Source organism: Manacus candei, unplaced genomic scaffold (genome assembly GCF_025592945.1).
Source record: "Manacus candei isolate 608988 ecotype Guabito, Panama unplaced genomic scaffold, ASM2559294v1 h1tg000014l, whole genome shotgun sequence".
Lineage (NCBI taxonomy): Eukaryota > Metazoa > Chordata > Aves > Passeriformes > Pipridae > Manacus > Manacus candei.
Genome location: NW_026138062.1, coordinates 27,437,278 through 27,509,366, shown reverse-complemented (window position 1 = coordinate 27,509,366; position 72,089 = coordinate 27,437,278).

Sequence of the window (72,089 nt, the reverse complement as noted above, 5' to 3'; positions counted from 1 at the left end):
TCAACTTACTCTTGAGAAATTACCACTATATTTTCCCCTAACTTAACTTTTCTCTGAGCATTCATATTCATGAAGGCAAAGGGTCAGTTGCATATATGACTTAACCACAGGACATTTTTATCCTAGATCCAGATCTAATTGAGGCAGCTGAAATGTTAGCATATTTTGCTTATCCCTGACCTGCAATTTCTGTCTGTTCTAAAAGTGAGAATTAGTTTGGTCACCCTGCTGTCAGCCCAGGGCATCTTCTGACAAGAGATTTCTAATACACTGAACAGCACTTTACATTAAGTGGTACTAATTACTGGGGCCGGATAATCAGTTTGACCAGCAGTTGGAAGCGTAACTGCAGACTATTTGAGAATTCCAACTGGAAATACTGACATAGTTATGACTATTTATTTTCTTAATTATTAATTCCATAAGAACGAAAATTCTTAAAGTCCAAATATTCTCTAATATGTATGTGTGTATTTATTTACAATAAACAGTGCATTTTAGTTTGCATTTGTTAAAGAAAGTCAGAATTTAAACCCATTTAATAAATAAGAGGTAGAAAAAGTTGGGGGCAAAAAGCCTCATGGATGTTTCAGCTCCCCAGAATTCTGTCCTTCCTGAAACATTGCATCGCTCTTTGGAAACAAAGGATATTCTTGCAGGAGTGGCAAGAATTTCACCTATTTTTTTAACCTCTATTCTAAATTACCATTTAGCAGTTATGTCTTGGTTTCTCCATTGATATGATAGGGATGGTAGTACTTGACTTCACAGGATGATATATCTATATCAAATTTTAAAGCATTCTGACTGTGAGGATAAAATTTTCGACTAATATTATTAGTGTCCGTACATTAATCTTGTTTGCCTTGGGGGAAGAAAAAAGAAAGTTGGAAAAAATTGAGAACTTATCTACATTTATTGTCTCTGAATCTGAAAGCAGCTTCTTTCAGAGTATTTTCAGTTTTCTATTGCTTTTACCCCATTCACATTCTACCTTTAATTTCAAGGTAACAATGTACTGTGAAGGAGGTTTCTCAAGGGTTCCACTGAAAGAAAAGAGACTATTGATCTTGGGAAGCCGTATAGAAGCTTGTTTGAGGTTTTTTTGTTTTGTTTAGGGTTTTGTTGTTGGGTGGTTGGTTGGTTGTTTTGGGTTGGTTGGTTGTTTTTTTCTTTATTTATGGATTTGCAGGCATGTAAGGGTATGTGTTATTATCTGTAAGGATTCGAATTCTTCTGGGGAATTTTTACAGAAGTTGTGGAAAAAAAACAGTCTGTGAAAGCAAGTCCCTTGGAGCTCTGGTAACAAGTGCATAGTTATTCAAAAGGACTTTTATGATACTCTGTCTTTCCTAACACAGTTGGACACTATGCAGATAACCAGTAAGTATAGTGTAGTTTTTCTCTATTTTCATGGATGTGTGTTTTCTGCATTTTATTTATCTACTTTTCTTTCTTCCCTCTTAGCCTTTCTTTGCTGGTTTTAACTTTTTTTTTTTTTTAGCTCTCTGTTAAATTATACCACTGATTCTTCTTTTGCTACTGATTCTTCTTTAAGTAACCTATTACAATGGAAATTAACAGACGAATTCAGAAGGATACGTGGTTCATCTGATAAAAGCAGATAATTTCAATGTCTCTGTCTGATATACCTTAAGCTGTCTTTACAGCTGATAGACTGAAATATGCACATCTAAAATATCATTAACTTTATACATTTTAAGGAGGCGATTTTCTGCCTCTACTCTTCACTGGTGTGGTCTTCCCTCAAGTTCTGTGTGCAGTTTTGGGTGTCACAATATAAGAAAGATATAAGGCTATTAGAGAGCATTCAAAGGAGGGCTACAAAGATGGAGAACAGTCTAGCGGGAAGCGATATGAGGAGCAGCTGAGGTCACTTGGTTTGTTCACCGTGGAGGAGATTGAGGGGATACCTCACTGTGGTCTACAGCTTCCTCACAGGCAGGGACACAGGGCAGGGACACAGGGTAGGGACAGGCACTGATCTTTTCTTTCTTGTGATCAGTGACAGGACCTGAGGGAATGACCTGAAATTGTGTCAGGAGAGGTTTAGGTTAGATATTAGGAAAAGGCTTCTCATCCATAGGGTGGTTGGGCACTGGAACTGGCTCCCCAGGGAACTGATCACAGCACCAAGCCTAACAGAGTTCAAGAAGTCCTTGAACAACACTCTCAGGTACACAGTGTAATTTTTGGGTTTGTCCTGTGCAGGGCCAGGAGCTGGACTCTGATGATTCTTGTGGGTCCCTTCTAAATCAGAATATTCTATGATTCTCTGATTCTATCCTGAGAAAATAATTTATAATGGATCAGGTGGCTTCCACCCTAAAAGAAACAATTTCCACCTTAGGAAAGAGGAACAGTAGGACCCTGATCATAGAGTTTAGCTATGTTCATGTAGCGAGTCAATAACTACAACAATCTCAGGGAGGCAAGAAACTGGAATGCTTTATTGGACTTACAACTTGATATTTAAGGGGTTTAGGGTCTACATATTCAACAGGGGGTTTACATATTCATTGGGGGTTTGCATATTCATTCTATTAAAATTAGGGGGTTTCACAAGGATGAAGTAATAGGGAAAACCCAGGCTGACATTACCTCATGGGGAAAAACCCATTTTATCTTAGGGGATTTTACAGGGGGGAAACAGGTATTCGGGTCTACAGAATACAAGGTTTCAGGGAACACAAAGGGAGAGGTAAGATACAATAGGTCTTCTGTGCAGGTTTGATGAGATCAGGGTGCGGATTCTCTGGCTTGGGCAGGGCGTGTGATAGCATCATGTAGGGAGTGTCTTCATATCCTGACACAGGGATGAGGTCAGTGAAGAGAGGTTTTCCCATCTTCTGTAGCCCATGGCCTTTTGCAAAGACCACTCAAATTTCTCTCTGCAAACATTATATTCCAGGATATAACATGTTCATATTGCAAAAGTAAAAAGTCTCTTGTGTGAAAATTAAGAATACACTCTACCATTGAGTGGTACCATACATAGTGCAATCATCAAGCATTTTTAAGTTCCTATCTATGCTGTATATATGAATGTGAACTTTTGTTGAATATTGGAATAGAAATTGTTTGTTTTTTTAAGAGAGCAGAATATTATGTCCTCTGAGTTCTTTATGCTCACCTCTAAAACAGATACAGATTGCTGTCTCATTTACTTTTATCTTCTTTTGTAAAGATTGACCATTTTTCTATAATTTAAGTGAAGACTGTTCAGAGTTTTTTTACATATGCGTTTTTTGAGACATTTGGAGGCCAATTCAGCTTCCTAAAAATGGTAATCTGATATTATTTGAGCTGGCCTATCTTAGCACACCACTTAGTTTTCACCTTCTCCTCTGGAAGTGTTGCTGGATTTTAGGAACTCTCTAAACATGGACAAAGAGTCAAGTTTAGAAAGGAGACGTTGTTTACTCTGTGCAGGGTACAAGATGGAAGTTTTCTACAAATCAAATATGCAAATGAATAAAAAGTGAGAACATTTCTACATTGAAATCTACATATACCCACCTATTAAATACATAGTTACTGCCTACCTAATGCATAATTACTTATCTTGCACAACATTATGTAATATTTGTTACTGTTCCTGTGTGGGCCCCTTCAGGGGTCTCTGGTGGTCATTTGGAGAGGTGTCCCCCTACTTAGTTTTGAGCAAAGTTCAGGTCAGGATGCACAGAAACCTGGCTGAATGCCAAAGAAGATGTGATCTGCAGCATGGCACCACATCTTCTCAAACAATTGCCAAGCAGGATATAAAAAGCAAAAGCTTTCCATAAGCATTAAGCAACACCTGCTTACTACACCTGGTAACATCTATTTGAATTCAAAAGAGGAGTTAAAGGTGAGAATGATACCATAAGCTTCTGCCTGCAAGGGAGATCAAAGGAAGGGACAGGAACAGAGAATTCTGCTTAAAGATATTAGAAGGAAAAGGTTGATTCTTTTCATCATGTAAATGGTTATTTTAAACAAAATGCAGCTTATCTAAAGATAGATATCTATAATAGCCTAGAAAATTCCATGTGCAGTACACACATAGATACCTCATATACACCTCAGGTTTATTTACTAATTATTTATTGTTTGTTAATTAAGTAATTGATTGATTTATTGATTTAATCCTTTGTTTGAAATGGAATTGCAGGACACACTGGTAGTAAAACCACTCTTTGGGATAGGTGACAGCACTAGATTGCCTTTCTTTAAAGTGTGAACAATCAAAATTCACATCTTTAAATTTATTTTCTCACTTTTCTCTTTCCCAAGCATATAAAATGTTTGTATTTTATTGATGAAGAATAAAGGTGAACCATTAAATGATTTTTTAAAAATAAAAGAGACTTTCATAATCAATGTTATTTAGAAGCCAGAATTTACTCAATTTAACTAAAAAAATTTCTTTCATTTTGATTCTTGCATTTCTCTAATTATTGACAGAATGAAAACCCAAGACCATTCTGTACTTATCTTAAAATGCATTCACAAATATATATTATTCATTTTTAATGGAAAAAAATAAATCTTGATTATTGAAAAGTGTGATGCTTCTGACTGAGAAAGAAGAAGGCTTTTGGGGCATACCTAAATAGATGAACTTCTAGTTCTTTGTAAGCATCTGAAATTTCTAGGATTTTTAGGATTCAGATATTTTAAGTATTTCCTATATATATACATATATATTCTTATGTTGTAGCCAACCAATTAAACTCAAAGGCAGTTCAAACATATAGTGAGAGAGACAAAGTCATGAATCAAGCTTATAAAAAAAATTTTAGAAAACATTGTATTCCTTTGTAAATCAAAACTGTTGATCACATTTTTGCATTAAAATAACAATCATATTGGAATGACTATACAAAGAGAAAGAAATATGGCCATAATAAAAATGATGACAGACCTGTCAGCATGCTTACATCTGGAAATTGGAGTTTGCTCCTAAGGAACAGAGCACATCGACAAATACACTGTACTTGACAGATGTGCTGTGGCCTAAGGATAATTAAAACTGTTCTTGCTTTCTCACCTGAAAACCTGTTTGTCTTATGTTTCAGGGTCCAGCCATGCAAGTGCTATCTGCAAGACCACAAATTCCCTCAAAGCATACTTTCAGAGAGTACTTGGTAGCTAAAATAATACTGTTCAGATCTTACCTCCTTCATATAAAAGGTCTGCAAAAGTGTTGCACTGAGGTGAGTATTGTGGATGATACTTCAGTTCTATAATCACGTAGACACAAATGTGTCCCTGCAAATCTTGCTACTTATTATAATTCCAGAAGCTTCTGTGACCATTAAAATTTAAAAACAAAAAACAAAAAGTATGTATTTATATTCATATATGAAATGACCATTTATTACATTGAAATGTATGTTGTCAAGGATTTTTTAATCTTTATTCAAGGGAGAATATACAAAATGTTCCTTATTTAATCTCAACTAGGAAATTAACCTGATGTTCTTATGTAACCACATATAAAATATTTTATGAAATACTAACATAAGAAAAATTGTATAACTGATCTAACTTTATTCTCAGGGAAGAAGAAAATACTTTCTTAATCATTGTTAAAAACAGGCTTACACTTAAACTCATATCACATGTTCTTCAAAACAAAGGTGCACCTTATCTTTTGAAAAAAATATAAAAATTAATGAGTAAACAAGGCACTAAAACTATTAATGAGGAAATTAACTTCTTAGAGACATAGTTATCTTTAATAGGTTTATCACAGACAAAAAAAAAGAAAAAGGATTTATTTAAAAAATGTGGATACTAGCATATTGTTTTAACTCTGTTAACATAAACTAAACAATATATTATTGAGCAGAAGTTGCATTGTCAGTATTTACATAGCAAGAGGGTTTCTTTGAATTAAATATTAAGCAGGGAAGCTGATAATCTATCCCATTTCTTTCTCTGTACTTTGCTACAATAGAAAAGTGAACATTATGTAACAGAGTTCTTCAGTCAAAATCTGTTTACCTCAGCATCCACCTTAAGATCTTGCTTCCCAAAGGCTAAAACTGTTCCCCTGTTCTTAAGTTTGCCTATGTTCTTGTCAATCTCACACTTGTTCTCCTGTTGCAAATCTGCTTGTTCTGCCCCAGCAGGGGCACGCTTTCAGCAAGTCTCTGAACTCAGACATCCATCCTAGCTGAGGAATATGACCCACCAGTGGTTGTTAGTGGGCATGAGACCATGCAAAACAGTAAAAAACAGGGAACTTGCTGAAGAAATCAAGTAATTTTGTTCTCAAACATGACTCTTGAGAAAAGAAGCATGGATAATCTGGTTTTATTGTCTCTCGGTGACCCAATGTATGAGTGCACGTATTAAGATTTTGGTAGGGGGGGCAGTGAGACTCCAAGTGTAGCCTCTGTGAGAAGAGGCCAGGGTTGCCGTATGCCAGGCCTGATTCCAGACAACACTGGTTTCACACTAATTTCTGTCTTGTACAATGTATATGAGGCTGGACATAAAAACAATCACAAAAAATGGGCTGTAATCTGATAAAGCAGGTCACTAGTACCATTTGAGATGCTCTTTAGTATCCAAGACCCCTGTGTAAATCTGCCTGAAATAATGTCAGACTTTCAGGATTTCCAGGTGCTACTGAAGAGGCTACTGGAAACTGTGTGGGAAACCTCAAGGCTTAAAAAGATATCAGCCCGCTGTGTCACAGGACACAATGATGCAGTTGATGATGCTATTTATACTTCTGATTCCTTTCACTGGATGCATATAGAATCATAGAATCATAGAATGGTCTGGGTTGGAAGGGATCTTAAAGATCATCTAGTTTCAACACCCTTGCCATGGACATGGATATTGCTCACTGGCCAGATTACTCCATCTAACCTGGCTTTGAACGCTTCCAGGAATGAAGTATTCACAGCTTCCCTGGGCAATCTGTTCCAGTGATTCATGACCCTCACAATGAAGAGTTTCTTCCTTATAACTTATCTAAACCTTTTAGTTCGAAGCCATTCCCCCTTGCCCTGTCACTACATGCTCTTGCAAAATGCCTCTCTCCATCTTTCTTTTAGGCTCCCTTCAGCTACTGAGAGGCTGTAATTAGGTCTTCCCGAAGTTTTCTCTTCTTCGGGCTGAACAATCGTAATTCTCTCAGCCTTTCCTTGTCCATCTCTCTAATATTTCCCTTATAGATAACAGAAGTCTAGTGTAGAGAAACATAATTATTTTTCAGAGCTATATTAATTAGTGCTAACATTTCAACCTTTCTTTGAATATTCAGAACTTCTTTCTATGCCACCTACCAGACTACAGATAGGTGAAACATCATGCATGTCCTCAACCCTAGGAAAAAAAGAGAAAATGAAAATTCATCATGCAGACATCATAAATTTTCTCAGCAACCTGAAATACCAGAGTGACTTTGCAATTTCTATAGTATGCACAGTTTTATAATACATTTAAAGACTATATAAAGAGTGTGCTTAGTATTTGATAGTACAGCTGTAGTGAAGTTGTTTTAATGCTATTGTGTGGAGGGGATAGCATACTCTTAAACCTTCCTTCCCTCATTGCCTTCAAATATGAATTCCAGGAATAAGAAAGGCAAAGTGCAGTTTGACATTGGTTAACAGGAAGCTAAAAGCAAAAGTAGATCTGGATTCATCTGTGTCCCTTTTCACTCTGCTAGGGAGAAAACAGTGGTAGAGGTAAAAGGCCAAGTATAAGAGTCTCCACAAATGAGATGATGAAATTTTGCCTTTGCAGTTTTCTAGCTTTTTCTGGCATCAGTTTTTCCTACATAAACCTAAGGAAGATAAAGACCTGGGTCCTGAGGAAGTGTAGGTGATGAAAAGCTTCATGTAGATGGTGAAAAGCTTCAGTTCTTTCTCAGAGGGATAATTTAGACCATGCATTCTGACTGAGTCTCTGCAAGGGTAAGCACCATAGACAATATCTTACCACCAGTCTCCTTGCAGGACTGTGCTGAGAGCTGTGATTATTCAGCATACCTCTGTCTCAATGAAAGGGGCAAAAGACAAACAAACAATGAAGTAATTCTTTAAATGCTGGCATAAAAGAGTGTGATTATTTCATATGATCAGATACAATTGTTGAATATTATGGTGGGGAAATATTTTAGGACTTTCAACAGATAGATTTTCCTATTCTATTAACTTTCATTGCTTCCCTCACATATATTGGAAATGCATACATATAACGTGTACACATATAGTTTTACAACTATATGAAAAAATTAAATCTTTCGAACTAAAATATAATGTCGGTTAACACACTGAATTGTTTTCAAATCTTTGCTATAACACACAAACCTCATTTTCATATCTCTTCAAAAATATAATGGAAAATGTCTTGGCAGAATATTAGATTTTGTAGCAACTTCTAGACTTGAATACACAATTAAAAAGATTTTAGAATTTTTGTTTAAATTTCATTAATTTTATTTCTCTAAGAATGAACTAGACTTTATATTATAAGCTAATTAGACACCTTATAATATTTCTTAAACTTGTTTCTGATGGTGAATTGAATTCATCGGTTCTACAACTAACGCAAATAATACAGATTGTTTTAATTTAATGAGCTTTCTCTTTCATAACACTAGATAATGAGTAAAGAAGTAACTATGACTTTGAGCTATACCATAATTTCCCTAACTGCTGATAATTAAAAGAGCCATTAATTGAGTGATGTTACAAGTACATTTTAAGGAACTTGGGGGGACAACCTAAGCGTTCCAAAATCTGCCACAGACCTTTTCTACTCACAATATCAAAAGCCTTGGTGAGGTCAACAAAAGTTACATAGAGACCTTTGTTCTGTTCCCTACACTTCTGTTGCAGTTGTCTGAGAACAAATACCATGTCTGTGGTACTCCTGTTGGCTCTGAAACCACACTGGCTTTCAGGTAGAATTCCTTCTGCTATAGTGGGTATTAGTCTGTTCAAGAGTATTCTTGCCAGGATTTTGCCAGCAATGGAGAGTAGAGTAATACCATGGTAAATTGAGCAGTCTGATTTAATTCCTTTCCTCTTATACAAGGTGATAATGACTGCATTACGAAGGTCTGATGGTAGTTTGCCTAGTTCCCAACAGCGCTCCACAAACTTGTGAAATTTAGCATGGAGTGCTTGGCCTTCATGCTTCCAGACTTCGGGTGGAATTCCATCAACCCCAGCTGCCTTGCCAATTTTCACCTGATGTATGGCCTTGAGGGTTTCTCCTAAAGTGGGGTCAGTATCCAGTTCATACTTCACTGGTTGTTGTGTGATGGACTGAATAGCTGAGTCTTGGACTACACGGCTAGTACTGAAAAGAGTCTGAAAGTGTTCAGACCATTGATTCAGAATGGAGGTTTTATCTGTCAGAAGCTTAAAATTATCATCTCACTCCATGAGGATCAGCATGGACAAGTCAGATATGGCAATGCACTTTCTGAGCCCTTTCTAGTAACTAATGGTGTGAAACAAGGCTGCGTTCTTGCACCAACCGTATTCACAGTCTTTTTCAGCGTGATGCTCCAAAGGGCCACAGCAGACCTCGATGATCAGGATGGTATCTACGTTTGATATCGTACTGATGGAAGCCTATTCAACCTAAGGCAACTGAAGGCCCACACTAAGACCTTAAGACATCTTGTCCGGGAGCTGCTTTATGCTGATTTATGCCCTTGCTGTCCACACAGAAGCAGCTCTGCAGCATTTAACATCCTGCTTTGCAGACACTGCTGAGCTCTTTGGGCTGGAAGTCAGCTTGAAGAAGACAGAAGTTCTCTATCAACCTGCACCTCAGGAAGTCTTCCATTATCCTCATATCACCATTGGCCAATCAGAGCTCAAGTCAGTCCAGCAGTTTAATTACCTGGGTAGCCTCATCTCCTCAGATGGTAAGATTGACGGAGAGATAGACAACAGGTTAGCAAAGGCATATAGTACCTTCAGAAAACTTCATAAAAGAGTTTGGCGAAATAAACACTTGAAGAATAGTACAAAGATCAGTGTTTACAGAGCCATTGAGCTGTCTATTCTTTTATATGGGTCTGAATCATGGGTCATTTACCTCCACCACCTGCGTCTCCTAGAACACTGTCTCCATACAATCCTAAACATCCACTGGTCAGATTATGTGACTAATACATCTGTTCTAGAACAAACAACAGTCACAAGTATTGAGGCCATATTACTGAGAACACAGCTGTGTTGGGCAGGGCACATCTCCAGGATGAAGGACCACCACCTCCCTAAGATCTTGCTTTATGGTGAACTTGCCACTGGCTACCGCACGAGAGGAGCCCCGAAGAAAAGATCCAAGGACTCCCTGAAACAACATCTCAGCCTTGGCCACATTGATCACCATAACTGGTCTACTCTGGCCTCCAATCGGGAGGTCTGGAGACACACCATCTATAACGCTGCTGATGCTTTTGAGAAAGTACGCAGGATCACTCTCGAGGAGAAAAGACAAGACAGAAAGAATCATGTCTTGCAGAATATACCACCTAAGGAGTCCTTCTGCTGTGCCTTTTGGAACCGGACGTGCCTATCTCGTATTGGCCTTTTTAGCCACCAAAGTGCTTGTAACAAATGTGGGTAGAGCCCTTCCCAAATCTTCGTTCACGAAGCCCAGCCATGACTGACTTACTGACAAGTACATTATAACACAAAAATACACTCCACTGCTTTTTACATTTGTGTATGTCATATGTGATGTTATTAAACAGGTACGACATCAATCTTTTCCCGTGGAAGTGTAACTAACTTGAGCATAAACTTTCACTTAATTTAATCATATGGAAAAGGTAGTGGGCCACATTGATTTTCCTGTGCATGGTGAAAACAGTGGGGCAATATGAGTTAGAGATTAGAGTCTTCAAATAAGAATTTTAAAGAGACTATCATTCCAACAAGTTCTACACAGGACTAGTCCCACAAAACTACATACTATTAGAGAACTTCAGAACCTGAATAATATGATTTTCATTATGTTTGCTAGGTTAAAGAGATAATTGAAAGAGCTTTAACAGGAAAAGAAGCTGATGTTATTGCTTAAAACAACTTTACTAAGAATATTATCATTGTTCATAATTGGCTATTTTTAACAGTCAAATTCACTGCATTTCTTTATAGACTTAACTTAGGCACCGATTCTCTAGATTATAACTAACAACGTTGAGTGGAATCTATAGAGATGAGTAAAACTAGTTCTTGTTTCTATTCCCTCTGAAGTTGGGAGTGTAGAACAGAAATGCTCATTGAAATTCAAATAACCAAGATCATAAATTATCGGAAACTAAACTCCATTATTCCTGCACCTGCTTTAAGTGCACCTTTGGATTACAGGCTGTGAACAGTAAACAAGTGTATACCATAGAGTGTCCTCTAACTGAAATTCACAGGTCTGCTCTAGCTAAATTATTTAAAAAACCCTAAACTTTTCCCTGTTATAGCAGCTCTAGCATTTTTGCTAGACTTTCTAATATTCTACAATGTAATATCATATCTACTGCAATTTGATAGCATTACTTCTTTAAATGTTGAGCACAAGAAAGCTATATGAGTTTTACAGTTCACAATAATTTTAGTGGAAAGCATAGGCAGATTTTATAAGTGCTTTTTAACTGCAGAAAAATACACCATTTACTGTGAAGCATTTTAAAATGTGTAGCAGACAGTGTTTAAAATCTATCTAGCTTACAGAGCTGTAAGCTGTGATCCACTTTAATGTCACAGAGAATTATATTTATTTCTATGACTAGTAGTGTAACTACTACCTGTATTATGTTATACCTGCCCAAATGATCAATTTTAGTTAATCAATCGAAGAATTTTACAAAAATATATTTATGTTTCTTTCTTTTCCTGTCACTAAAAAAGAGAATAGGACTGTACAGGAATATTAATGGTCATCTTCACAAGCATGGGTGTGCATGCTATCTTTTTTGTTAATTTTTTATTTTGTTCTTTCTAAAATTAAGACATATTACCACTAAAAGTACTGATAAAATTAGAATCTTATACTGCAAATAAATCAAAATTTATACAAGAAATACAATTTTTTTTTCATCATAATACAAGACAGTATTTTGAAAAAAGAGAAAGTTCCATCAGCCAAACCATTAAAAATTTCTCATCTGTGTGGCATTATTTAATTGGTTGTATTTCTCTTAATGTCTGACTGATATTAATTCCAGACTTCAATTCCTGAATTTTTTTATTTTTTTTTTATGGTAGAGGAAGTTGATTGTACTTTTTAACTGTGTATTTTCATTGTTTGTAATTTTTTCATTTTCTATTTCCAGATTTTTCATATCAATTTATAATTTCCTACCTGGTACTGTAGCCTAAAACCTAGTTTACTAGTGCTTTTGTACCAGTTTTCTATAATTTTTGTTCAGAATTTCAATAGACAGGGATTATAACGTGGTAAAAGGTTCCTCTGTCTGTGAACTGGACTGAGAAAGAGGCATAACATCTGACAAGAACCAGTCAAAGCTATCCAAAAGCCTTGAAATCATTCCAGAAGGTGTAATATTGCGTCAAAGAAGATGAGGAAGAGGAAGAGAAGATGAAGATAATGGTCTTCAAGACTTCTGACTCAAATTTGGGAAGTATGTCAGGGGTTGAGTGGGGGCAGTACTATGGGAGGGACGGTTTTGGAAGTGGATGTAACAGATCAGGTGATGTCCAAATATTGTAATTAGATGATAGTATAAAGCTGTAACACCTATGTAGTTCGGGATGCACACTTTGGAAAATATTCCTGTACATCTAGCATGCTGTAATAAATGAGTGCTTTTGCTTTCCAACATTCAAAAAGTTTTAGAGAGTTTTTTTCTGGTTCTCAGCATCAGTATCTCCCTCTGCCTTAATCCTGTTGCACATACTTTTGTGTGTGAAAGAGTTAGTTTACATTTTTATTAAGATTACATACAAGACATCTTGCATACCAACAGTCTGTAGATTTTGAGATATTTGAGATATTTGTGCAGTTTCTGCATTTAGGTAATTTTATTATTTCACAGAATCGCAGAATATGTGGAGCTGGAAGGGACCCACAATGATCATCGGAGTCCAACTCTTAGCCCTGCATAAGACTATCTCCAGGAGTCACACCATGTACCTGAGAGGTAGTCCAAACCCTCCTTGAACTCTGTGAGGCTTGGTGCTGTGACCACTTCCCTGGGGAGCCTGTTCCAGTACCCAACCACCCTCTTGGTGAAGAACCTTTTTCTAATATCCAACCTAAACCTCCCCTGACAAAACTTCAGGCCATTTCCTCAGGTCCCGTCACTGATCACTACAGAGAAGAGATCAGCGTCTGTCCCTCCTCTTCTCCTCATGATGAAGCTGCAGATTGCAATGAAGTCTCTCCTCAGTCTCCTCCACGCTGAACACAACAAGTGACCTCAGCTGCTCCTCGTACAGCTTCCCCTCAAGGCCCTTCACCATCTTCATTGCCCCTCTACTCTTCAAGTCACAACCTAGGCTACCTGAACATTCATCATTACTTTGTGATTAACTGTATTTAAAACAATATGGATTAAAAGAATACTTCAATCTTTTCTTCCAAACTCTCCTGTGTTCTGATTTCAAGTTAATGAGATATTTGGATTAGGCTTATTAATTGTTTAATCTAATTCTTAAAATTATTTTTTGCTAATTCCAACATTTTGCAACTTCACTCGTCTTTTGGAAAGACTATATATATTATACACAATTTATCACCTATGTACGTATTTCTACTTCTATTTTTGTTTCTCTTCTCTCATGATCCAAAAACCTTTAGGCTTCAGAAAATAAAGATACTTACTTCTCTAAATTTTATAAAGCTGAAATTTTCAGAGGAATCTTAGATCCCTACTTATCCCTAAATTCCTTCTGTGAAAAACTTATGCTGCTAACAGTGAACCATTTCTGAGTGAGCTGAGTTGAACTCTGAGATGGTAGAAGACATGCCCTGGAGGGAAGGCCTAATGTGTAAAAGGTGTTTACTAGTAGTTTGTCTGTCTCTTGTGACATGCTGATGCACGTATGTCTACTGATAGTAGATACTGAAAAATTCCTTATCTTCTTATACTCAGCTGGAAAAAAGGAAAACAATTTTATAGCCTAAATGCACTGTTTTCCTTAGTGCTACTTTATTTCAGCTCTTACTTTTATGTTAAAATTCTGCCTGGAAAAATCTTGCAGTTCCTGAGTTGAATTGAAAACATTTTATCAGCTATTTAAACTTACGATGAAAGAAATGTGTGAAACCAGCATCAGAGCAGAAGACAGAGAGGCTGTCTGAAAGAAGAAAGATAACAAAATACTAATAAAGATTACCCTTAAACAGATAACCTTCTGATGTGCATTAGAGGAAATTACAAGCTGTAGGTTTATATACATGCACTAAATATTTTCTAAGTTCACAGCACTCCTTTGAAGTGTAAGAAGGAAATAAAATAGCTGTCTCTTATCAGTGAAATCTGAGCTACCTTCAAATATTGTCTACGGGTTAAACTGTACAGAAAGGTTGGAGAATAATAAAGATTACACAAAGGTAATTGTGTTTTTAAAAAATGGTTATTTGTACGGAGAAAAACACATACGAGACACAGGGGTAATGAGCACTGAAATACTGCAAATGAGAGGGCAGGAAGGTGGTCTATCAAGGCAACATAAACTAAAGAGGAAAGAATAAAAGCTTCCAGTGTCAGAAGGTGGGTCATCCTATCCTCTTGGAGCACATACGAAAATAAGTTCCTATTAAATTAAAACATCTGAACCCACAGGATGTGAAAACTGGACTTTCTAAAGAACAGTGGCTTTCTGAGTGGCTTTATTTTCATGCTACTCTCAATAAAAATGAAATTTTGCATGTTACATGAAAAAAGAGCAAAGTTTGAATTTACAGAGATCCCATCAGGATGTCAATCTGTTTACTAAAGGGACAGATGTGATCATCACACAAAATGAAAGTATAGAAGGCTTAATTACAATATTTTACAAATATGAAAGAAAAAAAATCAATAAAAGGACAGACCTGGGTAACAAAGACAAAGTAAAATCCTGATGTAACTGATGTGTGAATATTTCTATTGTCTTTTGTACAGGTAGAGTAATATACAAGGCTGATATAAATACACAGCTGTACTGGGTATGGCTGAGATGGTGTTCATTTCCCCACAGTAGCCCTCCCAGTGCTGTGTTTTGCATTAGTAGTTAGAAGGGTGTTGATATCACACTGGTGTTTTGGCTACTTCTGAGCACAGCACCAACACTGTAACATTCCTTCCTCAGTCAAGGGCAAGATTCTGGGAGGAGACACAAGTAGGCCATCTGACCCAAACTAACCAAAGGGATATTCCATACCATATGACATCAGCCCAGATATAGAAGCTAAGGCAAGGAGCAGGAAGGCAGGCATTCATTGTCTCCAGTGGCTGTCTGCTGAGCAACCATTGTGCATGCTTAAAGCCCTGCTGCTCAGAGGTGGCCGACCATCGCTGCTCACGGGAAGTAAAGAATAAACTGTGCTATCTTTCTCTTCACTTTTGTACACTCAAGCTTTCACTTTGCTTCTGCTTTGATAAACTGCCTTATCCCAACCCATGAGCTGTTTTCCATCTTACTCTCTCCCCTGTCTGGCTGGGAAGGGGAATGATAGAGTGGTTGAGTGGGCACCTGGCATCCAGCCAAGGTCAACTCACCATGACAGCCAACACAAAATGTGAAAATCTCATTTCAACTTTTCGAGTAAGGAAGATCTGCTAATGCCCATTTATCAGATTGGGATTTACTGGAAAATGGAGAAATTATGAACAAATTGAAGATTATCAATCTCTGTATGGGTCTGAAAATCAGGTAATGGACAAAGTGCAGATTTTGAATTTAGAAAAGTATTGAAACAACCCCCACTACCTTTTCAGAGAAAAGCTTTAGCAAAATGAAAAGCTGGATCCAAATGACCTGTGAAGGCACTTTGGAAAGCATTTCAATACAGAAACCTTTGTAGAATCAAAGCTGAGAAATAGACTAGGTTATAAAACTTTTATAAAAGATTCATTTGAAATACTGCAGGAGCAATTGCTAGCTCTAGGGAAGCAACTTTAAAAGAAAGTTGAAAGTACTAATCTATTTCTTTTTATTCTATATAAAAAACAATGCATTACTGAAGTTATTCCATGTGGAATAGCAAGCAGCCTCTCTAATGGAAAAGTTAGACTAAGGTTTTATAATCAAATAAAAACTATAAACTCCCCACCCACTCTTCTGTATGGAAGTGGAAATAAAAAATTTTCGTCTACCTTTTAAAAATCTAGTACTTAAGAATGATATTGACCCCAGAATTTATTTAATGTCCACAAGAAGTGGGAAAAGTGGGAAAAATATCTTCTTTTTTTTTTTTTTTTTTTTTTTTATCTCCTGCTGGACACCTAAAATGTGTCTCAGCTGGGTAACTGTTCTACACCTGTCAAAATCTTCTTTGGAGAATATTCTATGAACCTCACCTCTCTTCCTGTTTCACAAGTTTTTGGATAATATTTCAGACATCCAACACATGCAAAAGCTTGTTTATGCAAGTCTGTCCCCACAACTAAATCCTCATTTTAAACTGAGCGGGTCTAGGAAGTGTGACTACCTTAGGAAAACTGGTCATGAATTCACTAGTAGTCCTGAAACAGAAAATAGATAAAATCTGTTAAATCTGCTAGCCTATGAAAGGTGTTTCTGGACAAATGGATATTTCAGATAGATGATCATAACTACACAGTGCTTTGGGAAGTCAGACAGCAGACTGTACCACAAGATGGACTACCAATCAAGAGTACTAGTTCATCACCTCTGCCAGCATGCAGACAAGTTTTTATAAACTTACTGGCAAAAAACGTCGTTCAAACTGATAAGCTTCCACCTAAACATCATAGCATATTGTGGCTATGATCTTTATCCTGAATGGACGATGTCATTTAGTGTTATAGACTGTATCTGATAAGGGATGTATATGCTGTTAAATTTCCCTAACTCAGAGAAGGCAGCCAGTCAGGGTAATTGCTCTGTACAGCTCCAAGTTCTAGATAGCTGGTATCATGCCTCAACATTTTTTTTCGTTCTCAGAAGTAGATGGAAGGAGTACAAACAATGCTAAAGACTTTCAGTGGTCATCACTGAGCTAACCAGTGTGTTGCACTCATGATTTAATATTTCTCCAAAAATTTCAACCATGTTTTCCTTCCTAAAAGAACAATGTGCATACAGCTATTAAACACTAATCAGTTTACTGATTAGTTTGAGCAATAATAATCAGTTTACCATTTCATTATTCTTTAAGACATGCCTACGTTTACACCCTCTTCAACTCTCCACTATTACCTACTCATCTTCATGATTACCTCCTCAGAGAAGAACCATGCAGCTATCTGGGGAAGGGAGGGAAGACACATCCAGTGAGGGAGTTTTTGACAAGGGCACCGAAAGCACTTCCCAACTAGTCACTGCATTGACATTTTTCCACCACCGATGAAAATTTCTACTCTACTTGACTGAATTGATCAGTAAATTATGTCAAATCACACTATTTGCAGAGATAAAATGTACTAACAGCTTTAATAGCCCTGTTGAAATTACATAGTGTTTGTTTTTATAGGGTAAAGCTATTAATCTAATATATAACCAATTCAATTTACAAGAACACTCACCACCATTTGGTAAAGCAAGGGTTGGCTTATGAAGAGTTGGATGACAGCTGTACAGGAAATATTTCTGACTTTTTTTCTATCTTATTAAATATGAGAAAAATACAGGGAGCAGAATTCAGACCTTAGAGAACAATTTTTCAGACAATTAAAGATATTGTTCATATGACAACTTAGGAGTGGAGTTGTTAGCCACTCTGAAGATCTCTTTCTGGGGACACAGTGAATGCAAAAAATGGCATACATAAACTCCTGTGTACCTGTTTCCAGGAGAATATATTTCTCATTCTTCTCATTCTTTCTTTCTTCACTGCAGGTGAATTATAGAGAATGCTAAACTACTGATATGAAGACTCAGAAGATTTGTCCTGAAGAATCACAAAGAAAATGGAGGCATGATGAGCTGCATGGAGACATCTTTTGTATGAATGTCTGTTGAAAATATGTAATAATAGAGATGCTCTTGCTGACAGAACTCAGGGCACGTAAACAGCCAAGAGTAAATAGGTTCAGTAATATTCATTTTATTTTTTCTACCTGTAAAATTGTTTTCAGATCTGGCTATGGTTTGAAATGAATTTCACATAAATAAATATCAAAGGGCAATCATAGAGAAAAACACCATGGAGAGGTGCCCAGGAGTATTTTGCATAGATCAGCACAAACAGATATTGATGAAGGACAAAGGGACATCTGGTAGCTTTATAGATATATACATTAATCTTAATACTCTGCATTGCTGTCAAAGAAGATCTAAGTTACAGAGAACTCTGTCTATCCAGACTCAATTGTCACTGTCTACTTGAATAAAATATGCAAAGATTCATATCACTGACCACATAAAAATCAGATACTGCATAAATTATTTTTAAATCAAACTCCATATCTGCGTTTCCTAACAAAACAGGCAGTCACAGCTGCCTTATGCAAAGCACATGGAGGAGTTAGCTGTGCTAGTGCTTTACCCTAGTCCCTCTATATGGACTAGAACAGTAAGTTTTTTTCACTAAAATTTCTTGAATATAATTTGTAAAAACATGTATTAAATGTATCTAAAATATAATTAAAAGTATTTAAAATATATTTAAACGTCTTAAAATATAATTAAACCCACATTTTAATTATATATTATATTTAGTTTAATAAGACTAGCAGGGCAGTTATAAGATACATACGTTTCCTTCACTCAAATTCAGAAAAAAAAAAAGTAAATTGTTGCTAGCTGTTGAGTTCTTTCATGTTTTAAAGCATGTTTTCTTCTGTACCCTAGGGGTCATGTAAGCAGCTGAAAAGTTATTTTTTGCAGTTGGTTAAAAGCACCACTATTTTGTTCATTGATTCTTATGTCTCCATTTTCTTGAGTACAAAAAAACCCCACTGCTTATATGAGGAATAGCAATTTTTTTTCCTTTCTGGTAAAACTCAAGCAAGCATCATTGTTCCCAGCTAGCTTCAAAATGTAGCAATACTTTGCAAGCAGTAATTTGCCCATTTCAACATTGCAGCATATTTTCTACTATAGGAAACATAACATGCTTACAGATTAAAAATTTCTAACCACTGATATCAATGAAAAGCAGCAAAAAAAATGAATTCTTCTGTCTTCTCCCTCTTGTAATGAACAGCAATGAAGAACTGCAGTTAAATGCAACAGTCAAGCTACGATCTCAGCTATTAATACTCATAAGCAGTGATTACACAGTATTAAGTATTGTCATTACAACATAATTTTGTGCTGTTAGGTCTCAGAATATGCTGCAGAAAATCTTTAGAAAGTCAAATGAATAAGACCATACAAGGGTCTGATTTCTTTTTTTCTTTTTAGCTATTTAGCACACCAAAATAATTTCTCTCACATAAAATTTTAAATATGAAGTTTAGAGGAAGATAATGAATAAGAGCATTAAACAATAGGAAAAAATTGCTAAAATAATCTCACAGTATTATTGTAATAGTTATGTAAGCAATATTAATTGACTCCCTTGGACAATAAGATGTAAATGACATTCACATTTTAATTTATCCAAATTACTAATGAAACCCTCCCTTTAGGGTTTTAAAATCCAGCTCATTGTTTTCAAGTTTCTCTTCATCTGAGTAAATCCCAGTTTTGATTTTCCTTGGTCCTTATTATCTCTTCCTCAAATCCTTAATCAAGTGCACTTTTTCAGAACTTTCCAAATTGACTGTCTAGGCCATGATCAAACACATTTGCTTGCCCTACCACACACATATTCAACACTTCCAAATAACTTATGTCTTTTCTGAAGTACCCCAGTATCTTTTCACAGATCCTATAGTTTACAAGCTTAAGGAGCAGAATAAAATTGAAAAGTAACACAAATGCTTCACAAAAAAATCTTTATTTCTAATGCTCTAAAGAAATATGCATATATATTAAAGAAAGAATATCCATATGTCATTCTCTTCATAATATTTCATCAGTATTCTTTCTGATTTTCAGATGTCTTTTTCTTGCTTTCATTTTTATTGCAGAGAAAGGATTGCTCTAAGAAGTTCTGGTGTTTTTTTATATTCATTCTACTTTTGACTTTTCTTAACCAGCCACAAAACCTTGATAAGCCACAGAACTCAAGTTCATCTCCTGAGAAGATTCTTTCGCCGATCAAACCTGTTTTCTCCAGATGGTAGTAAAATTTTTTCTATTGTTTTCTCATTTTTAATAGAAGGTCACCAGTATTTGATGACCCTCCCCTTCTACACTTTGAATAGTGATGCAGTTTCATGTACTCTTAGTTGATGACTTGCTTCTGTAAAGGTAAGGTCCATGATCCCATCCACTGCCCTTTTATTCTTTTCCCATCCTGCTGTCCTAGGACAGTCAGTTATTTGGTCACCCAGTGAACTGAGTCAGGGAGCAGATCCAGTTGATTTAAAACAAAATATACCCCTCCCTTGAAGCTAGGGTATGAATTATAACATTCAAAAGACTGGACAGATGCTATCAGCCTACAATAGTAAGGGTCTAGTGAAGGAGTACGATAAAACAGAACTATGTTTTGTTTGGTTGGTTTTTTGTTTTCTGACTACGTGGGCTTAAACATTTTTTCAATTAAGTGGTTTTTTGTTGTGTTTATAACCCCAGCCAGCAATTAAGTGCCATGCATGATGGGAAGGAGAATCAGAAGAGGATAAAACCTGGGGGTTCACATTAGAACAGTTTAATAATTAAAATGAATTGAAATATGATAGTGATAGTAATAGTAATAATAGTAATGGGAAAAAACTCAAGAAACATAAGTGATGTACAATAAAATTACATCCACTGACTGATGCCCAGCCTGGCCCAGCCCCATCTGACCAACTACCCCCACCCAGTCTGTATACTGGGCATGATGTTCTTTCATATGGAATATACCTTTGTCCAATTTATGTCAGCTGTCCCAGATATTCTCCCTTCCAGCTTCTTGTGCACCTGCTTGCTGGCAAAGCTTGGGAAACTGAAAAACCTGTGACTTAGGGTAAGCACTATTTAGCAACAACAAAGCTTCAGTGTGTTATCAGTATTCTCATATACAATCCAAAACACAGCACTATACCAGCTACTAAGAAGAAAAGTAACTCTATTGTAGCTGAAAACAGGCCACGAATCTTTGGATGAAAATAATTGAGAAGTAAATTTCACTCAATAAACATAGAAACATTAAAAAAACCCCAAAACTTAAGTAAGTTATTAATTAAAAATAAATAAATAAATGTTAGACAGCTGGAAAATCAGTCCATATTGTTTGAAAATACTTTCAAAAATTATTTCTAGATAATTTTTTTAAATACCTTTAATTAAAAGGTCATTACAGTAGGAAAATGGCTCTAAATAGTCAGAATATGGCAATTACTACCTGTAAAAATCCAACAAATAATAACGACAATTAATCTCTTGTACCACATAATTAGCATTCATCATTGATATATTTTTAAATAGAGAGACAAATAATAAAATAAGCCTATCCAGGTGTCAGTTCACTTACTTCTTTTTCCTATTTCTTCAGTTTCTTTTGCCCTTCTCCTTGACTCCACTTACTAGCTTTCATCAGCAAAGCTTACTCACTGTGCCAGTAATACTAAATAACACCTATCACCATCAGGCAATTCAAGGATGTAAACTAACTAAAGCTACCAGAAATTCACAAATAACACATTGCCTACCTAACCAAGAACTACTTCACAAAAAATATCCCTAAAATAAAAGGTAACTATGGGTTTTTGAAATTCCTTATGCAACAGATTCATTTGAGATGGAGAATTAAACCATGATTAGCATGTAACACTAGAGAAAGACTATTCTTACTTAAGGATAATAATGGGTCCCTTATTCTGATTCTATAGCTCTGGTTATTGACAGGAAAATAAAAAGAGGTTTTTACCAAATACAACTACAACCCTTAAGAATGTTTGCCAGTTCTTCTACAGTTGCTGTCATGGTTGCTAACTAATCTCAATTCTACCACTCAGGGTAGGCACAGCTGCAATCTGAATAGGATAGCGGGGGCTGGAGAAAAAAAGATGTGCTGCCACATGGCCTCAACTTTATCATATAAAGGAGAAACATGCATCACCATCTGGTTCTAATGATGGGGCCAAAAAAAGGCATCATGCTTCTTCAGCAAAGTTCTCTCTGTTTCTCTTGATTTGTTATTGACCTTGGATAAGTTACTTCAATGTCTTTGCAACTCTGTTTCCTTGCCAGCAGAAGAGAGATGATAACACCTACTGTATGTTCTTCTGATAGTGTGAGGTTTACTTAATACAAGTGAAGCAGAAATGTATTTATCAGCAGTTATATGCCTCTCATCACCATGGTGTGAGGGATCTGTTCAATATTGAAGGTAAATCTGAAGCTTACATTGCTTTGCACATGATAAAAATACTGGCAGAGCTAAGGTGCAGGCAAGTGATGATGTATAATGCCCTTGCCACCTTCGAAGGCTGCTGTGATCAATACAGACTGAAGGTTCCATGTATTGTAAACTTGGCTGTGTTGCAAGATTTATTCCACATTTATTTCTTGATAGGTGCCTGAGGTGAAAAACACTACAAAAGTCCTAGGCACTACATCAAGTAGTGGGGATCTGTATCCTAGAATTTTGAATCTGAAAAATAGTTTCTGCAAAGATGTTGAAAATAAATATTATAAATAAATAAATAATTTCCCAATATTTTCGATAAATAAATAAATATATTTATTCCATAAATTCCAGAGATCAGCTCCTCATCTAATGTAAATGAGTTCTATTTTACTTCACCCCAGAAAAGCATAAAATGTATCGAAAGTGTCAACTGCTGACATGAGCATCAATAAATTCTTGGGCTATTACCCTTAAGATTCCAAACGTGTGAAAATCTGGAAAGATTTGGGTAAAGTTTGAATCAATCTCTAATTTGAAGACCACAGTCAATTTGCATAGTCACTATTGTACAATCACTGCAAGAAGCTAAGGAAATATTCTTTGGGGTTTTTTGATGGTATAGTGTTTCTTAAATAGCATTAGGGACAAATAAAGTAATATATCGTGTTTGCAAAAATAAAAAGGACTGGCATTCTCAAGATCAAACAATACTTATCCACCTTTACTTTTCATAGATGCTTTTCATGGAGATTATAAATCATAACAGAATCCTACATTTGGCAGATAAAACCTTTTGGACACTGCTCATGTGTAGTACATCAGTGAGATAAAAATAGGATAGATCTGGTTGTCAGTCTTAAATAAACTCTTGTAAACTTTAGCCTTTCAGAAGCAATTCTGCTGTTCTATTTTGAGATATATTGGGGAAAAACCATTTCAGCAAGTAATAAGGCTCAGAACAACAGATTTTAATACTGTATCTTTTAACATTACTGTTGCAACCAATGTGCAGTTGTAGAATAAGATTTTTCGGCACAAAGAGCATGTCAGACTATCCTTGCTCCCGTGGGAATGGTGTTATGGGACTGTTTAGTCTCCTGTTTTCTTTTTTACCTCTTCCGGGTTTTAACTCTGTTTAAGAATTTCCCTTAATCCTAGCCTCTAAGAGTAAATGGTACCATGCTCCTAGAGGGAGCATTTGCTAAAAGCTCATCAGCTTTTCTCTCTTTCGTGAAACAAGACTAGTGGCAATTACTGGCTTTTATTGTTGTTTTTATATCCTTTTACCGATTTTGTTGCTGTTTCATAGGAACAAAACCATGCTTTGCATATAAATAAGTTTCTGTACAAAATCAGCTTCACCAAGTTATCAATGTTGTGTGTTATTATAATAGAGGATTTCTTACAAACTGTATTGAAATTAGCAGTGAAAACTAGGGGAGAGTGCTTGATAAGAAAATAAGTCATTTAGAAAAGGGAGAAACAAATCATGTGTTCCATAATATTAACTCATTTGCGTCACTTTGTACTCATACATTTAAAATAAGCTTCTTCTATTCAATTTCCCTTCAGGTCTGCACTCTGCCTCTGAGTCCACAGCAGAGATTGCATTATACCAGGCTTTGTATTTTGCACAGGCATTGGACTTTTAGAGGAGCTTAATGTTTAACTACATTCAGCTATTAATTTCCCCGAAAAAAACAATACTTGAGACTATAAATTTGTGTCAAAATGCATAGGTTACATTCTCTTGTTTACCTTTATATCACAGTAAATTAACATGCATATGTGTTGAAGCTCTAGATGGTGACCTCTTCAAGTTAATAAAACTTGACATTTTAATAGGATAAAGAAATATTTTATTTGTACAGTGTGGAGTATTTTACCAGTGATCTGATGTGATTTTGTTAGATATTTGTTCTTTATATAGTAGAGGTAGAACTCACGAGTGCTAGATGACTTATTCTGCTGATTCATTGAATTCTTGCTATAATTTAAAGGTCAGGGCTATCCATTAAACTTATCAACACGGTGCAAGCTACTTTAAATCAAAAATGTTCCTGTGTGAACTTCATTAATTCTATGGCATGAATACTAGAACAACAGTAAGAAAAGTCGATGCTCCAAACTGATGGATTACCGCCAGTGACTGTCATGACTACAGACTTTCAACAGACTGGAGTCACAGGTAGACCACAAAAAAAGTAAGTAGGTAAATTTTCATTGGAACTTATAATTTATTGCCACTAAATAGGAAAATTAATTCAAAAGTTGGTTCCAGGACTGTGGAGTATAATCCCATTATTTTATTGGAACACATAGTAGATCAGAGTAACACAATTTAGACCTGATTCAGCTTTCAGTTTGGTTTTGTGAGGTGATTTAACTAAGACATTTTGGTTGAACCAGTGTAGCTAATATGTACCTAATACCCAAACCTGATGTTATTGAATTCACAGACAATAATGGATTGGTCATGTATTACTGTGAACCTTTCAAAGATGCTGTGTTTTTATTTCTTAGGAAAGTTAGAGAACATCTAAATAGACATTATGGCAAATAATATTCTTAGATATACAGTCATATGTAGCATCTATGTTATATAGCCACGTAGAAGAGAAGACTGGATATCAGCTTCATTTATACTGTTATATTAATCTTCTATATAATACTATTATTTGTTATGATTATCCTAAGTGTCTAAATCAATGCTGAAAAGGCTACATATGGTTTCTTTTGTTTGTTTGTTTTGGTTTTTTTGTAATTGAGATTTTAGAAAATATAGGTGGAGCTCCAAGCAGCATGCAAGCAACAAAAATACATTGACAATTGCAAGTCCACTGGCAATGTTTATTTTTGGGTGACCTTTAAAAAAATATCTTCTGCCTTCAGGCACACACATGCTATTTGCACTAATCCTCTTAAGTTTTCCTTATGGCTCCAGTATGCTGCTGCTTACCCTACCACTTTCTGCCTTTGGGCCTATTTCTCTGTTTTAGATTTGTTTTTTGACTTTTGACAGTACCTGCTAACAGGGCAAACTTTTCCCACAAAGTTTACTAGGACTGTGCAGTTGATTTCAAAAACTCAGGATTGGTTTTATGGAGTACAGCCTGAGAATTAGAGGAAGGCATCCCAAAGCAGCGTTGCAAATGAGTTGTTTGGTAGAGTGCAGACTACAAAAGGGATAGGAAATTCTATCAAAAGCGATTAAGATACTCAAAGAACATTTAGGCAAGAATGGATTTTTTTGTATTTTTATATCTACTCTCTTAATTTTATCAAAAAGTGGTTTTCTAATAATAAGAAAATAACATTCAAAGTTGTATATTAAAGAATAAAAATTAAATAATTTTTCATTGACACTACTTTTATTCCCATGGAGTGTATTTTTTCAGAGTTTTTTTGCTTGTAACATGTAAATTTAACTACAGTTAGTTGGAAATATGCACCCAGATAATACTGTTAAGAAATATACACCCAGATAATACTGTTAAAAAATACAGTTAAAAAATACTACTAAGAAATGTGCAATGCACACCTGCACACCAGAAAGCCAGATGTATCCTGGGCTGCATTAAAAGCAACATGGCCAGCAGGCTGAGTGAGGTGATTCTCCCTCACTACTCTACTCTCTTGAAACCTCACCTGGAGTACTGCGTCCAGCTCTGGGGCCCCAGCATAAGAATGATATGGACCTGTTGGAGGAATTTGCTTAAACCATAAATTGTCTTTTCTAGATGAAAGCAAAGTTCCAAATTCAGTTTGCATTCCTTGGTTTTGGTACTTTTATCTGTGAATTACTCATTGAAGACAGTTTGAGCTAGATCTAGAAAAAGTTAGGAATGCCCAAGAGTGAGATGCAGTTTAGATATTGTCAAACCTGTGTTAGGAACAGAGAAACTTGATTAATTATCCAGACTGTGCAGAAGAAATGCTGAGTACCTCAATATGTAGATTAAACTATAGTCACATTCAGTGTGCAAAAACATACCCATTAGGAAATTGTTAAGACTAGATCCAATCTTAAATATCAACCTTCTATTATTTTAATGAGAAATCTATTTACTCATAATGCCTTAAAATTATGAAGATAGTTGTCTGTGGGTTTTTTTGTGTCTTTTCATTGATTGATCAATTTAATTTTGACAAAAAAAATCTTCAGTAAATTTGTATTCAGTACAATTAATTTTGTAACCTTATTTTTTTTCCACAGAGAAATATGACAACTTAGCTGCTGTGTGACAGCTTGAAAGTAATTAGACCTCAATCCAAGCACTAACCACCCTCTTATTTCTGTAAAACTAGTAGTAACTTACTCATCTTTCAGATTCCTGCCCCTCTGTTAAATCGGGTTTAAATCACTCAGTGAGTTCATACAGATGAAACAATCCCCTTTGCCATTACTGAAAACCTAAGTGATATTTAGGCACTTAGGGTATGACCAAGATTTGTCTCCCACATGGTACAGGTGAACAGCACCAGTATGTTTATTTGAAGCTTTTCCGCAGTGGTCAAAGGGCTAGTCACAATTCTCTGTGTGAAATAGGCTCAACTCATGAAGATTTAAAGAATGCCCTAGAAACTGGTATATGCCTTGTTTCATTCTCCTTTCTTTCTCAGCAAATAGTGGATAGATGGGTTGTGGTAATGGCCTGCAACTGAGTACTATTTAAACCTGAGATTTAAATATGATGGTTTACGTGTTGTCAGGAGTGAAAGAGTAAAAATCTCTGAGACCAGGAGAGCAAAAGGCCATTTGCCTAATAACGTGAAAGAAGGTATTGAAGGAAATGAAGTTTCACCAAGTCGTTAGCGATGCTACTATAGATGCTTCAAAAACTCTATCCCCATGTTAGAGTGAGTTGGAAAATAGAGGGTACAGGTACGAGAAAGGAAATATGAGACATGTAACTGGTTTTATTTTGGGGAGATGGAAGAACCAGGAATCAAGGTAGAAAGCATAGCACTTGAACATATGAGGTTATAGGTCAGGACACCTGAAAACAAAGAAATGTAGATTCTCAGAAGTTCAGCCACTGCTGGTTTTAAAGTTCCCTCTCCTAAATTCATTCTCTAGCACATAGTAAACTGAACTTGCATGAGCTGTTTTCCCAATTGCAAGGCCTCACTTTGAAACCTATGAAGCTTTGTGAAGCTTGAAAGAATAAATGTAGAACTCTCATAAATCTGTCCAAACTAGTTGATATGAAATATATTTTTTAAAAAAATACGATCAAATAAACTATGTTTTTCTGTCAAAGTAGACTGAAAAAACCCCAGAAAATCCAGAGTTCCTTTCTTTGAAGTAGATGTTCCAGCTGTAAATATATTTAGCTAAACTCAATCCTCAGCACTCTTTCTAACCTCATAAATCTTGAATTCTTTCCTGCATAGTGACAAAGATTCTATAGGAGAAATGAAGAGTAGTCCAAAAGACATGAATAACTTATAGCCTGACAGTTACGGCACTTAAAAGTAAGTGATAGTTTGTAAAGAGTCAGCTTCTGTCAATGTGTATTAGTCATGCTCTAAGAACACCTCTCTGATTGAGCCTTTGCCTTTGTCAAAGATTGCTGTGTTCAATGCCCTTTCCAGATGAAAAAAAATTAAAATCTTTAATTTCCTAGGAGTAGTTTTATCAGAAGACTACTACTCAGGCTGAATGTCACATTGTGGATATTTAGTTACTTAATATTGTTAGACAAGAAAAAAAAAAGTAAAAAAACCTCCAAAAAACCCAAGCCAAACCAATACCCCCATAAGAGACTGAGATGTTAATGGTTAACGGCTCAAACATTGGTAAGATCACCGAAGGACTTTTCCCTCTATGACAAACTGTGTAAAGAAGCAACTGCTCATCTTTGACCAAGGAACCCAAGCCTCCCCACCTGCCCTGCCCCACCCCACCCCAATATGCCTTGGTGAATTCCAGGAAATTTGGACTGTTAAATTAAGCCACATGATGGGAACTTGAGATAAGATAAACATTGTGCTATTGTCTAATTATTTCAGGTCGAAAGAGTATTAAACAAGGCTGGAGTCAGAAGAATGTTATCCACAAGGAAAGCCAACTCAGCAGTTATCTTGAAAATCAACCCTGCCTGGGTCTGGGAAGGGGAGGCCATAACCTGCAGCATCACTTCTGAGGCCTCCCATCAGAAGACTGCACATGATCCACAGTGCTGCAGAAAACAGTGTAAAACTCCCTCCACACAGGGGAGGTTCTTGGACATTCCCAGATATACCCGAATGTGTATTAACCCATTGAACTCTATGTTTCGTGGGCTTCCCCCACCCCCCTGACAGATCAAGATGATGACCATCACGTTGACCAACAGACATCTAAATTGCAGAAATCCAGAGCAATCCTGTCTCTGGATCCATGGGTGGTGATATCTTTCTAGTCTTATCCTTTCTTCCTCTTTCTTTCTTTTCCTTATATATTTTCTTAAGTAATATTTTTATGCTTTTATTTTGTTACATTACTATAGATATATAATAACAAAAATGGCTACATACCTGCTTTCCACTGCAACCAAATTGTTCTAAAGTAGACTCTACATAGATATATCTTTATAAACACTGATATTCAGTGTTATTTCACTCTAATCTGCCTCAAGGGATCTATTAACAAGAACCTGGGTTACCCTTGCCTTTAGGGTCGGGTCATAACAACACCAAACAAACATCAACAGAAAAAGGACACACAAGGAGGGGACATAAACGTGTCTAATTTCTTGATTATGGAAGTCAATGAAGAGGTATGGTCTTCAAATAGGTTAGGCTAAGGGGAAAAAAAGAGCCCAAATATCTTATTTATTTTCTAAATGCTCTAAATATGATGTTTTACACAAATAGTACTTGAGAGAATTCTTTTGTGAAGAAATCTGGACCCTAGGTCAAGAGCTGGGAAAAGGGCATAGACATGACTGAGGAAGGTACTTGTAGTATGAATGGGGTAGTCTCTAGCTGCAATTTTCTCTACTGAGTAGCTTCTGACATGTTTTTTTCTTAGATTCTGGGGGGGGTTTTAAGAAAACAAGGCTTGAATTTTCTTTGCACCATCACACCATCTTTCCTCACTTCCCCATCAATAACTTTGCAATTGATCAGTTTCATTTAAACGTTGCAGAGGCCTCAAAATGAAAAGAATTTCAAGAAAAAATTGACAGCTTAATAAAAATTAAATACTGTGTCGGGCTGGCTTATCAGCACACATAGTCAGGCTATCAGTCGCAGCAAGCAGATTTCTGAACTCACAAATACAAATAATCTCTGTCCCTAGGATTAGGAAAAAGAAAGTCAGTAAGTCAACAAGTCAGCATTTTTGTGAAAGAGCTGGAAAGAATGAGGGGAGAAGGTAGAAAGGGATAGTTCTGAGGTCAAGTTGTCATGGGCAGTGTTTTAAAAGGGAACATAAAACACCTATGCACAAGTTAAACTTTGTTGCTGCCGTTATCACAGAAGAGGTTGCTTTGCAATGCCATTTAAAGGGCAAACCTACACAGACAGAAATAGATAAACTTTTTAGAGTTTACCCCCAAGCTTATCAGATGCTGTCTATGAAGCTAGCACATCTTTCCAGACTACAACTGACTCAGAATATAAGCTAGATGGGGTGGGTTGTCTTGGTTAATAGACAAATTCCTATCTAGTTGCTCAGTCACTCCACATCCTCAACTGGGTAATAATTCACACTTTGTAAAAGCAAATAATTAGTGCTTTTATTCAAATATTCAGCTGTTTGCAAACTCTTTCATGAGCATTGTGTTTTGTACGTGTTCAGAGTGCAATATTGCCTTGCACAGTTAGTTTACTCTTCTTATATAATGGGGGAAAACAAAAACCTCAACATAAACCCCTAAAGATTATTGAATTTAGGTGTGTTTAGACTGTGTGATTCTAACATTTTATTAACCATGAAAAAGTTTTTGAAATCATGTCTGTGCTTTTTCCATTGTATTCATCACTCAGAACCAATTTACTAGTTAAACAAATTATAATGATGACTTCTCAAAAAACGTAATCTTTGGATTACCTTTGGACTTTTCTTTCTGATCTGAGTCTCTTCTTTAAAGAGGATTGTCCTTGCTGCTCTGAGTTTTAAATGTAAGTACCTGATTTACTTAGACAAAAATAATGAAGCTACATTTGGAAGAATCATTTTGAAAGAAGAGGTGAAATGGAGTCATGGAACTGAATTTAAAACCCACAGAAACATGAGATTTATGAAGATGTTGATTCCATTTCTTAACTTTCTTATCACGGCCTTGTCTTGATGCATGGTTGCATAACTCTGGTAACACTGATTCTTTGGTGCTTTGTCTCAGATATTTTTCTACAGAGGTAGACAGTAGAAACCATAATCAATACCATCTCTCTCAGTATTAACTTAATGCAAAATTCTAGTAAAAGTTCACAGTATGACAATGATTGCAATACGTCTTTCTTGGTTCACTGGGGAACTATGAAATAATCCAGGAGAAAAGACGGTGCAGAGGTGGATTAGAATTGGCAAATTTTCTTGTCAGAAGAAAAACTCTCATGTCTGAAAAGGAATTTTGATGGGAGAAAAATATATCAAAACTCTGAGATGTTATTGATCTACCTTCTTCAGAGCAGAAACATGAACCTTACAGACATGCAAAGCTCAGTGATGCTTGGTCTTCCAGACATCTTAACTGTGTTTCAGAACTCTGTTATGTATCTTTTTTTTCCCTCCAATAAGGTGTGAAAACAAGTCTTAAAATATGCTATGAGATTAATTTCCCCTTTTCTAGGCAACTATAAATATTAATCCCTCGCCTATGCTCTAATGACCGAGATAATACTATTTGTATCTAAATGCAGATCTTTTGTCGGCTGCTGAGTAGCATTCAAATTAGGAGCAGTATTAGAGCAATCCTATACTAAAATCCAGCAAATTACTACTCTTTTAGTACTTACTTTATGTGCATAAGCCATTTCAAACCTCAGTTTAGGAAGAGAAAGACAATGTGTGTAAAAAACACAGTAATTTTTCCATTTTAAGATTTTTTTTAGGAACCTAACTTCTTCCTTCTTAGTTACTCTGCCCTCTGACATATGTGCTATTATTCAACAACTGTTGTATTAAATCAGATTGGTTAAAGAACAAACAGCTAACTATTAAAAAAAACCCCTATGTGTTTTATCGTGATTTTAGTACTCAATCAGTTATATTAAAGGATTCATTGTATAAATGAAACATCTGTTTCAAAGTGGAATCAACTAAATCCATATTCATATGTGTCAATAAAAAGCACAGTCTGAAAACTGATGCATATGCTTGTGAAAAAAGCTTACCTTGATTCTTCTTATCAAATGATTGTGCAAGGTACAAGATTTTAAATTTTTTAGCACTGAAAATTGGATTACATGGAACAAACATAAATTTGTACAAGCTAAGGATTAGTTCATGAAAATCTCCATGATTTTAAAACTATAATACTGCATTTATAACACCTTTTGAAAAAGAAAATTGTGCTCCTCAGCAAGTGAGAAGGCTTTTGGCACCATTTGTTGTGCGTGTATGTGTCTAATAACATTCTAACTGTACTGAAAATATTTGTGGTTCTGTGATGGGTTGACCTTGGCTGGCCATCAGGTGCCCACCAAGACACTCTATCACTCCTCCTCAACAGAACAGAGGGACAAAATACAATGAAAAAGGTCATGACCTTTATTTGAGATAAAGACAGGAAGTTCACTCACCAATTACCATAATGGCAAAACAGATTTGATTCAACTTAGTTGAATTTATTCTAATTATTAAGAACAAACCTAAAACCTCCTACCCCCTCACAGGTCACTTCTTTCCAAGTTCAACTTTTCTCCTGACTCATCTACCTCCTCCCCCCAAGTAGCTCAGGAGGATGGGGAAAGTAGGTTGTGGTCAGCTCATAAGGCTTCATACCTGTTGGTCCTTCCTCCTCACACTTGTACCCTGCTACAGTTTGGGTCCCTCCAGTGGGATACAGTCCTTCACAAACTGTTCCAACATCTCTCCTTCCCACTGGCTGCAGTGCTTCAAGAACAGCTCTATAGTAGGTCCCTTCCATGGGGTGGAGCTTAGAGTTCTTTAGGCTGTTCCGGTGTGGATCCTCTGCAGGTCACAGTTTCTTCCAGAAAACCTGCTCTAATTTGTACTTCTCTCCGTGGGCCTCATGTCCTGTCAGGAACCTTTTCCCGTGTGGAGTCTCTGTGGGCTGCAGCTTCATTAGTTGATAATGTGGTCCACTGTAGGGTCCTCCACAGACTGCTGGTGGATATCTGCTCCTCTGTGGTCCTCCATGGGCTTCGAGAGGACACTCTGTGTCCCCATAGTCTTCTCCATGGACTGCAGGGGAATTTCTGTTACAGTATCTGAAGCACCTCCTCCCTCTCCTTTGTCTCTGATCTTGGTGCCTGCACAGTTGTTTCTCTCATATTTACTTAATCCTCTCTCAAAGTTGCTGCACAACAATTTATACCATCTCTTTAAAATATGATATCACAGAGGTGCCACTGACACAGATAATGGGCTCAGCTTTGATTGTGTGTAGGTCCATCTTGGAGGCAGCTGGAGCTGACTCTTCCTGACACAGGGACAGCTCCTAGACTCTTCTTGTAGAAGTCACCCCTGTAGCCTCCCTGTTACCACAACTTTGCCATGTAAACTCAACAAAGATTCTAAAGGTTTACACTGTAAAATTGAAATTCTTATGCAGTACCTAAAGCTACTCAGAACAGAGTCAATCTGTCACCAATTCACTGCAAAATCTGGCTCATACCTTCATAGAGATATGACCAACTATTTTATGTCTTATTCACATATCATTCAAACATGATGATCTTTTGCTCTTTTGAATACTTGCATGAATTTTCAGCAGTGTTTTATAAATCTAATAAATAACTTTTCTGCAAGGGGCATCATACAAAATACTGTAATGGGTATCTGTTTTCCAAGAAAAAAAAATATTGAAAACTATTGTCGACAAGAACATCAATTCACATATTAATTCTGACACATTCCACTTCTGATGATATACTTGGTTGACTTGGATTGTATTTGGTTTTCAAGGCCAATCTTTAGGAAAGACAACTATATTTGTGGGAAAAATGATAGTATCAAAATAATTTGTTACAAATTTTTACTCTATCTCAAATTCTCTTGAGGATCACAGTAAGATAAATATTCAGTTTAAGATCCAATAAACTATTCAGTTTGGCTCAGCTCTAGAAAAGAAATGAATTAAAGCACTTTTCATCCAGCTGAGAGCAACATACACTAAATGAATTTTAAAAGTCTTCTGTTTCCCAGGTACCAAACACTGTAGGAGTATGCCAGAAACATATAGGTTATTTCATACTGAAACTGTTCCTTTAGAACTCCCCTCTGGTGGTTCACCAATTACTTCTGGGAATTCAAGTATAAGATATGTGCTTCCCTTTGCTTACTACCAAATTTTTTATGCTAAAGCACTTAAATTAGAGATTAAAACATTTAAAAAGTATGGAATCAAAACAAGCAGACAAGCAAAAAACAAAACCCCAGGTGAAAAAACAAACAAACAGAAAGAGTCAAAAGCCTTGGATAACACTCTCGTCTTTCCTTCTAAACAAGAATATGTGAAAAAAACCATCAGTGACTCTTCATGTTTAAAATTATATTTGATTTAATTGGAACAAGATAATTAAAAAAAAGTCTGAACTGCTGGATGAGAAAGATAAAAAAAGGTTGGAAAATAAATCTTTTTTTTCCTTCCCACTGCATTTCTGTAGTTTGAAAGTATTACTTCCACCGCTTTGCATATAAATTTCCTCTTTCTCCTCTGGATTGTTTTTCTGCTGCAGATCCCCTGATTACTGTCTTTCTTCACCCATCTGTCCCTACCCTCTGCTCTAAAAAGTTCTCATCAAACCATGATCATTTTTTTCTGTTGAAACAGCAATGTCCTTGTCCTTCCTTGTTTCCTGAGGTTTCAGTCTGATAAAATGTGCTGTAGCAAAGATTATACAAAATGCCAGTCATCACCTCTCCTGCTCAGTGACACTCAACACTATATGCTTGGTCTCTATAACACCTAGGAACAGACTGCATGCTTTTACTATTTGCTATAGATTGGGATTTACGTATTTTGATGTATCTTATCCCTTGTTATCACTTGTATTATCTAGCAGTCTCAATAGGAATGACAATTGTAATAAGGGCTCTGTTTTGTGGCCTTGAAACAGAAACAAATTGAAGTTTTGCAGCACTATCAAAAATGTTCTATTTTTTACATTCTCTTTTGGGATCCTTTGTTTCAGTAATATTCCCAACTAACTTACACTGTTGTGAGTGATTTTTTCTGGTTATCACTGATCACTGAAGATGCTTTTTCTCCTGACCTCTATAACATTAGCTCTCAAATTGATTTATGAAGCTTTAGTGGATGTATAACTTGTTACCCTTTGGCCTCCTTGTGGAAATTGCTAGGAGTGTCGGGCTTTGTGTACAAATGCTGCAGTGACCTACTTATATGGATCTGTGCAACTTCGGTAAGGAATATCTTAGGTAGTTTTTTTGAAACTACCTCTAACTTACAAGGTTATAGTAAAATGCAAATAACATGTTTATTTACAGCATCTGATAAAGACCGTAGTTAGAGATGCTCTGAAAAGACAAGTGAAGGAAAATCAATTCTTAATTTACACTAACATGTAATAAAACAGATCTGTTTGGCTGCTCAGTACCTCATGTTTTGAGTTGCATTTGTCAAGGAGAATAACATCTTTACAAATCCTCCTGGCTTTAACAGACAGTTTTATATTTAGAGTCCTCTCAGTATCACATTCAGATTGAAAACTTTTCCTCCATCTTTCTCTTTATCCAACTTCTCCTTTGCAACTTGTAGGATGTTTGCTATCCTATTTCCATACAAGGTGGCAACTGTGAAAACTCCTTAAAAGAGAAAAAAAAAAATCACTGTTCAATAGGGAATATTCCAGACATGTTGTATTAATTTTTTTACTTGAAAAAAGAAAGTAAAAAAAAAAAAAAAGCTATATCATACGATTTACAAAAGTGAAAGTTCATTGGTTTTTTTCCAAAGAAAATGAGCAATGCATTTTTTCCAAGAGGCAGTTTCACGTATAAGCCTTGAATTTGCACCAGGGCTTTTTGCCTGGAAAATACTCCTCACAGTCAATATTTATATTGGCTGATTGGCTCTGTATGGTAAATCCTTTTTTAAAAAGTTCGCTGATTTATTGATTCAAGAAAGGTTCAGTAGTGAACTTAGGAACTTGACTCGGTGACATAGACCTCATTTTGGAGGTAAATTGTTTTGAGGGTTTATCCTTGTGATAACATAAAATTCAGCCCACACTGTCATGGTGTAGATGTAGTAAGTTGAGATAGTCTCTCTTCCACTTGGTAAATCAGAATTTTTGTAGGACAACGACTTGATATTTTTGTGTTTTAGACAGTGTAAAGATGCCCACAACCAGTTGTAATAACCCCTTCTAGTTATAAATATGGCTAAACTGTATTATTTTTTCCTTTTCTGCAGAATATTTTTTGGGGGTTGGGTTGTTTTGGTGTCTATGCTATTTTGTTCATTATTAAAAAACAAAAACAAACCAAAAAACCCACAAAAAAACCCACAAACAAAAACCAAACAAAAAAACCAAACAAAAAAACCAAACAAAAACCAAACAAAACCAAAACAACAACAACAAAAAACAAACAAACCAAAACAAAACAAAAAAAACCACAAACCAACCTTTTTCTTGAACCCAGAGAGAAGTAACCACTATTTTAACGACAAAGACAAAATCCCCTGTAAAAACCCAAACAAACAAACAACCCCAAAACAAACAGAGCAAACACACCCACATAAATACAAAACCAAACCACGAGCAGCTGCCGGGACAATGCATTGTAGGTTATTGCCAATTTCTCATACTTATAGAATAAGATCTTTGAGCTAAAACCTATATTTTGTTTATGTGTGTGTGTGCACCGTTCCTAGAACAAGGGATAGTGGTCTTGATGAGAGTTATAAGCACTATAACATGTTGAACTGAACTGCAGAGAAGAAGAAGTGAATCCATAAAACACAGTTTGCACCTCTTCTCTTTTCAGGAATTATGCAGTACTTCTTTGGTGTCTGTAATTATATAAATCTTAAGGATTAAAAGCTTGTATCTTTCTGATCAGAATGAGACACCAAGTCTCTTTCTACAATACTAATAATTAAAAAATAGGTGGGTGGATGATTAACACGTTTTAAAGTTGATATTTCTGAAAATCAACCTACAGATTTAGATTTTGTAGACTTTTAAAGAACCTGGTACATAAAACATCTCATTGAATAGATAAGCCAAATTTTTATCTTATCCACATAGCAAATGAGTACACGGACATCCGTTGTTATACATCTTAACAAAGAAAATCATAATTTCCCTAAGAAGCTGATGGAACTGCCATAAATGTATTCCAAGAAGTTATTAATAATTATTTCTCAGAAGGACATAACAGGTTTATGTTTATTTATGTTTTTACATTCATTGACAGAGCTTGTAAACCTTGAGCATCCTGAAAACTAGTTAATACAGCTCTTTTCCTGCAGAAAAACAAATCCAAAACCAATCAACCAAACACAAAAAAACCCCCAAACGCACTGGCAAAATAGAAATGCATCCATAATGAATCAGCATAGTATCTCCTGGAATTTCGTAATGTCCTGAAAAATGTAATTTATGTGGGATTTTAGGTAAATATGTAGAAAATACTTTGTCTAAATGTATGAATGTGCCTATCTAGTTTTATATGCAGTGCTGGGATAACACACACCCTTGCAGATGAACTGGATGTCTGAATGCTATCAAGTTTTCTTTTCTCTAAAGGCAAAACCTGTATAAGTCATCGTCATGAGGAAAACTGCTCCTTATGTTGAATTCTGGTGGAATAAAGTTTGGAATGAACTTTCATATAGTCAATACTTGTTTACTTTTATAGACAGTTGGTCCTTTGTGTAAAACCTAAGTGTAAAACTTAGGACATGAGTCCAGAGCTGATCTCAGAGGACAAAAAACTAATTTCTCCTAGAGTCCCTCTGTGCTTTTTTGCTTTTTTTAGCTGCAGAATTCTCACCAGTTTTGACTGTTGCTCGACAAAGTAATCTTTAAGTGAATGAATGATTTTCTTAACATTTCTTATTCTTCCAATCACTACTGGAATACAAGTAGATATTTATAACAAAATTACAGTCTTTTTCTTTTCAAGTACACTGGCTTCTTTAGTGCAAAAATCATTCAAAAGTGATTTTAAAAGCTATGGTCTATTTCGTGTCACATATTTTTGAAGTAGTTATTGATGTATTTTACCAGTATACAAAAAAAATTGCAAGAATAGTCTTTTCTTTCAAAAGAACTTTAAGAATAAATGTCAGAATGATAAAAAGATTCTACTTTGCAATAATTTGAACAGTACTGATATTAAACTAGTCTGTAGGCAGTAGCAGAGCACAGTAGACATGTCATGGTTAGGAAGGGCACTCCCCAATTTAGTTCTCCCACCTAGACTCCCCAGACTATACTGTTGCTTCCTTGGCCCCATCTTCCACCCTACCCCTTCCCCTATCCTCTCTCGCCCCCCACTGGTGTTTGAAGAGAATTAGAGGCAAAAAAGGCAAAGATCATGGGTTGAGATAAGAACAATTTACCTGAAACAGCAATGAGATAAGAAAACAAACAGTAACAGCAACAATATTAATAACAAAAGCATACAAAAGAGGGGGTAGTTTACATGCAAAATGCTCAGGTAAGTTAAGAATGGGGAAAAGTCAGGGAAGACTCCATTGTAACATTTGGCATCAGCTGATGGGCTGAACCTATTGGGTAAGATCCAAACTCTATGCACATTGAATTATTACCTCAAACTAGCTTTTGTTAGGGATTAGAGTTTGTTAGTACATTGTTTTGAATATGTTTTTGCAGTCAGATGCTATCACTGGCGACCCTCAAACCTTAACCTGCCACAATTTTATTAATAAAGAATGCTATTCTGTAAACTGTTAGTGCAAGTCCTTCAAGGGCGCTAACAGTCTCCCATAGCGCGTAAAGGTGTGGGGACCCTGGAGGGGGTCTCTCTGTTGGCATGTGACCCTGAACAAGTTAGTCAAACTGCCCTCTGATCCAGTGGACTGTTGAATGGAGTCCCCAAAACAGGATCCTGACAGACTGGTCAGGCAGAATGGTCTCAGCTTTTCTGGGGTGCCGGCAGACTAGTAAAACATTAAAGATTTGGAGAAATTTCCCATTTTCATGTGACACTATGAAATATCAATCTGGTAGACTCCCACATAGATCTTAAAAATTTCAGATATTTAAAACTGGAAAATAGTATGTGCACATGTACATTTATGTGTCTGTACATATGTTCATTATGTGTGCATACAGGGATATCATATGCGATCCAGAGGAGACCCAAAACCAATACGATGTCATGCAAATAGACTCAAATTATTACTTTTAACCTCAAAACTAAAGAACAAATACTGTCCCTCTTTTATTTTGCAGTTTTGACATAATCCATCATTATTTGCCTAAGGAGGCTCACTGAAGTCAGCGGAACTGTTTGTATACTAACTGCCTCTGTGAACAGAGATATAGAGAATTTCTTGAACCATTTCTAAATTCAGAACTGGTGATAGTCTATGCCAGAAATAGACTCATTTCCACTGCTACATTTCCCAGGATTGTGTTCTGAATCCTTTCATGGTTAAAGGATTCAAGATTATTTCACCACACTGCCGAAACTTCCTTCTAACAAGAGGAAAAAGTCAACTATTGAACCACACTCAGCACTGTCTTTATTTTATTCTTTTGTTTTGAAAGAAATTTCATGTTTTTCAGTTTAAAAAGGTTTAAATTATATCAAAGGCATGAGGCAAAACCAGTAAGCACAGGAGAGGAAGTCACTTATAAAAAAAAAAAAATTTGTTTCTTCAGAAGGCTGGAGGGAAACATCCTTCTACAAAAATAAAGAGAAAGGCAATGGAGGAAAATCAGTGCTCAGGAGGAGTGTCTTGCTAACAAAGATTTTTTTGTGACCAGACTGAATTACGACTTTGAAATGAGACTAGTAAGGAGAGAGAAAAATGTGTTCTTTTAGAAAAGGGATATTGTATGGATTGGTTTTTTGATGTATAATGATCCATATTCTCATCCAGATGCTGAACTAAATTTTCTATATACACTATCATGTTCACATATATCAAAAAGCAAGGTGTCTTCTCCTTTCTATTTAAAACAGGGAAAAAACTCATTAGATAACACATTAAACCTAATATGAACATATTTGTAGAAATCTCTACATGTACATGTATAGCTACAGTAAATGTTTATGTGGAAGTATGACAAATTAGACCAAAACCATATTACCCTTTTTTTAATGAGAAATATTCTGGGTTATTTCGATACTTTATATAAGTTATGGAAATTACACATACCAGCCACCATAACAGAGCTCAACTATCTTTCTGTTGAATCAATAAGCCAAAAGATGTATTCCACTATAGAAGTATTTTTTATTAATAGCACTACAGCTCAATATGGCTGTCTCTGAAGAGGGACCCTGAACAGAGAAATCCCTGGGCAGTTATACCCTTACAATCTGAGCTCCTCACCCCTCACACAAAATTTAGGTCAATAATAATATTAGGGTCAAGGATTTTCCTGTTCTTCATTGGGTCCTTTCATAGGTGAGTAATTTCTTTCCTTATCTCTAGGCTGCAGCTTCCTCTGATGATTGTACCTTCCTTATCTTCAGTCTCGAACAATCTCTGGGGCCTTCTTTTACTTGACTAGGTAAAAAGGTAACTAGGTAACTAGGTGAAAGTTCACAGCTTGCAACCTAAGGCATCAGCAAAGTGAACTACTAAAGCCAAGCAAGTTATGCAAAAAAAGTTCTATATAAGTAGTATACCAAATCACATGGCATATGTCAAAAGGCTTTCTCTTTCTTGCATACAAATATACAATTTGTTGATAGAAAGAAATATAGAAAGACTTCATATAATTTATCAGGTGATTAACACTGACTAACACACAACTAAAAATCTTTGGACTGAGATTAGCAGTTCAGTGATCTAAGGAAGAACTTTACTGTATTTGTAAGCCATTCTTTAGCTTGGGTAAATGAATTTTTGTACAAAATACAACATAGTTTCTGAATGTATCAGAAATTCTGAAATCCCTTGAAATTATGTATGATTTATATTGCTTCAGTACATTTTTCTTATGAAATTCTTCTGCTCAGTAAAAAACACATTAAATGAGGCATTGCTTGGTCTAAAATAACAATAAAAAAATCATAATTTACAAAACCAGCCATTTGTACTAATTAATCCACTAGGGAAAAGACCTCATCTCCTACACATAAATAATACATATTTTAATGAAACTACAGGACACTGGAGAGAAGGAATTGCTTGTTTCTATGTTTTGAGCACTTGGATTTTTTATTGAATCTTGATGTTTAGTTTTAGAAAAGGGTATCTTATTCCAGCAATATATTTTCTTTTAATCTGCAAAGAGATCCAAAAAGTATAAAATTTCAACCTGGAGACAATTCCCATTAAATCCAAACAGAATCTGAAACATAATGGGATGTAAATGAATGCATAAAAACATAATACATGATGAAATGAAAATAAGAGAGCTAGAATACATCATCAGATATTTTCCTCACACTTTGCTGTGTATTCTTGACATCAGTGGAGTACAGCAGAACATAATTTTGTTTTATGACTAGTTTAGACATGAGCATAAAGACACAGGACATATTTAAATCAATGTCATTTAACAGAAAAGATTAAAATAATGTGAATTTATTAGGTAAGAATAGACAAGATCAGAATCTGTCTAGTTTGCATTTTGTTTTTGATTACTTTATTAGACCTTGAGTGACTTTCCTTATTAGACCTTCCTTTCCCAAACCTTCCCAAACCTTCCTTTCCCAAACCTTCCCAAACCTTCCTTTCCCAAACCTTCCCTTCCCATGTCTTCCCTTTTCTGTATTTATAGTTTGATATAAAGAGAAAATTCTCTTCTTTTAGGGAAAAAAAAAAAAGCTATGGTCCAAGAGAAAGAAAATGAGTGACTTTCACACAAGTACTAGCTGCACACATTGAAGTCAATTTTGGCTGCAGAAGAGGCTCCCGAGTTGACCTGCTTTTATTCCACTGTGTGCTTTGAATATTAATTAAGAACTTGCATTGGGTCTTAGCCACATGTAGGAACTCATTAGATCAAAAATTTGGTGATGATATGCAATGAGATTCTTTCTTATACAAAAAATTGCAAAATATTCTATCAGGCTTAAATCTAATGTTTATGCATATTAAGTTTTGTCTCTGCAAATATTTTCCCCTTCCCTTCCCAAACCTTCCCTTCCCAAACCTTCCCAAACCTTCCCTTCCAAAATCTTCCCTTCCCAAACCTTCCCAAACCTTCCCTAACCTTCCCAAACCTTCCCTAACCTTCCCAAACCTTCCCTTCCCAAACCTTCCCAAACCTTCCCTTCCAAAATCTTCCCTTCCCAAACTTTCCCAAACCTTCCCTTCCCAAACCTTCCTTTCCCAAACCTTCCCTTACCAAACCTTTCCTTCCCAAACCTTCTCTTCTGTTGCATTCCAAAATTTGGATATGGGAAAAAGAAAACTGCTAGGTTTAAATAAAAGCCTTGGGCTAACAGAGACTGGGGAAAAACCTCCATCTAGAGTCCAGACAAGGATCCATTGATGTCACAGGTTTGGAATGTCCTGCCCAAGCTCGAAGAAACCATGCCCTGATCTCATCAAACCTGTGCAGAAGATTTATTGTGTTTTATTTCTCCCTTTGTGTTCCCTAGATCCTGTGCATTCTGCAAACCTGAATACCTCTTTCCCCCATGTAATCCCCCTAAGATAAGATGGGTTTTCCCCTATGATGTGTGTGTAAGACCCTAAATTTGTTAAGCTGTTTTTTCCCTTATGTCATCCCCTGAAACCCTCTATTTTAATATTTGTAATAGTTACAACCCCCTGTTGAATATGTAGATCCTAAACCCTTTAAATATGAACTTGTGAGTCCAATAAAGCATTCCAGTTTTCTGACTCTGCTGGGATCATATTACCTTTTTTGACCTCCACACCCTTCCCTTCCTAAACCTTCCCTTCCCAAACCTTCCTTTCCCAAACCTTCCCTTCCCATGTCTTCCCTTTTCTGTATTTGTAGTTTGATATAAAGAGAAAATTCTCTTCTTTTAGGGAAAAAAAACCACAAAGAAGTTATGGTCCAAGAAAAAGAATTTTCTATCAATATCTCTTTCCATACAAAACTCTAATTTTCCTCAAGAATGTTTTTCAGGAATGAGAGTAGTTTCAGAACTTGTGCTTGCAGTCAACCTTTTCAATAATTTCTTAAAGTACCCAAAGCACAGTATTGACTATTCTATATCATTTACTTCCAAGTTGCAGGACTCTAAATAAATAAATAAATAAATAAATAATATTTAAAATAACCCACAGTATTTTTTTAAAGTCACTCACTGCAGCACATAAAAAAATGCAATATTTAGTCTGCAATCAAAGAGTAAACACACATTTTTTTATTGAGATTATATTTACTGGATAAAGTCTGGAGGATATACAGAATTTGTAAAGGCTATTTATACCACTGTCAATTTATCTTTGCAATAGAGCTAACTGATTTATCACAGTTATGTCAGCAATAATCTACTCCCAGATTTTCTAACACGGTCAGGACAGATGTACAGGCTGAGTAGATCTTTATAATAAGTAAAAGTATATATATTTTGTAGCCCCACTGATTAATGTTCTCAGATTCACATTCACAGCACCATTCTACATCTGAAAAATTCAAAATATAGTAAAATAGGTAAGATATTCGGCAGACTCTCATTTATAAACTAGCAAGTTTCTAAAGACTCACAGATCTGGTCTTTTAATCCATCTTCATGTGCATTTCCATAAACTAAATTTTTCACATTATGGACAAGACAAGAAAAAGAAAATGAAGAAGAAGGAAATAAACAAACAAACAAAAATAAAAACAAAACAAAACAAAACAAAAACAAAACAAAACCCCCACATTCTTTAATTTTTTCACACAATACTGTCATTCTGTTATATCTAATGTTGCTTTCAGGATCTAATTTTGCAGCATTCAAGGACAGAATAGGCCATGAAATAAAGAACCTACTTTTACTCTCTTCAGTACACTCAAGGCATACAGCACATTTTTACACAGTGGCCAGTTCCAACACATACACTTGTTTCTGGCACACAGTGGCACAGTTCATGGTGGTACTACATGGTGCCCAGTAGACATTGAGAGACAAGTGCTTTGCACCGGCATGGATATTATTAATCATAAACACAGGTAACCTCTTGCGGACTAATGAGTGTAGAAACCTTTGTGAAAAAATGCATGATTTTAGAGCTCAGTTACTGTTCTTTCTAACTTACTCGGCAAAATTATATTTATCGTTAATTTGACACATTTCTTAGATAGATTTGCCAAGTGAACCTCTTGCTAGACTGTTACCAACTGTTGACATTTGGGTAGATTTAAACAAACCAAAGGCATTTTCTTCACATATTTAGGACAGAATCATATTCAACCCTTGCACAAAGGATCAAATATAATTGATGAGCTGGACTTCTCTTTCTGCACTAGTCCATTCTACATATTTTGCACTTGCTACTAAATGTGTTGTCACTACTTTTAAAGAGACTGATGATCCATTTGGAATTCAGAATGTGTAATATAAGCACAGAGTGATTTATATATAGGTATGAAGGTGACATATTATGCCCTGAGGCACAAGTGCCCAGCGAGATCGCTTAAAAAGGGGCAACCCATCTCTAAAGTTATCTAAGAGTGAACAGAGACCACTTTCCTTTTCTCAGATAAGATCTTTAATAATCTTCAACAATTTTTGAGAGGCAGACTAGACAAGGAAACCATGACAAATATAAAAATCATGTGAAGGTGACTTTGCAAACTGCATCAATCTTTCCTATACCACTAACTGCAAGAAACTTGATTTTTTGTCATTCCCTTTTCAGTGCTCTTTCTTTTTGTACCTTTTTTTTTGAAAGCAGAGAAAGAGATGGTGAACAGTGCAACTTTGCTAAATTAAGTAAAAGAAAAAGCACTTCTATATTTACATTTGTTTTGTCATATACTCCATTTAAAATCTAAAAGTGCAAACCACTCACATTTTATGCTTCACATCACTGTCAACTTGAGTATAGATTTGTCTGTATTGATCTCCATGGCAATCAGGAATCATATTGAATATAGTCTGACTAAGTTAACAATTGACTTTACTGTCAATAGCAACAACATTATTGTCTGCATACAACATGATGTGTTACCATTTACTGCCTCAACTTGCCTGTTTTTGGAATTTCTTGACCATTTTTGTCAAGGTTTCCATTACTGTATTAAATAAGATAGGTGAAAGGTAATCAATTGTTTACTGGTTTTTTACTAGGTGGAAAAAAATTGAAATGGGTCTGAAGAAGTAGAAATTATGAAAATTATTAACCTTGCACTAACACTGCATGTATCCTACATACAATTGCATTATATACTTCCCTCCTTCCCCTCCTCCCCAGCCCAACATCTCCATGAACATGTGATAATCTAATAGAATTAATAATTTATATTATAAAATAAAAAAACTGTATGTGAAATGTAGGAATTATGGTTAACACTCCTACTGTAGCTCCCATCAAACCATAACGTGTGCATCCTAGTTTCTAATAAGACAACCTGCTCCATTTCTTGCTTTTACTGTAAGCACATTCAGTTAAATCCTTAGGTATCTAAGGATAAACTGCAGAAATAGCATAAGGGGAATCCTGAGAAAAGAAAAGAAAAATGCATATTTTTACCTCCAGGGCTTAGTTCTTGAGGGGATATGCAGACATCTTTTGATGTTTATAGTTGAAGTGCTTTGTTTATCAAACATGGAAAATATACTCATGAAACCTTGTGGCAAGTGATTATTTACCTAAAGTTGCTTGTCATATTGTTGTGGTTTAAATCCAGTCAGCAACCAAGCCCACATAGCTGGTCATTCACTGCCCCACCATCAGGACAGGGAAGAGAATCAAAAGGATAAAAACTAGAAAAGTCATAGGTTGAGATACTGACAGTTTAATAGGGAAAGCAAAAGCTGTGCACACAAAGAAAACCAAGGTATTGATTCACTGCTTCCTATGGGCAGGCAGATGTTCAGCCTCTCCAGGAGAGCAGGGCCCATCCCATGTAACGGTGTTTGGGAGGACAAACACCATCACTCTAAATGTCCCTTCCTCCTTCTTTCCCCAACTCTGTATACTAAGCATGATGTCATATGGTATGAAATGCCCCTTTGGTCAGTTTGGGTCACCTGTCTCACCTGTTTCCCCAGCCTCCTGGACAGTGTGTCAGTATGAAAAGCAGAAAAGGTTTTGGCTCTGTATAAGCCCTGTTCAGCAATAACAAAAACATCTCTGTATTATCAACCCTGTGTTCAGCACAAATCCAAAACAGATATTAGCCACTGTGAAGAAAATTTACTCCAGCCAAAACCAGTATATATACATACAAAATTAAGGGTTAATAAAATGTTTTTGCAAAGATATTTAAATACCTTTAAATTTTACCTTTTGCTGTCCTTGAGGTGCCTGGAAGTGGTCTTATACTAGACTGTGTAAGAAAAAAATCTTTTAAAGACACTGAAACAAAAATATTCATTAAAATTCTATAAAGGATTGTTCAAAATTTTATATCATAAGTTAATCATTGTACACTGGTGTGTACAATGCCTTTTTTCGGACACACAAAATTCTACTTGAGAAGTACTGTTTTGAAAAAACACCGTTTGCATACATTCAAAAAGCAGTATAAAGCTACATTTGTTTATATTTTCATCTATGCCAATATAGATATAGTATTCAAATATTTTGAAAACATTCAAATATATGTGTGTGTATATGTATGTATAGATATGCAGCTGTATATGTATATATATGTGAATATATATGTGTGTTTGTGTGTGTGGTTTTTATCTTGTTTTGATAAATTCTAAAAATTAATTATGCCCATCATATATGAAAATGATCAAGCTTTTTCCTTATTATGTAGTAAAAAAAAAAAAGTGAAAATGAGACAAAACCAATTTTCTTGTTTTTCCTGCCTTTCTGTCATTCACTGTTACCAGTAAATAGTAGAGAAACAATTATAGACCTGAGAGAGAGAAAAAAAGAATATGAGAAAATCAAGCTGCAAAGGCTGAACATGAGGAAAACTTGTTTGCTGTTATGAAGATATACAGAAAAACAAAGACAGGAACTTGGACAAAATTGAAGAGCAGAAGGTTAAAGAAATAGTCAGGAATGGATGAATAAATAGCAATTTCAGAGAAAACCTCAGGGCAGCTGGATACAGACAGACATTTCAAATGAGATGGGTGTTTTGAAAAATTAGGAAAGAGGAGAGTTTGAACTATTTTGCTTCATGAATGGATTTTCATAATTCATATTTTGCTGTTGGTTTTGAAGGAGGGCATTACTTGGTAAATGATGTAATACCTTGTAAGTTCATGAGATCAGTGTTGGCTATCTCTGATCCTTGTAAGTAAATATGAATACCAGAAAACATTAGAAGTACATATTGTATTTCCCTGTTCTGCAGCTAGATGTTGGAAGACATTATTTTAATACTTTTCAGATTCTCAGTAGATATTTTAAGGGGTTTTTTGGCATACAGATACTTTTATGACAGTGAACAACAGCATTTCCTCCATGCCCCTACTCCCTCTTTCTAGAAATAGGAGAGACCAAATAGTACTGCAGCTGTGTGCTGTTGTGGGGTCAGACTTTTGTCATAGCTGCCTTTAAATAAAGTTTGTCATTTCATAAGCAGCAGTTTGACTTCTGGCAGATAGCATGTTATTGCTTCTGTCTTCACCATCTGTTCTATAAAATATATATCTACATCCAAAGGGAATGTAAATAATCACTCTCCTTGAATAAAGAAATATTTCTACTTATTGCATATCTGCCTCAAAGGAAATAGCAAAGTTCCTGATGAAATTTAGTGAGGTAAAATATTACAAGGAATGAAATCAATCTAAAAATTACTATTATTCTTGTGTTTTTCCTTTGAACATAACAAAATCCTTTTCAAAATCATCTTTTGAAGTACATACTTTAAAAAGTTATTGAGAGACTAAGGGTATCCCTATTCTTTATATTCTTCAGTCAGTTTGGCTTAACATTGATCATCTTTTCTTGTAACTACTTGCTTTCAAGAAAAGCTTGATACGAAACTGAACAACCTGAGGAAGACTATTAGCCCTTAATGACTAATCGGATTTATTCCCAAGGAATGTTTTGTGATTGCTTTTGTTTTATTAATTATTAAAACCAGTGATAAGATTTAGAGTATTTTTTGATTTTCTTTTTACTTTCTCTTGTTCTAGTCAGGGTAGCAATGATATGATCTATCCAAGAAGTGTTTAGTCTCAGCTATTTGGATTCTTTAGACTGAACTCAGTTGCCCAAAGCTGTAAAATACTTTTTTAGACCCTCCATAATATCACAGAATCATAGAACATGTAAGGGTGAAAAGTACCACTGGAGATCATCTAGTCCCACCTTGTCAAGCAGGGTTCCCTGGAGCATGTTACCCAAGATTTTGTCCAGATAACTTTTGAATATCTGCCGAGAAGAGACTCTACAACCTCTTTGGGTAACCTGTTTCAGTGCTCTGTCATCCTCACAATAAAGAAATTCTTCCTCGTGTTCTGTTGGAACTGTCTGTGTTCCAGTTTCTGCCCATTGCCTCTTGTCTATTGCTCAGGACCACTGAGAAGAGCCTGGCTCCATCTTCTTGACATTCTTCCTTCAGGTACTTGCATGCATTGACAAGATCCCCTCTCAATCTTCTCAAGGCTGAAGAGGGCCAACTCCCTCAGCCTTTCCTCATAAGAGATATGCTTGAATATCCTTATCATAGTCATAGTCCTCTTCTGGACCCACTCCAGGAGCTCCATGTCTCTTTTGCACTGAGGATCCCAGAGTTGTTCACAGCATTGCAGGTGAGGCCTTACCAGGGCTGAGTAGAACTACTTGCTGCAGTTCCTCCCAGGATATCATTGACCTTCTTGACTACAAGGACACGCTAGTGGCTTATGGATAGCTTGTTATCCACCAGAACTCCCAGGTCTTTCTCCACAAAACTACTTTCAAGTAGGTTGGCCCCCAGCCTGTACTGGTGCAGGAGGTTATTCTTCCCCAGGTTCCCTTATTGAATTTCAGATGTTTCCTCTCTGTGCATCTCTCCTGCCAGAGTCTTTCTGAAGATCTGCACAGTACTGTGGGGTATTGGCCACTCCTGCCAGCTTTGTGTCATCCACAAAGTTGAAGGTGTACTCTGTCCCTTTATCCAATAAGTTAAACAAGACTGGACCCAGTACTGACCCTTGGAGGGCACCACTAATTACAGCACTCCAGAATCTATGTAGCCGATTACAACCCTCTGAGACCCACATTCAGCCAGTTCTCAATTCACCTTACAGTCCACTCTTCCAGCTTGTACTTCCTAAGTACTTAGCTTAAATTCCAGATGCCCTCCAGAATGGTATAGACATAAAGCCCTTAAGTCATGTCATAGAATGGTTTGTGTTCAAAGCGACCTTAAAGACCATCTAGTTCCAAACCCCCTGCCACGGTCAGGGCCACCGTTCACTGGACTAGGTTGCTTAGAGCCCTATCCAACCCGACCTTGAACACTTCCAGGGATAGGGTATCCACAAATTCTCTGGGCAACCTGTTCAAGTGGCTCATCAACCTTTCAGTAAAGAATTTCTTCCTAATATCTAGTCTAAACGTACCTTCTTTCACAGGAGAAGCTTCTAGCAGGTTCTCAGAGAAGCCCACCCATGAAGACTTCCCCATCTCTGCAAACTTTGCCACACAAACCCAATACAAGGTTAAAGTTTTCTCTCCTGAAATTCAGAGTTGTGTCCTTGCTTTTTGTACTGCTTACTCCTTTTAGGATAATGAATTCCACCTTCTCATGGTCACTGCAGCCAAGGTTGCCCTCAGATTTAAATCCACAACTGATTCTTCCTCATTCAGGTTCAGGTAAGAACCTCCCCTTGTCATCTTCTTGATCAACTTTGTCAGGAAATTGTCATCAATGCAATCACAGATTGCTTGTGCACCGATACGTAGTCATTGTAGCAAATTTTGAGGTGGCAAAAATTCTCTATGAGGACCAGGACCAGTCATTGTTAGCTTTCTATTGTTTAAAGAAGGATTTATGTGCTTCTTTTTCCTAATAAGGAGCTGCATTGCACGTAAACTACAATGGCCATGTTGATTTGGACACTAATATTGACCCATAAGCTCTCAACTGACTCCTAATCTGTCCAAAGGCAGAGCTCCATGTGTTCCCAATTCTCGTGCAGAATGTACAACTCTCTCTACTCCATTACCAGATCTGATCTCCCCAAAGAACCTGTATCAATCCATTGTAATTCTCCAGTGATGTGAAACATGACCATATTTAGTTATTAAGCTTCTTCTAAATTAAAAATATTCTTTCCTTTATATGCCTTAAGCTTGATAATTTTTAGCAATTTTTGATTGAATTCTGATCAAGTGAGTGTATAAAATGTAAGTTTTGTCAAAACTAACTTATTTATGCAAATTATGGTAGAAAAAAAGATGACAATTACTTAGAATTCTATCACTTTTGAGGTTTTTTGGTTTACTTGGAAGTATCTCACCACCCCAAAGGACTCAATTCAGTAATCCCAATGCCCATACAAAAAGTGGTAGACATGAACCTGATACATTTGCACCTCTTTGAAGAATCAACAATGTATATTCCTTGTTTCTTGCTTCTCGACTCATGTTCACACAGGTGAATATTCAAACTTTAGAAATGAAACACAGGAGGGAAGCCTATAGTTATGTGTCTTAGATTTCTAACCTATATTGCTGAAAGTATTTTACTTTTCTACTTGTGACTATGTACTTCTTAGAACCACAATGTATTTCCTGGTAATAATAACAATATAACTACTCACTCAGCAACCAAACATTTGTAATTCTTTTGAAAGAGTAACATTCATTCAAATGAATAGAAGACCTGAAGAAAAAGTCAAACTATACAACATCACCATTTGAATCCTAAATAAATACATGAATCCTAAAATAAAAATTTTATCTTTAGTAGCAAAGGAAACATGGTAATATTATTTATGATAGTCAAACAAGCAATTAACTTGACTCAGGATAGTTGTATTCAATATATAAAAAGATTTTTGTGCAGTCTGTTATGAATCACTGCCATGGAAAATTTCAAGCCTAAGAAAATATTCTAGTAGATTAGAGAAACAGCAAATATTGCAGTTTTCAAATACCATCCTGAAAGTTTTACATGCTCTGAATTTGGAACATAAAATCTTACCTGAAGAATTGAAATCTATTTTATAAAAATAGCAATTTAATAAAGCTACTGCTGAGAATAGTTTTTTTATAATAATGTGAGATTTATATAAACTGCTAAATTAATTTCAAAGACTATGGTTAATTTTCTGAATGTACTGGAATACATAGAGTATTTGACAAGGGGAATCTAATTAAGATGAAATATCATTTGAATACTGTTTTAATCTTACTTATCTCAATCAGGTATGTATTAACACATCCTTTCATTTACATTTCAGGCATTGATTTCATATGCAGTTTCTCACAATGAATGATGACACTGAGAGTAAGAGAGTGTAGCTTTGCTGCATTCTTACCTATTGTCATATTCACAATCAGCAAAAACTTGGTTTTTTGCATACAGTGAGAACAGAGGTATAAAATATCTTCACAACAGTTTCTTCTCAATAATTCAAAAACCTGTTTTCTTGTTCCTTTCTTGTTAAAAATCAGTAACATTTTTCTATCAGTCTCTCTAATGTTGTAGTGTTTAGTGTTGATTAAGTAACTTCAGAATTTTAGAGTTAACGATAATTTTATTAGTTTTATAGAGATTCATATTTTTCTTTTAGGACAAGTATAGCTAGAAAAAATATTAGAAAATTTTCTAGAGCTGATTTCAGTGAAAAAAATGCTAAAGTCAGAATGAGTGTACTAAAAGTAAATATTTAAATAAATATGTTTTGGAATATGCATGATCTTTTAATTAGTAGTGGAAGTTCACAGGCTATTTATTCACCTGACAGTACATAGTGTCAGGATTTGTCTTGTGTGGATCTGATTTTAATTTCTTTTAGCAGCTCACATTCCACCACAAAGAATTCTGTTCTTTGTTGTCTTCTTGTTACCTGAGCCCCACTCAGTTCAACTCAAGTAAGACTAGCACAGGTGAATTTGGGACAAAAAGAGCATTGAGAGTGTGAGTATAGCACAATGGGAGAGTTAGATGCTAGGAAGTTTGTGTTTAAAAATTTTGATGGTTTTAGTAGTGGTGTGTTTCTATTAAAACTAGAAAAATTCAGGTATGAATGGAAGTAACATTGTAACTAAACTAGTGAGTTCATTGTAGGTTTGATTCCTACAGTATTAGTTGGACTAACAATAAAATTTTATTGCTTCCTTATGCCCCAACATTATTCTGAGTATAATTTCAGACTAATCCAAAATGGGGACGGGGAAGGAGTCAATTACCACAGAATCATAGAGTCATGGAATATCCTTAGTTGGAAGGTACCCACAAGCACCACTGAGTCCAACACCCTGCACAGGACAACCACAAAAATCACACCATATTTCTGAGAGTATTGTTTTTTGAATTCTGACACATTTGGTGCCATGGCCACTTCCCTCAGGAGCCTATTCCAGCACTTGACGACCCTCTGGGTGAAGAAACTTTTCCCAATGTTCAACCTGAACTTCTCCTGACACAGAGTTTTTGAAGGGTAAATGGACTTGGAATTCCAAAAGTTACTTTCTTTGACAGACATCTTTAGCCATGCTTCTATTTCAGGAGAAGGTAAGGGGGGAGAGCAAAAATGTTTGTTGGCAACAGTAGCTTGTCTGTTTGTGTCAGGGGAAATTCAAAGAATAATTTGTGCAGATGCTTGTTTAAGAGGGAAAAAACCGCAGCCAACTCAACTTCCTGTATTCCCTGTCTATTGCAAACATGACTGCATAGTTTCTTCCCTGCTTTTCCTGTAAGGTTCTCTTAGGCTTCAAGCTGTTCAACCTACTGAGTTCTCTTTACTCCAAAACATGCTTATATAGGTGGGTGTGTCTTGGTTCAGTCAGAGTCAAACAGTGAGGGAGAAGATGTTGGAGTTTCCTTCTTTCATATATATACATATATATATGTCAATATATACTAGCCCCTGAGTGTTAGAGAAAGAACAAGGGATGCTTTGTGAGTAGATATATGGGTTAGGTAACCAACCTTGTGTAAGTTATCTGATGTGGACAAAGGTTTGGAGAAAAATGTAGCAAATAATGCAAAGGGAGTTAGCTAACCCTTGCTATATTTTTTTTCTACTCTGTTTGCTAATGAGGTGTAAAAGTTATTGATTAATGAAATGAGTCAGTCAGAACCTTATGAAAATTGTGCTTTTCCAGACTGTGTGTGATTAAAATGCTTCAATGAGAGCAAACAAAAAAATCCCCAACCCAAACCAAACTAAAAACCCCCCAAAACAAACAAAGAAACAAAACTCTACCTTCTTTTAGTTTAAAAGCATTATGCCTGTCCTACGGCAGCAGGCACTACTAAAGAGTCTATCCCCATCTTTTTTATAAGTTCCCTATAAGTATTGGAGGACCTCAATAATGTAACTCAACCCTATTCGAGTTCCTGTATTTGATTCCCAGGACTTCCTGAACCTTCTCTCTGCACACTGCTTATTCCATTCCTTTGGTACAGAATTAGAATTCTGCTCTGAAACTAAGAACCATATATGATATGGGACGCATTTTCTAACAATGAAATTTCTATGTTATTTGCTGTATCAGCAAAGTCTAACACGCAACTCATAAGATTTCAGTGTTTTGGAGAGGGGTTAATGAATGAACTGGAATGTAAGTAGTAAAAAAATTAATTTATATTCTACTAAGTCAAATTAACTTTCTTAGAAGACAAAAAAAGATGATTCTGGGGTATTTCTAGTGTGATATTAGGGGAAGGAAGTTTTCGCAAGTTAAGTCAAAACAAACCAGCGACAACAAAAATACTCAAGATGGTATTTAATTTTTATACTCAAAGGGCTTCCTACCTATTCCATTTCTATTACATTTTAATTAGTTCCTAATATCCAAGCATCCTTCCTTTAGGTCAGTGACTTAACTTTCCTTAAAGTGATATTCATTAGGCTAAGGTCTTAGAGAAATATAGTTATATTAAAAGTCTGTAAGTTTGAAAGGAAATGTTTTTACAAGGTTTTAGAGAATTAAGTATGCTGGTTTTGTCTGTGATAAAGTTAATTTCGTTCATAGTAGTTGGTGTGGAAATATGATTTGGATTTGTACCAGAAACTGTGCGTGACTCAGATATGCCTTCACTATTGCCGAGCAGTGCTTATACAGAGTTAAGATCTCCTCTGCCTCCCACCTTATCCCACCAGTGAGGAGGCTGGGGGTGCACAAGAAGTTGGGAACGGATGCAGCTGGGACAGCTGATCCCAACTGATCTAAGGATATACGAGGCTACCTGGTGTCATGCTGAGCATATAAAGCTGGGGGAAGAGGAAAGGGGGGTGCAACATTCAGTGTGATTGTGTTTGTTTTCCCAAGTCACCACTACATATGATGGAACCTTGTTTTCCTAGGGATGACTGAACACCTTCCTGTCATTGGGAAGTGGGAGATAAATTCCTTGGTTTGCTTTCCTTTGTACATGCAGCTTTTGCTTTACCTGTTAAACTGCCTTTCTCTCAAACAAGTTTTCTCACTTTTACCCTTCCGATTCTCTTCCCCATCTTACCAGGTGAAAGTGAGTGAGAGGCGCTGTGGGGCTTAGTTGACAGTTGGGGTTAAACCATGACATTAAGTGACACATTTTGCATCATGGACTTAAAAGTAAGCTTGGATTATTTCTTTACTTTTCATATGTGTAAGGTGACAGTGCTTTAGAATTAACTTAGCTGTCCCAGAGCACAATGGTGTTATCAAGCTCCTGAAAATAATAGAGATTCTTCTCTCTCTAAATGATCCTGGCACATTGGTCCAGGTCTGATTTGATCCCACAAGCTCTCCGAGGGCATGATGGTGTTAGTTTATGTTTGGTTGTTTTTTTTGGGTTTTTTACTATTCTTTAAGTATAAATAATGTATAACAAAAAATTGTTCTTGATTGCAGTTTTGTATTTTGTTGTCAAGGTTATATGCTATAAACAGAACAAGCTAATGTGAAAGATGTGCACGGTCTCAAAGCTTACGGAAATAGTGATGGAAACCTTGGAAAACTTGATGAGGTCAGATTTACAGGTGACACCAAGCTGCAGGGACCTCTTGCTACAAAACAGGTGACAAGCAAAACAGTTGATAAATGCCTATTTCCAATTCTGAAAGTAGTCTTTGAAGAAAATGTATCATATATCAATTTTTTAATTGAACCTAAGAAGCAGTTTATGTATTTTCTACAATCTAGGGAAAACTCTTTAGTAAAACATTAGTATTTTTAAAAGTATAAAAGAATACAAAGACAAAAAAATCCATTATAAAAAGAATAACAAACCCAAAAAGAAATACAATATGACTTGAATTTTTTTATATTTGTTTTTCAGTCTACATTCCCTTGTAGTTTTTTAGTCCTTCATGGTAGGGGTCTCCTTTTTTTTATTTTTTTTTTTTCATTTTTCATTTTCTTTTATTCTATTGTTGTTCACTAGGGCAAAAAAACCACTGAAGTAAAAGAGCTATTGACATCTTTTGGAACTCATATTATTTTCTCTATCTCCAGTTTAGAAATAAGAAAGCATTACAGAATTTTAAAAAGGTTGGAATCATAAATGATTGAGAAATAGAAATCAAAAGTTTTGCTTTATTCTTAATTCTTACAGTGTGCATAACTTCAGTACAGCTGGATAAAATATAGGACTAGAAAAGTTAGACATATAAAGACACAACTTTCTAATATTGTGCTCACAGGTACACCAGATAGGTTGGTTAATTACAAAATTTAATTATAGTCTCCATTTTACATTTTATTCCTTGAGACTTAAGTGACATTCCATGAGCTCATCCATCATGTCATTCTTGCTCATCCTCCTTCCTGGGTTTTGTATATGAGATGAAATATCACTTAAAAAGATAAAAAAGGAAATTAAAAAACCTTTGACTAGATACGTTTTATGCATAAGTAGAAAAACTGAGCAAATAGGACAGTGACAAACATCAGAAAAGAGTACAAGATAAACAAGAAAACTGAAATGATTTTCGCAATTGATCTAGGGAGTCATTTATGCAAGGCAAAACCCTCTGAATAATGATGATAATAACTGAAAAAGTTTAGTTGCAGAAGGTGCAGAATCTCCACAAAATATCGTGATAAGAATTCATAAATATTAAGATAACATCACCTTACAATTAAAAGGATAGCTAGATATTTTTTTCATTTTTTACTTGAAACATAATTTATAAATAGTCGAAGTAATAGCTGAAGAACAAACAGATATTGTCATGTAGAAGTAAAACTGAATAAGAGAAAGACTAAAAGATTAGAATATTTGCTATAGAATCATTACTGTCTAAATGGTGAAACTTTTTAATTCTAATTTGAATCATTCCCATGCCTATAGAAGCTTGTGTTCATAGTGGTAAAAGTAAATAGTCTGAACTTTATCCTTCAATCTAGTGGGGTAATGAAGACAGATAGATTGCAGGAAATTAATTCCTGGAGATATTAAAAACAAGATCTTAAGCATCTTGAAAAATATCACAAAGTTGATGCTTCTTGAGTGGATAGTTGAAACAGATTACTTCCTGAGGTTCCTTCCAACATTAATTATTATATGTCTACGATAACTCACACAACTATTTTATATATATGTGTAATTTAATAAAAATGTAATGAATATGTTTAAAATATTGAGAAACTCCAAATATACATGCTCCCATTGTGCTTTAAGTCTTTTTAGGGCTCTATTTAAAATGTCATTTGTGACAGTGCAAAGACTTTCAGCATTTATTTACAACTTTATGTATGACAGTATTTCTAGACTGCAGAATTAACACCAAACCTTATGGTACAGTATTGCACAAAGCAGCAATGCTAGCTTATGTCCTAGAAACTAGCTTATGTAGTGTTATGCCCAGAAAAATTGATCTGCACTGCTTTGCTGTATCTATCCTGTTTCTGGCTGTAGAATTTGTTCAGATCACAGCTAGTTCAGTGCATGGCACTGTTTCATGAAAGGTAGACATACCTCCCATATATGTGAACCTTTTTTGCTCAGGAAACAAGACAACCTTAAACAACTTTGAATTCTTAATGACAATATGAATTTACATTTAATTTAATTACAATAAGTAAAGTAATACAGCAGACATTACAATTGCTCTTAATATAATAAAATGGATGATTGAAAGTCTTACCATTGAATTTACTAGAATTGTGCTTCAATAAAAGTTGAAATTAATAATGAAGAACAGGGGATGGGAGGGAGGAAGAAATGGAACACCTATGCAAAGAAGACTCTAATTTTCTTTAGACTATTTTTAAATTGTATTTTTTATTTGAATTGTATTTTGGCTTGACAGTATCTTGACTCACTTCCTCTTTATGTATGAGAAAAAAATCTCATCTGAAAATTGATGATTACCTAAATTTTAATTCACCCCTCTCACACAAACCAAAATTGAATCCTTAAACAGCTCAGCAACACAGTAGAGTTTTTGAACACTGTTTTGATATTTTCTAGGAGGTCTCACTTCATAGATTTTAGTTTCCTTCTGTTTACCAGATTTCTCTATTGGACTGTAACTGTAAAAATGCAGCGTAATAATATAAGACATACCCTCTCTTCTAAAATTCTCTACAGGTATGGAATGGAGATACAAAACACCCTAGAAAATTAAAATATATATCTGAGTAGGAGTTCACAGAAGCATTTCTATTTTAAATAGTTACTTTTAAATGAAAACTTTTCTCTACAATTTTGAAGTGAATCCAAAAAGAGGAAAAAGGGTAAAAAAATGGCGAATCAAATGACAAGCATCTGAAATTTTTCGCTGTATTACCATAAAAGAATCTCCAATCACCATTTACCATTAGTGGTTGTTTCTGCTAGTCCCAAAGTAATAATCTTACTGTTTTTAAAAATTAAGTAATAAACTCTGAAAACAATATAAAGGGTATCAGTCTTTATACTGTTTATCCTACTTAATTGTTAATGTGATAGCATCTTGGAATGCAAAAATTTCTTTAAGCAAAAAAAAAAATGTACTCAATTTTTTTTCTTCTAATTTGGTATTACAAGTATTTGGAGTTTAACCTTAGACTCAAAAGGGTAATATTATACAGTATGCTTTCCTAAACCCTACAGTGTAGTATATTGCCCTATACCTGCTAATACATTCTCTCTAGCTGTACTGTTCAGTATCTCTTTTGTGACAAGCAGGATGCAGAGCTTATTTGCATCAGAAGTGGTAGACCATATGTATGCTTTAGTTTTATTACAATAACAATACAAGTTAATATTGTTCACTTAAATTTACATCATATTCATTGTAGAACTATATAAAGCGTTTATTATAAAATCTTTATTTGAACATTGCTGTATTGTGAGCAATTATCTTTTTCTTTGATTATATAATTCTTATGGTGACATTTAAAGCAAAGCTCAATACTTGGAAAAAAGAGAACACCTTTTAAAAATCTTACACTGCTTTGTTTTTCCTTTCTTCAAGGGATGCACAAGTTTTTCATTATACTGGGACTGTGTATAAATTGTTACATAATATAAAATTTGTCAAGCAGCACAAGATAAAACTTAAGCATTTGAAATCATATCACAGTAATTCAGCATAATTTACACTCTTTTTCAAAAACCTCCCTCCGTGATAATTTCCATCAGCCCAACACCTAAGCCTAAGTAAACACAGGATACTTTACTACATGGTTAATGCCTAGGGTAGATTATAGTAGGTGAGTCAATCCTTTGTGCATATCTTCAACCTGATTTGTTTGAGTCTCCTCTCTGCCAGTGTACCAATGGGCCAGTGGGTGGGAAGTATCTTGTATCCATTATGTCAAATTTTCTTCTCTCAGACAGTGTCAACTGCATCCTTACTGTCAGCCTGAAAATGTCATTCATTATCAAATTCCCATTCTTGGGAGATCACCATTTGAAAACAGTTCATCAAACCTCTTCCCTAAACCTCGTGCACTGGCACAAACAACCCTTGGGGGGTGGGGGGAAAATTAGTATCTGAAAAATGTCCTAACATACTGCCGAATTCAGATGACTCAAAAAAAGTCAAAAGTTGTTTAGTATTTCCTTAAACTCCTGACACAAGTACAGAAGAAAGTAAATAAAATCATACCTGTCTTTCTACTGTTACAAAAAATCCAAATCTACCTGAAAACGCTAAACCCTAGAAGGGCTACTCTTAGGGAAACTATGGGTTCTTTTCCTGATACCTTGGCTGGCACAAAGAAACAGTCACCTATTTAAAAAATTTTCTGAAACACTTGGTGGTCGTTCTGGTAATGGGTTAGAACACCACTCTTTGTACTCTTCAAAATGACTAGTATGTACATGATGCCTGATAGGATTTTGAATAGAATGAGTAAAAGATGATCCTTAGGACTTTAAATCAAAGTCTGATAGAGTCAATGACAGGTATATATGCATTCCTAATTAAATAATGCATTCTGTGATTTATTTCACTTATATAAACTATGGATCACCTTGTGTTTTCTTGAATGCTCAGTTTCTATTTTATTTTATATTTGTCTAATACATTTCTTAAAATATATTACATTTTCCCCAAAATAGAATTAAAGAACAAGACGATAAGTAAGCAGTGACCAAAAAAAAAAAAAAACCCAAACAAAAACATTCTTTACCAATCTACATTTGTGAAACTGAAGACATTTTTGTGAATTTCATTTCCATTTGTCTCATTTTGTATTCATTCAATCTTTTGGATTTGTTGCATACTTTCAGAATTACAGTTTAACTTATTTAGTGCCATCTCCAGTTATGGTTGCCTTACAGATCCGAGGGATAGGGAAACAAAAAATATTACTGCTGTCACACAGTAAAACACAAGAATAATGTAAAATATAAAGAAAATGTCATTTAAATGCAATGTTTTGAAAGGAAAGAAGGTGATTGATAGCAGTTCTAAACTCTACAAGGCAGGCAAAGAGTTGGGAATTTACCAGCAGTTCTACAATTAATTAGCATACAAATATCAGTATTTCCCTATGTGGAACATGTGGTATAGATTGACGCATACATTTTATAAATCACAAAAGATAGTTCAAAGTCTTCTTTATGTATGGTCCTGGGCTGTCTGTGCATTTAACATAATGCAACTTTCTAATTAAATACACTAACTAAAATTTTGTGAAATATCAATAGTACAACATGTATTTTCCATATGAGATTATTAGTGTATTTATTTTTTAATGTATTAAAATGGATTGAAGATGCTCAGAAACAAGCAGGATTAACACCCTTGGAAGTGTGTACATATATTAATGAGGTTATCAGTTACCATCTATATACATAAAAACTACTCAAAATAACATTATTTACTGAGCAGAAATATTATTTTGAACGGCTTTCCTTCTGTGCAGCACTGCTGATTAATGCTGGTGTTTGCATATAGATCTGAACTTTGCATTATGATGTGTATCCTTGATAAGAATCACATACTGATTCTGGTTTTTAATTATTCCTTAGTGTTTGGGTTTTATTTTTAAGATTTAAAATCAAAAAAACTGGAAAAGAACAACAACAAAACAAGCAAACAAAACCAACACAAACCCCCAAAATGAGGGATTTTTTTTAAAGAAGGGTACATCTGAAGTTTAAGATATCTCTGCATATAAATTTGTCACAGTTTAATGAAAAGTATAATGTTTAATTGTAGGAGGCAGAGGACCTTAGCATGTCTATATATAGGGTCAGACCAAAGGTGGGTCTTATTCAATATCTTGCTTTCGAGGGTAGCTGTATACAAAGGTATGGAGAACATGAAGAGAAAAGCAATTCCTCAAGATACATCTGCTAATATCCTTCCGACCTTCAGCTATATTCCAAGATTTAGGGGAGGTGAACCCAAGTGGACTGTAACTATTTGTGATATTGTTTTCATAGAAGCATAGAATCATTAGGTTTGGAAAAGAACTTGCACAGCTTTACACAGGACAACTACTTCCTGTGAACTACCACCTTCTCTTTTGGATCTGACTCCTAGCTCTTGCACTTGAAGACAAAGTGAACAGTCCATCCCTGCCAACCTTCTCCATGACAATTATGAAAACATATTCCACACTTGCCCGAGCCATCTCACTTCTGAAATGGAGACCCCTTGCTTATGTAGTCATTCCTTCCACAGAAAAAAATTCACATATGCTAGATAAAGAGAGGTGATCCCTGAGCTGTCACTCAGAAGCTATCACTTCTTGCTGTCACCAAGGGACTGATAGCCATGGGGGACTTCAATGCAGTCCTGGGACATTCACAACGTGGGGTGAGGTCTCAGGGACAGGGATGATCAGGCCTGTCAATGCCTTCAGGGCACTGACACTTCCAAAAGGTCTATTGCACGATGGCCTCAGTTCCAGAAATCTTAATGTATATGAAATAGTTTTGGAAACCACGAGATGACAGAGTAGTCAGAAAGAGAGAATGCTACAAAATGATGAACATGTGACCATCTGAATCCTATGCCTTGGGACCTTTCTCATATATTGAATTCCACTAAAATACTGATTAGCAGATAGCCATGACTTTTAAGTGTATAGTTAACAAATGATTAATTCAGTCATCAGGTATTAATGTTTTTTTTCTGCCATACATATATACCGTTTAATGACGATAATGATAATGATGATAATTATACTGACTGTAACATTGCGAGAAGATGGAATAAACAGTCTTTTCAAAGAGTTAAAAAGATATAATGAGAGATCTTAATTAAATACTTCTACAGTTTTCTCAAATCTACTGTAAATACCTTCTGGGTTTTTTAGGAACAGTGATAGTTTGTTTTTCTTTCTATTTAACAAGTTTTCATTTGTGCTATGCATCTTTCTCTAATTTGCTCAAGTAAAGGTCACCTGTGTTGACCTTTGTGTCTTTTATATGAGGCTTCTCAAGAAGGATGAAAGCATCATTTAATTTTTAAGCTTCTGCTTTACAGTATAAATATTGTATTTTGTTAACCAAGCATAACAAAACAAAACACTGTGAATTGCAGAGCAATTCAAAATACTTTGTGTTTGCCTTGTTGTGATCAACTTATTCTAGCTCAATGATAACCTCCCAGGGAAAGGGGAAATTTCCTTCTCCTTAAATGCAACCCATCGTCTTCACATATGTGTACGTGCATGTCCATGTTTGGGAAAAGACATCTGAAGGGTCAGAGGGAAAAAACTGTAAATTAAAGAGTTTGCCATGCAGCTTTGAAGACCTTCAAAAGAACAGAGTCTGTCTACCATCAGAAAACAGATCAAAGACAAACCTAACAGATAACAAAAGAAACTTTCCTACAAACCAAGGAAGGGAACTCTGTGAAGTTCATATGAGTTTGTGTAAGTGTAAGTGCATGAGAAAAAAGAGGGAGAGAGGGAAGGCGGGAGGGAGGGAGGGAAATATTCTAAAAAATATTTTAGGAGTATAAAATATAGTCAAATTATCTGTAGTGTGTTCCTTTTGTTAGTGACATAATCTACAGCTTCTTTTGAAATCAATGCAGATGAAAAGTAGTTGATGTATAGAGCAAAAATCTTATTATGGCGCATATAATCATCACACTGTACACATCTCAAGGTGTTTTATTTCAGAGTAACTTCAGTTTGGTCATATGGACTGAATGCACATTTGCAGCTGAAGATCAGTTTTTATTTTTTGCTCTTTTTATTCCTGTACAAAGCAGAAAGCTCTGTGAGTAATCTTTGTCCCTGTGGGTCCATTTGATCATCAGTTGAGGACACATGTTATTATTTGTATGCTATATAAACTGCTTTGGGACTGATACATGAAGAGCATTATCAAGGTCTAAAGATATTTGCAAGTGACAGTGTATCTCTGCAATTTTTGTCTCAGAAGTTCAATATTTATTTATATATATATACATATATGTGTGCATGTGTGTGTAAATAATACTTTGGGGCATATAATCCATGTAGTTGATCATCTGCATTCCCTTCCTCTGGCTGGGATAGAGGTAATTGTCTTCATACCAGCCTGTTTGGTGCTGTGCTTTAGATTTGTGACTGAAACAATGTTCTAGCTATTGCTAGTGCTTGCACAGTATCAAGGCCTTCTTTGTTTCTCAGCCTGCTCTACCCTGAGCAAGTAGAATAGGGACAGACAAAAATTTGGGAGGGGACATAGATAGGAGAGCTGACCCAAATGGATCAAAAGGATGTTCTATACTATATGACATTATGCTCAGCAATAAAATTGGGGCATAATTTCTCTGAAGGAATCAGTTCAAAGATTGTCTGAGCATTGGTCTGTTTTGCAGGAGGTGGTGAGTCGTTACCTTTGCATCACTTGCTTGTTTATGAGGGGCTGTGAAGTGTGGAGGGTTTTTTGTTTAGTTGGTTGGGTTTTTGTTTGATTGGTTGGGTTTTTTCCCTTCAGTTATTAAAATGAGGTTTTTCTGACTCACAAGGTTCCTCTGTGGGGGAAGAGCAAGCAACTGGTGGATACTTAGTTGCTGGTTGGGGTCTGTCCAGTACACCTCAAAATTCCCAGTTTAACAAGTCATAGCACAGCCAACATGGAAAGAAGTAAATTTATGAAAGGAAGTAATGGAACTAGGGAACCTTTTACCAAGATTTAGAACACTCATTACAATTCACATAGAAGTAGGAGTTTTAGAACACAGAAAATGGCATGTGTGCATAATAAATTTTTTTTTTATTTTTCCCTCATTAAGTTCCAGGTTTAGATATTTAAATTTATTTATTTATTTATTTCTACCTATAATGTAGTGAACTAATTGTGTTTTTCTTCACTGTCAGAAATTGTATTTCTGGAAAAGGGGAACAGACACCATTATTCTTTGCTACTGCAGACATTCAGATAAGGCATTTTTTCCAGATTAAAAGGGAACATTACAAAACTTTAAATTATCAGCCATTATCAGGACTGTTTGTTCTGTCAGGAGTCCTCCTCCCTGCAGAGTATTTTCACAAAGTTTTTTCAGTGAATGTGCACAAAATACTACTTGAGGTCTAAGAGGCTCAGTTTCTATGAAGACTACTGTTACGGTAGAAAAAAGATGACAGATAAAATTTCACTGATTTAGAATTTCTATATACACTAACTTCAGCATAATTTTCTATTCATTGTAATTTCTGAGATTCAATTTATTCTTATTACATCATTCTATCTACAAATGTTTAGTTTGTGAGAAATGTAGATTTAAACACAGTATGTCTGATTTTGAAAATAAATGGTATTGATCTATAAGCTAATGACATATGGTAGTTCTGGGTTTATAGAATTTAAGGGAGTTGTTCTGAAATAATATAATAAGTAATTAAGAAAATTAGAATAACTATGTGCACATTGTTCAGCATTTCTTGGATTGGATTAGATTTCATCAAATGAAATACTAATACTGAAAGCAAACAATAAATGATAATACATATGTTTATATACAGTTTAAACAACAGATGGTATTTTCAGAGAAATATTGAAAATTAAACTGCCTGGTTTCTCATAGGATGATATGGTTTGATCTGTAGGAATGAAATGAAAAACTCATTAAAGAGAGTTTAAAAGAGAATTAGAGCTAGTATCAACTTTTGATTTCAGCATGAGCAAACATTAAAAAAACTTTTTCAGAGATTTTCTTTTCTACTGATAAAATAAACCTTATGTTGTCAAACTTAGTGTATACTTTTGAAATAAACAGTTGTAGAGATACAGCACATTTTTTTCAGGCACACTGTTCATTTTTATTTATTTGTTTGCTTTTCCCCCATAAATTAATTCTCCATAGAGTGGAAAAAAATGCAAAACTTGAATTACTTTTTCTTCAATATGAAGTTTAACAATGACAAGTACAAAGTCCTACCTCTGGGTCAAAATAAGCCAAATAAACTGAAGAGCTCAGTACGGGATAAGATCTGTGTGTCTGAGGAGCAGTCATGCTGAAAGGGATCTGGAGGTCCTGGTAGAAAACAAGCTGAACATGAGTCAGCACTGCAAAAAAGGTAAATTTGGATCCTGGTCTGCATCTGCAGGGGCATTTCTAGTGGAGATAGAGGCATTGGAAGTAGGGAGTTGGAACTAGACGATCTTGAAAGACTCGTCCAACCCAAGCCATTCTATGATTATCATCCTAATTGGTTCATCTTTTTTCAGATCACACCTGAAGTACTGCGCTCAGTTCTGATCCCCATAAAAGAAGAAAGGTATGTACAGAGTGCCAAAGACCAGGAAGATGATCAAAGTACTGGAGAAGCTGCCTATATGGAAAGAAGTTAGGTCTCTTCTCCCTGAAGAAGAGAAGATTCAGAAGAGACTTCATAAAATATTCCAGTAAAGGTGGCTACACAGGCTCTCTCTTCACAGAGTCACATGACTTGGTCGCTCATTCGGGTGTATAGCTGATAGAATCTCATGTGCAAACTCATGTCCTCCCCCACAAACAGATTTCTTTTAATATACATCTACTTCAACTTAATCAGATTTCAAACATACAATATCAGGAATTATCTTTATGTTCTTCCACTTTTCTGACAAAATTTGTCTTGTGTTTATACTTGTTAATTGAGTCTCATGACAAATTTATAATTATTTTGAATCTTTGCAATGAAACACATGTTGGTATGGATTATCAAGTCTTGAACATTTAAGACGCCAGATAAGCTGGAAATCAATCTGCTGAAATAAACATTGATTTATTAGTGTAGTGTGTTGAAAGTAATTTTTTTCCATACTAAGTTTTCTCAAATATTTATGAATCCCTTGTCTTTTCTTGTGATTCAAATTTCACAGGCTTGGTAGTGTGATGAAAGTCGGATCTTAGAAGAGATTGTAAAGACCTTTAAATCTCTTGCTTATAAAGAACCCCAGTGAAGGTGGGGTGTGAGATCCATCCAAATCTTCTGGACTTTGCAAAACCTTAATCTATGGTATTCAAGAACTTAAAACTTTTCTTTGTTAATGAGTAATTTTCATTTTAATTTTGTCTCTTCAAAAATAAGTAAAATTAAAAAAATATTGGAGGGTCCTTCCTAGGGAAAATTAAGAAAATCTGAGTTAAGGACAATACTTCAGAAATTCTTGTTAATGACTATTAATTTTTTGGTTTTAACGTTCTGTAGGAAAATATTTTTCAGCGTACTTACTTACCCTCAACAATCTTACTTCATTACTTTTGGCAGTTTCACTCCACTCAAAAATGAATCTGTATTCATACTATTCCTTCTATTAAGCTTTGTAAACCTCAACTTCATGCCCACTGATCCTTTTTTACTCCGTGGAAATGAATTACTTTCCTTAGTATGCAGATCAGCTCATCAATTGAAAGTCTGACATCATCTTTTTAATCTTTTATTTCTGAACTTTATACTTTCTTCTTTGTCCTTCATAAAAAAAAAAAAAAAAGAAAAAAAGAAAAAATATTCCTAATAAATTACAATGAGTACCTCTGAAGAGGAACCACATTTTCAAGTAAAAACTACATTCTGTTCTTAGGGAAATGAATATGAATTTGATAATTGTCTTTAGTGGCAGCAGAATTCTACGCTGTTTTCTTTAGAAAATTACATACATGCTGTACTGGTTTAAAAGTTAACCAGCAGGGGGATGAACTCAACTCATAGGAGAGATTATAAGTCAGAATAACAATTTATTAAAATAATACAGTAAGTACAATAATACAAACAAACAATTGGTCTCAACCCACAAAAACCCAAATGTATAACCCAGTGCCCTGGGGCCTGAACAAAGTGGTGTTCCTTGGGCCCTGTTTGAGTCCAAAGTAAAGGGAGAGGGGAAGAACCTGCTGGTGGGAGAGCTGCTGCAGTCTGGCCAGAAGTGGTGATTGCAGTCCAGTGGTGGTCTAAGTCTGGTTGAGAGCGATGAGATGCAGCCGTCCTCTGGATCCCACGAGTGGGTTGAAAAATGTTCCAAAACTCCAAGATTATATATCCTCCAGTTCAGGCAGGAATGCTTGGTACTCCCCTCAGGGCGGGGAGTTCCACAAAGGGTGTGAGGACAGAAACATCCTCCTATCTCACAGGCCTCTTAACACCTAGTTTATAGCCTGAGGAGTCAGGCTCTATGGGCAGAGGGTGCGAATAGTCCATTGACAACAATAGTCTAGTTTCTGGGAAATGACATGGAAGGCTATAGAATACAGCTTTGGGTTACATCCACCATGATGAACTGATCTCAGCTGTCCTAACTAGGACACATGTATACACAGTTTTCTGTTGGTTTACCATAACTACTGGTTTTGAGTATAAAATATTTTATATTACTTACCACAGTGAACAGTGCAAAAAGGGAGTCAACATTAACTATTTCAACAGTGGATAGGTGTCTTGCATGCATAAGGACAATAAAAGTAGATAGTTTTGTTGGTAAAAACTGTGTCTTTTAGCTTTTCATGAATGCCTCACTTCAAATCAGCCCAACCCAGTACTTCCAATTGGAACACAAAACTGGCAAAAGTAAATTTCTATTGAAGTGGAAATGTGTCCTATTTTCTGTTCTTGAAGTAAGGTAACAAAATATTTAAACTTTTACAGTCTCTAAATGTGTAGCTTTGGGGGAGTGCAATTAAAGGGACTTGAACTATATGGAGAGAAAATACACACTATTAGGTATGGTACTGTTTAAATAAAAGGTTTGCATAGAAATCTATATATCACTCACTTTTCAATGCAGGTTCTCTTTCTTCAGTCAGACAGCTCCCAGTGACTTCTTGGGTTGACAAATCCTTCAAAACTCTCCCTGAATTCCTGCAGGACCTGGCTGTGTTGCAAGTTGACTACATCCATTCATCTGCCACTCTCGGTTCCTGCTATAGGCATCTCCTTTCTATGCCACTGAATGTTTCCTCACCATGTCATTTAAAAGCTTCTTTAAACATATCACTGAAGGTCTAGTACTTTTTTCCTCTTTCCAGGGATGCTCCTAATCTGATGTGTATCACTCAAGGTGACCCCCTATTACCTAGCTTCACCCTTGTTGGGGTGAACCCATTAGAAGAACTGGAATAAACAAGTTTAATAGCTTTACCATCCATCACACTGTGTATCAATTCTCGTTCTCAGAAGAGGGCATTAAGTTGCACTGAGCTCTGTTGCAATTACTCTCTCATGAAACAGCTAATTTGCTTTGTGTTCCTGGAACAATTCATTTACAGCTAGTTCTGTTTTCAGTGTAGACATGTGCAAGGCACACAAACACTTCTGGGGGTTTCTTCTGGAAGATTTATAGTATCCAAAAGGGTAACTATCTGTCCCACTTTTAAACTTAACCTCCACAGAATAATAAAAAAGGAAAAGTGTGTTAGCAGAACTTTACTGTGAACAGAGTGCTTGCCTTAGGCAGGATTGACCTTTATTCACACACGTACCTCCCCCTTCCATACTCCACCATACACAACATACATTTTAAGATCCATTCAGTGGTCTTACAGTATAGTACTAATTTTATCTGTCTTTCATGTGTTTTATCTGGTATTCTAAGAAAATGGGACTTTAACTATCACAGAATGTGTCTCTTTCTGTCACTGACTATAATGCCTGAATTCATTTTCCAGTTGAAACAAATATTTTACATATCCTAATTATAGACTACATTTTCTTCCATTTCATTGAAAATCTTCTTCCAGGTAGGAGTGTAAGAGTCTTCCTACTTGTGTTTGGAGAAAGGAATGTTCCACAGTGACACACCTTCAACATCAAGAAAATCTAACCATGAAATGCAACGTACTAGTTTACTGAGAGACATTATTCAATTTATTGAAGAAGTGAACGATTCACATAAATCCTTATTGTTGTTAATATCTTACAAAGAGGACTGTTGACATTTTTCATAAACAGAAATGTCACTTCATTACAAAATCTCATTGTCTAAATTTCACATTTATGAAGGTGTTTTCTCTAGTGGGAATATTTTTATGGAGTTCACACCAGTATTGCCTAATTATGGGGATAATTCAGACAGGTTTGAAGGCATGCAACAGGTTTACTGTCTTGGGCCAAGCTGCAGAGGTTGAAAATGGGGTAGAAGACAGATACTCCCACATAGTCATACTTTCTGCTTGCCATTTTATCCTCTTTCTTGATCATCACTGTAACCGCATTTACTGTCCTTTCAAAAAAACTCTGTCAAACACCAATTTATTTCTTTCCTTTAGGTCTAACTCACTGTACTGTTGCCTTAGGGTTTTCTGATTTTTTGATTTTTTTTAATTTTTATAAGTTTTAGAAATAGTTATATAGCAAATGTAGATTTTAGAAGCAGCTGCATTCATTCCCTCACTCTTTAGCACAGTAGCTACACAGATCCCCAACCGTCTTACCCCATTCCATGTTCCCCATATCAATCCCCCCTTAAATTCAATTTTACATATTTAGTCTTCTTTCAAGGTAGGCCTTCTACTGTTTAAGAACATCTATCTGCTCCCTAGACTGGACCGCAAGATATAACCAAGGACTGTGTGCTCTGAGAGCACTGTGTGCTCTGAAGAAGAGGAAGATGATGAAGGAGTGGTCCCAATACAACCCCAGATTCAATTTCCGAGGGGTGGATTGGGGGGTGGAGTAGGGCAAAGGCTAGAGGGTGGACAACTCAGGGATTGGATGGACATTGTTATAAAAATTGTAACACTGGATCAGGGAGCAGCACGTGTAACTTGTAACCCCAGTGCCTGAGAGGCACCATTAAAACCTTCCGTCATCTGACCTTCAAAATTAAGTTGCCCTGGAGTTTATTTCTCTCTGAGTTTTCTTTTACGCAACAGCACCACATCCTTATTTGTAGTTAAAACCTGCCTTAGTAAAGTTTTTTGCTTATTGCTTCCCCTTTGCTAGATATACTGCAATTTGTACAGTTCAAGTCTCCTCCTCCACAATTTTTTTGGTTTTTTGTCAAGAATTCAATGTTCATCACCTGCACAAATTCTCTTATCAGTATTTTGTCAAGAATGAGATATATAATTTTGAAGTATTTTAAACTGAATTTTTAATATGAGATATGGGAAACATCTGAATACTATGAGGGCTAAGTCCAGACAAAAGTAAAAATCTACCTATAGGGTTTTAGAAACTAGGAAAAAAAACCTGTAAAATTCTGGTTTTCTTCTATTATTCTATAGTTTTATCAAATGTATTAATTTCTTTATATATGCCATGAACCACTAAAAGCATGTAGATATCAGTACCTATAAGTGGGGGATGTTTTTTCCAAAACATTTAGATAAAAGTACGCCAAGATTACATAAACCAGAATATTCATTAAAAAGTAATAAGCTGATGAAGAACCATTGGAAATTGCTTTTTGCTGTATCTAACTTCATGCCAAAATTATCCAGCAACAGTTGCAGTTTTCTAGCTTAGAACACTTAAACACCACATTTTTTTCAGTTAAAAGAAAATAAAGTAATTAGGTTAGGAAACATGGGAGGCTTAGTCTTGCCTCATGTTTATCATCAAAATCTACCTCAAAATCTTTTAGAAAATACCATACCTGAGCATGAAATCTTAAATAAGGCACACAGCAACCTCTCACTCAGCACTTCACCCGATTCAATACAAAAAAGCCATTCTGAAATCTATATGTTTTATTTCCAGTTTGCATGAGGATGTTATCTCAAACATTCAGATTTTCAGAGCTGGCTGAGTGCTTGCCAAGCATATGTCAACTCTAATACCTTGCAGATACTCTGGATGTTGTTATTATGTTATTGCTCGGTCTAGGTCACCTTTTGGTAACTGCTTTTTGAAAATGTGTTTTTAACTTGACAAAGACCTTGCAGATGAATATCTACCCTATAAGCCTTTTTTTTGCAAGGATAAATTAACCACAAGTTTTTTTTATTGTAGTATTAGTCTCCTTGGTAAGCTGGAGGGATTCCAGCTGACACTATACATCAAGAAAGAAGTTTAGTTACAAGTATGGTTTGTATACTAAAGATGCAAATATAGTTGTTTGGGGTTTGTTAGTTACTTAATTTTCATTTGTTTCTCCAAAATGTTACAAAATTATCAGCTTAGTAGGAGTGACAAGACTTGAGCTGATTTAACAACCAGGGACACTAATCTTCAGACAAAGCATGAATAGGGATGATTTTATTAGTCAGTTTTACATACAATGCCTTTACTGTCTCTCTCCCCTAAACACAAAGGGCTGGAGCATGGGAACACATGAATAAGGTGAAATACTGTCTGGTTTGCTCTTTCATTCAGATTCCTCCACTATTTACATCTTAATTCGGTCTGTCATTTAACAGATATTTCTTTAGAGAGGAACTAGAGAATCATAAGTACAGGGTTACCTCTTACAGCCTATAGAAAAAATAAATCATACCTAACTGCCATGTAATAGAGTTTTTTTCTGTGATGTCTATCTGATATCAGTCATAACAGAACCAAGATCCTAGATCAGCTGGACCATTTCTGTAATCCAGTCTGCCAACTCCTGTGCTACCAAGAGTACCATTTACTGCCATTTTAGCTCAGTTTTGGTATAAAGTTTCCGTTTTCTATTAATCATATTTATGGGGTTTGTTTTCTCTTTTCTTAAAACTATAACAGCATTTTTAAATTTATTTCTTTTTTGCATTTTTTATTTTTTATTCAAGGGTTTTTTTCTGTTGTCTTTCAGTTACTGAAATTTCTGTACATAAATTCAGCCTACACTCTAAAAAGTAGAAAGTTATCATCACTCATAAAACTGCCATAGTGTCAAGTGTCACTTCCAAGGAATCTGTAAGATTTTCCCATGAAAGAGCCCTGTAAAAGCACTTAAAGTACTGACTTGCCCTGTTCTTGTCTTAGAAGTTAATTCTTTTGTTGAATAGTTTAGTCAACTCATGCCAGTGACAATTTCTGAGTACTTATACCCAGACAAATAAAGACAGCAAGGTCTTATTTAATCTTCAGGTCAGTCTAGAAAACCAATCTCTGTTAAGAGAGATTGCTAGAAGTATGAAAAGCTTTAACATATTAGATACAATTAGGTCTAAATATCAGAAATACAGAAAATAATACAAAACCCTTGGATTAACAAAAGCAGTAACAGTGGCTGATATTTAGAAG